Source organism: Clarias gariepinus, chromosome 12, assembly GCF_024256425.1.
Source record: "Clarias gariepinus isolate MV-2021 ecotype Netherlands chromosome 12, CGAR_prim_01v2, whole genome shotgun sequence".
Taxonomy (NCBI): domain Eukaryota; kingdom Metazoa; phylum Chordata; class Actinopteri; order Siluriformes; family Clariidae; genus Clarias; species Clarias gariepinus.
In genome coordinates this window covers 5,049,696-5,110,643 of record NC_071111.1, presented here as the reverse complement: position 1 = coordinate 5,110,643, position 60,948 = coordinate 5,049,696, and the positions used below count along the sequence as shown (strand labels likewise).

The window sequence follows — 60,948 nt, the reverse complement described above, 5'->3', positions numbered from 1 at the left end:
TCTATTTATGATGGCGACACATTTTTACGAGAGCTGTTCATTTACTATAAAAATAACTAACAAATCTAAAAAATATAATATATAGGCTATATATATATAGTACCTTGGGTTTACAGAAATAAATGCTGAACAATAGGAACCAACTCAGTTTGAACTTGATGATGGACATGAAAGATGTTTGACATATTTGTACTTGCTGCCACTTTAATAGGAACTCAGAAAATGCTGATCTCCTAGGGGTTTCAATCACAACATTCTCTAGAGTTTGATGCAGCCCATGGGTTTTGCCAACTGAAGCTGGAAAATACCACTTAAGCTGGGTCATACCAGATATTAGATCATATTAGATCTGCTTACTCAGGTCTTGCAAAAACACCTGCCTGAGACAACATAAGGAAGAAACCCTGAGCAGAGCCAGATTGATGGCTTCTTCCAGACTTTAATATGACAACTCTCTTTAAAGAAAACAACCAACACAATAAACCATAACTATAACAACAAATGCTAGACGCCTGACTGAACATCAGTGGGCGTTTGGCGCCCTCTAGGGGTTAACCCTTACATTCATAAGATAATTCTATTCTTAAATTATAATTTAATCATTAACCTATATGATTTTAAACATTGACATTTGATAATATCTGTATACATACAAAAGAAGAAGAAGAACAAAAAGAAGAAGAAGAAAAAGACAACTATATGGATTAGTAAAAAGTGTCCCCCCCCCCCCATCCCAGATCAACACAGACATGAGAGCTTCATGGGAAGCAAAGCAACCAATGAGAGTGGGAAAAGATAACATCCAAACGTTCCAGTTTACCATAATACTCATCGTCTATGAGTCGACCAGATCTACACCTTAACATAATACAAATCTATTCACAAAAGGCTTGGCTAAATAAATAGGTTTCTATTTATTTACAGGTCAATAGTAGTATTTGTAGTGGTATAGTAGTGAATAAGAAAGGGGTATGGTATAGTATAGTATAGTATAGTATAGTATAGTATAGTATAGTACAGTATAGTATAGTATAGCAGTGGATAAGATAGGGGTGATGCGCTCATACTATCACTCTTATGTAGATATAAAAAGGTGCCGTGCTAGGATCTTGGAGATAAAGGACAAGTTTGATATTGGCCTACATTTGGACAGGTGACGGTGTGTCAGGTTTCTTAATTAGGTTTAAGAAGTGCTCATTTAAAAGATTAAGGAGTTGGCTGTTTTTAACAAGCATTAGTTTTTATTTGTTCTAAAGAAGGTGATTCTTTTTTATACCCACTGTAAATAAGAATCTAAGGTTATTGTTATCGTCTATAAGAGTGGAGAGATACATTAATCTAGCAACTCTCCTTCCATGCTGTTTGAAATGTTATCAATTAAGTTTGGTGCATGTGAGATCATTATCAGTAAGCAAGTTTTTATTTCTCTCTAATTATTTTTCTTTTAACTGGGGCTACATTATCTAAGGTATAGCGGAATGTTGACTCTAAATATTCAGTCACCTGATCGGGTTCTGTGGGGTCAGCCGGTGATTCAATCATAGCTGGAGATTACTGATACAGCTCTGTGCAGTAGTTGATGTAAATGTGTTTAATGTGGTATCGCAGCACTGTACACACGTTATTAAACATTTAAAACAAGACACATTTTAATCAACAAGACAAGACAAGATAATGATTCGAGATATCTTCAGAATGTGGAAATGATACTATATTTTCTATATTTAATCGAAGAATACTATTAAATCTAGAGTGTAACTTTCCTTATACTGTAAGTGGGTTCTGCTATGCAATGATTTACTTTTACTGAGTCCAGAATGAACATTAATGCTGTTCTGAGAGGGTCTTCTGGATTCTCAAAATGAATATAAAAGTCTCCAGCAACTAATACTTTGTCTACCGAAATGATCTACTTTGGTGTGGTAACCTGGGACATTCCAATAGGTAAAGTAACAGCCACTGATCATATGGTGAGAACTAACCAGGTTTTACATGCAAAACATCCGATATTTCCACTGATTAGACCAGTCCATCTACCTCATTACCCTGCAGTTCTTTATTATCCTAAGCTTTTAACTTATTTGTAGCACCTGTCTTTCCATTGAACCAGATGTGAACGACACTAGTCTGCAATTCTCTTGTTTTGACGGGTGTTCCACTTAATTAGACTTGAAAGCGCAGCATTAACCTTACCAGTCCATAATCTGGATAACACTTGAAAAAAAAATTTATTGCAGCATGGGCTTTAAACATCTTCCAAATTAACAGCTTAGTTCAGTCCATTACTGATTGATCCTTACCCTGTGTCCATTACACAGCTATGCTCCTAACATTTACATAAAAATGTTTAAACCTGTATATTTACACGTTTACCCTGGTGATTCAGTACATTCAGGTGGTCAGCTGACTTTATTTTATTGCCCCATAACGTTACGAGTCTAGACCTGATCAACCCCAGATCATAACACTGTATCCAGAGGCTTGTACAGTGGACACTATGCATGATGGGAGCATCGCTTCATGTCCTTTCCTTCTCACCCTGACACGCCCATCACTCTGGAATAGGATCAGTCTGGACTCATCAGGTCACATGACCTTTTTCCATTGTGTTTTTCCATAAAGTTGAGGGTTCAGCACAGTCCTTCCAGGTTTTAATAATGTGTTTGACAGTTCCTAACCCTATTTCAGTCATTTCAGCTCAAGATGTTGTCCTTGCTTGATGCACTCCCATAATTTGACACTTCTGAAACTTTTCCACAACTCCGATTTAAAAAAAAATAATAATAAAACATTAATCACTGTAGTAATTATTCAGACAAAGACTCTTAAATGTTTGTTTATTTAAATCAATAATTTTTTTTTTTTTTTTTACCACTACAGACGTTTTTTCTTCCATTGAAGCCATCAACCACTAGGGTGCAGTGTGACTCCATCAGTAAGCTCAGTGTGGAGCTCAGGCAGAAGTTTCATGCAAAATGGGATTTAAGTTTCAACCAGGCTCCAGATACACAACATGCGCCCTCCCAAGTAAAAGATACCTGCTGGAAATTTAGACATAATTTACAACAAACATTATTTCATGCTGATAACAACAAAACAAGTGTGAAGCATGTTAGTGGTAGCATTATGCAAAGTTTGGTTATTTGGTTATTTTAAAAAAAAAAAAAAAAAAAAAAACTTGCTAGTTATTTTGATCCCAGTACTGTAGAATGTGAAATGTACTGAGAAATGAAGAAGTTTTTGGAGTGAAATGGGAGAAAGACTACATATAGGCCGTAGTACATAGTAACGCGTTAGAGTACTTGGATTACTTTTTTGATGTAGTGAGTAATCTAACGCGTTAGGTCTGCCATTTAAGTCCTCAGTTATTAAGTTATATTTTCAAAAATGTAACCTGTTATTCAGACAATTTATGTAATCCGTGAGCCAGACAGCAGTCATTCCCAATCCCTTAGTGTGTGTGAAAGTCATCCAACAAGCCCCGCCCCCAATAACCCCCCACCCCCTCTGTTATTCCAGGTGTTATACCCCTACCTCACCTGTGCGGTTTGACTATGTGAGGACCGACACGCAGAAAGATGGAAACCTAATCACAGCGGCAAAACTTGCGGTGAATCATGATGAACCGTACTCACGGCTACTGCGTGAAACCGCATAGATGAGATCAGGATATTAGTAGTTTTAGGCCAAACTTTGATTATGGGCCAAACTTCACTGAGTGATGACGGTAGAATAATTATAAAGGTCTCGACTAAAACAACATGCATGAGGAATCACAAAGGAGTTTTTATTTTCTGCAAAGGAAAAGTACTCGAACTAGTTACTTTTATCAGAAAGTAACGCTGTAATGTAACTGATGACTTTATAAAGACGGTAATTTCGTAATGTAATTAGTTAGTTTAAAAAGTAACGCTGTTTATCTTTATAAACATGACATGTGTTCTATGAACACATCATCTTTATACACATGACGTGTGCTATGATATGTTCTATGAAAGATAAACATGACATATGAACTATAGGCTATAGTCTAATTCATTGGGATACAAGACATTCAACACAACAAGCATTGCTAAGTGAGTGGTGGTCTTGAGAGAGCACATGATACTCAGAAGATACAGAAATGGATCTGCTGGAAAGATCGAGTTACAGTGCAGTTACAGGTCTTATTCATAAGACTTATTAATTCAGTGTTGAAATGTGATGGCCGGATGGACAGTCCTGTATTTTATGCTCGGTACTGCACATATTGTGTGGTGAGGAGACAAAGAACATCATCTACATCAACACTGACAGAATTGCGCAGTGTTCCTCTTATAATGGAGAAGGAAGGTTTTGTCAGACTGAGTACATTGACTTCATTACAGCACATATTCCATGTATCTGTACTATACTTGTGTAGTTTTATTAGAGGACACTTTTTACTTTTACTCCACTCAAAAGTACCGCGGTTATCTGTACTTCTATTTAACTACATCTCTGCATTAACTATGAAAATGGCTAACTGTGAGCTAATACCTGTGTTTTGGATACTTAAGTAAATTTGAAGGTTAGTATTTCTGGACCTTTAGTCAAGTACAGAACCAAAAAGAAGACTTTTTGACTTTTGAGTAATATTTGTCCTGGGCGATCTCTACTTTTACTCAAGGATTTGTGTACTTTGACAAAATCTGCAGATTTGTGACATGTTATTATTCCATGCACAGGTTAACCAAGCATTAGTAACACTGGAGAGTTGAACTTCTTCCAGCCTGGATGCCAGTTAGGGCGTGAGAGCCCAGTCTACACTTAACAGAATTATATTTTTTGGTCATACATTTTTTTTTTAATACAGTTGTGTTCAAAATAATAACTGTGTTAAAAAAGTGAGTAAGGCTTTTTTTATCCATATAATAACTTTTAATTTAAATCACACAAATGCATTGGACCCCCTGCACGTTCTATTCTGAATCACAACATTGAGAAAAATGTGCTAAATGTATTATTAGTTTAATGTGAAGAAAAACAAATATTAGCCTGTTTAAAAAAATATCAGTCATCACTCATCTTTATAAAGTGATGAATTTACCATTTAAACAAAAATGCTTGAAGTTTAATCTTTCTTGTGCATCTCTGAACTAATATTTAGTTGTATATCCATGCTGTCTGAGAACTGCTTCACATCTGTGACAATCGTACTACACGCCACAATTCCTCTGCATTTCTTGGTTTTGCCTCAAAAACAGCATTTTTAATGTCAGGTCACAACTTTTCTATTGGAATAAGGTCTGGGGATTGGGCTGGACACTCCATAACGTTAATCTTATTGGTCTGGAACCAAGATGCTGCTCGCTTACTGATGTGTCTGGGATCGTTGTCTTGTTGAAACACCCGTGAAACACGCGTAAGGCAACATGACCTCTTTAAGTATTCTAATGGACTCAAATTGATCCCTGAAATGTGATAAATAGGCCCAACACCATAGTACGAGAAGCTTCCCCATATCATGATGCTTGTGTCTCCATGCTTCACTGTCTTCACAGTGTACTGTGGCTTGAATTCAGTGTTTGGGGGCCTGACAAACTGTCTGCGGCCTCTAGACCCAAAAAGAACAATCTTGCGTTCATCAGTCCACAAAATATTGCGCCAGTTCTCTTTAGGCCAGTCACTGTGTTCTTTGGTGAACTGTAACCTCTTCAGCACATGTCTTTTTTTTAACAATGGGACTATGTGGAGGCTTCTTGCTAATAGCCTTCTGGTTTTGGTCTCCATTTTAAAGCATTTATATCATTTTAGCAGAGCAGCCTATCATTTTCTGCACTTCTTTGAATTTTTTTTCATCTCTAATCAACTTTTGAATAAGAATACGCTGTTGATCTGAACAATATCTGAAACGACCCATTTTATTTTCAGAGAGAATTGCACAGGACAACTTTTACTGCATTTATCGTTGAATTTTTTTTTTATCCTTGAATTTGTTCGATGCCTGTTTTTCACAGAATAATCGACCTCTCTAATTGAACTCCACACTGCTATTATTTTGAACACGCCCCATTTCAATTAATGATTCAATTACACAGAATCAGGTGCATCCAATCATGACTGTTGGGTCTGTTGGTTTTCTATTACTCCACTACACCTACAAGTAAAATATTTACCATGAAGGAATATAATTTCTCCCAAATTATTGATCTGTTTACTGATGTTGGACTGCTATTATTTTGAACACTACTGTACACTTAAATGATTTTTTACAGGCATAATGGTTTTCTTGGGTTTCTTTCAGCTTTTTCAATTACACAAACAACTCATTTCCCATGTTTGTGGGGATAAAAACAAGCCACAAAAAAAAAGAGAAAAAGAAAGATTTAAACTGAATAAACTGCGACTAAAGCAGTCTCATGGATGTGTGCTCAACAATGCTCGAGATGCCTAGATGTGGAAAATTCTTTAAAAAATATAAAACCAATATGAACACAATGTGTGTTTCAAGTAAGGAGTTAAAATCCCCATGAGCCAAAAGCTTTCTTTGTGATTCGGAAATACTGTACTGAAAAGATGGGATACATTTTTCAATGCCCATTGTTTAACGAAATAATAGGTTTCACATCTGCAGTTTTGTATTTTTAAATTCTTTGATCTAAACGTCCTTTTAACCGCATTTTACTTTTGATACCTTGGAGTGCGTTGGGATAAACAGGTTTTCATCAAGCAGAGTGTATACACAGAACAGGCCAGGACATGTTCCCAGAATAAATGCCAACTGGTGGATTCTCCTAGCAACGTCTACGGAGATTGAAAAGCATCAAGTGAATAAGTGAGTGCACTTTAGAAAAACTGTAAATAGACGGAATTAGTGTGTGCTTCGGGCCAAGCTGGGGAAACAGACAGAAAGACAAAGAGGGAGAGAAAGAAAGACAGGGGAGGGTGTGATCTAATCCCCCAGATGAGGATGGGTTCCATTAGAGTCCGATGAGTTCCACTGAAAGTTTCATCCGCGTGTCATCTCATATCATAGAAGTTTTGCCTCTTGCTTACTCGTGGATTCTACATCTGGATTTCTGTAAAAGTGCTTTGTGACAATGTTCACTGTCCACCAGCGGCTTTCAAATGAAATGAATATATAATAATTAATTCTTTATTAGTCCATAGAATCTAGTGAAAAATATGAGAACTTCAAATTGCAAACAAAATACAATTAATCCAAAATTACACGCCTCGAAACCTAATATAAATTAACTATGTACAATTCTTACTAATCAATTGGAAGTAAAACAACACTCATCCAAACAACACACCCCAAACCTGTTTAAATAAACAAACTTAAATTAGAGCCAACTTCATTTAGCACGAACTCCACATCACCCAAAACTAAATAAATTACACACACACGTCCAACAAAGTCGTCCCCTCAGCTGACGTAGGTGAGAACGACGGACTGGATGGGCTCCCTGCACACGGGGCAGAGTTTGTTGCGCTTTTTAAGTTTCTTGGCGCAGGTGTAGCAGGCCATGAGGTGTCCGGTGCGCCCGTGGACGATGCACCCGTTCTTGGGTCTCGTTTGGCAGATGACGCAGGGCTCCAGGCAGGACGCAGGGAGGCAGGAGTCCGTGCTGTTTGAACTGGTAGTGCGCTCCAGCTCGGGGGTTTCCTCCTGGCTAGCGGAGGTGGAGGGCTGCGAGTAGCAGAGAGACGAGCCCTGAGAGTCGGAGCAGGAGGTGCTCTGCGAGCGCGTGAGCTTGCCGTCCGGGACGTCGATGCCTTCGTCCAGGTCGATGGTTGGAGTTGGGGATTTGGCGCATGGTGCTTTGGCTTCGAGGTCGGTGTTGCTGGAGGTGATGTCGGTTTGCGTGTCATTGCCGGGGTTCTCGGACGCAGGGCAAATCTCAGGGAGCCATCCTGGACGAACCTTCCAGCAGCTTTTGCAGTGGCGAGGGAGCGGAGGGTTCAGCTCGTCACACACTGCGCACTTCCAGTAATCCTAATGGAGTGTACGTACAAATTAGGGTTAATAACATCTAAAAGCCCATTTTCTTCACGCAGAACTCATTTCCCAAACTAAAATAATGAAATGTTTTGGAATTTCTGCATGATTAGTCATATTTCTACAGCAGACATTTTTAAACGCATTTAATCTTTAAATTAAAAAATTTAAGATTCTTTAAGAATATATATATATATATATATATATATTAATATTTAATAAATACTTAATAAAGGATTAAAGGAAATTAGAAAGGCTTTTCAGAAATTGTATAGCACGGCATGATAATGTGAAGTGGGAGGGGCTTAAATCTTCAGTTAAATATAATAGTTACATTATAAAAAATCTAAGAGCATGAAAAAAGGACAAGAGCCGCACCTCCTCAGTGATCTCCGTATCTTCATCAAAAGAATCCTCATCCTCTGCAAAGATTGTAACTTCATAGACCTACAAAGAAAACGTAAGTAAAAATCACTTTCAGAACAACTTAGAGTACAGACCACTGTTTGTGCTTGAACTTACAACCAATGACCACATGAGGGAGTAGTGAGCTGTGTTACAGTTGAGCCCTGAAATTTGTGGGGGTTACGTTCCTACAGCACCCATGAATTTGGGATGGGCCCCCCAACAAAAAAAAAGCCTTTTTTTATATAGTTTAAACACTAAATATGCTCCCAAAACACTTTAATTTTGTTTATATTTAGCCATGTGGCACACAACCTTATCCAAAGAGACTTACAAAAGTGCTTCCATCATACTAGGTTACTAACCATCAAAAGTACCATCAAACACTGTTAGGATTAAATTTGTTTTTGTTTTATTTTTAACCCAAGTAATGAGAAACAGATGTCCCAAGCTATGTTTTTTCCCACTAAAGTAGGAAAGAGTAAAAAATAAAAAAATTAAACAATTGCTGAGGATATTCGTGGTTTCTACTAAAACGCGAGGGTTTGCTGGGGGTCAACTGTATATGATTTAAAGTTCAGAAACAGGAGGGTTTTTTCTAGCTAAAACCAGTGTTTGTATAACTCTGTCATGAAATAGAGCCGAGACCTCATCTTCTCCGGGTATGGACTCTTCATCATTCTCGCTGTAGGTCTCCGAATCGATAGACTCCACCTCAAACTCCACACTGAAGTTATCAGACTCAGAATCCTCACTCACATCGCTCTCATCACTGTGAGATATACCTACGTCCTGTAAAACAGAGAAACAGACAGGGTTAGTCAGGCACGAGGAACAAAAACAGAGGGTGTGTTTGTTTACACTATACCGTTTAAAGTCATAGTACAGATTGAATCTAATATTACAAACAGATCTCGTGTGTTTTCTGAGTGTAACTGCATTGTGTACGTTGTGAACTCGTGTAGGACGAGTGTGTGTGATGATGAACTAACCGAATTGCTGCGCGATACTGAAGACTCGCTGCTCCCTCTCTCTCTGCGCAGGCCTCCGATCACACACCACGACAGGCTGTCATCAAATGTCAGGGAGATGCTGTCGGACTTGTGTCTCTTCCGGGGCTCGCCAGAATCCTCCTCACTGGAGAGACTCACTGAAAAAAAGACAAACAAAATCAGCAAACCAAATATCCTGACGTAACCCAATAATTTTGTTACAAAACTGATTATTATTATTATTATTATTATGTCTGAGGATTCTGTTATGCTGGACCACAAATTCCTGAAGCAAAAACACACTATATTGTCAAATAGAGCTGCTTTTTTTTTTTTACCAAATTTTCCAGCTAATTTTGGTAAAAAAAAAAAAAAAAGAAACAGACTTTCTTTGTCTAAGAGGCTTGCAGCGTCCAGAGCAAACAGTCATTGAGTCCATTCTGAGATAAAGGGAGCAGTCATGAGCGCTGCCACACGCTGCCCACACATCACTGTCATACCACAGTAGGAGGCTCTGGAGAGCACTGAGGTCTGCTTTCTCAACAGGTTTAGTCAGGCAACTAAACCACACAGCCAGCATTTCTAAGTGTGTTGAGCGAACACACCATCACCGCAGGTGTGTCAAAGAAGAAAAAAAACGTTGCCTAAATTCTTGCACAATTATATCAGGCGTGTATCTTAATCCATGTTTAATTCATGAGGGCATTAAATTGCATCAGACTGTACATACTAATAAAGGCTTGACTGATGAACATTGCATGGTTTTTAATCATCACACCCACACAGAAGAAGAAAAATCGTCTCAGTACCAACACTAACATACTAGAATTATATCAGTGAAATACACAAATCAAACTGGAGCTACACTGAATCAGTGTGAAGGAACTGAGTGTTAAGCATCCAGACTGATATTAGTCTGCGATTGGCATGTTGTTGATTTATTGCTCTGCTCGTCACATTACTATACCAGCTGAGCAGAATCCTCAGCAAATTGACTTTGACTTGGAAATACATCCTGGCTGCAGGACACACACACACACACACACACACACACCAGTGCCACTCCTATCCACTCTGCAAGTTTTTCGCTTAGTTTCTGTTTGTGTGTTTGTGCACGTGCTCACCGGGATCACTGCTCCGTCGTCTCCTGCGCTGCTGCTGCTGCTCTTCTTGAGTGGAGGTAGATGAGGGCAGGTTTTTCTCCTATAGAGCACAAACACCATTTATTGAGTCACACTGCTAAGTCCAACCCTATGTTAAGACTAGTTAGTCTCCGAAGCATCTAGCGCTAGAATGCTAGTGCTTTCACTTATGCAATTGAACTATAAATACTTGGCTCCTACGAGTTAGCGTTAGACGTTGTGTACTCAGAATCGTACTAGCTTCGCTCTCAGATTAGATTAGTGATGTGAGCCAACTGTGCTCTCACCAGAGACAGAAAATGATCGCTCGAGGCAGGAGGATTCGAGGCAGGCACATTTGCACATACTTTGCACACTGTTATGCTGCTACGCTCATGACTGGACATTTTCATTTCAATTCTATCTTGTACATATTAGAGCCAAAAGTTTTCTCGATTTTCTATACTGTATAATTTATTATTATTATTATTATTATTATTATATTCGTATTTTATATTTTGTATTCCTTCCTCTATTTTTCTTTTATTTGAAAACTCTATTTTCTTTACTTTTTTTAAAACACGGGCGTTGGTTAAAACATTTCACTGTACGTCATACTGTGTATGTGACAAATAAAATTCTAATTTGATTCATGAAGCGTGTGCACAGGATTTAGAAAATCTCAATCCAAGTTGCTTTGTTGCTAATACTGTGTCTCTGTTGTAAAAGTACATCAAAAAACACTAGTTTGTAACACAAACCTTTTTATCCCGTCATTGTGTACAGAAAAGTGTTAAATGTGTTTACCTCTGCTGATTGGTCGGCTTCACTTTCAGTGCTAGATTCTCTAATCGTTAACTGAGACTCTATAAAAGAATTAAAGAAAATGACATCATCAATTACTGAAACTTTACATAAAAGGTTTGGATATTTTTTTTCCACAAACAAAAATTAAAAAACAAAACAGAAATCTTATAAAGAGGTCAGCAAAAAAAGGTAAGTGTGTGTACCTGGAATTTTCACTGCTATGAGATTTTTAGAAATCATTGCAAACAAAGCTCTGGAAAGACAAAGAACTCAAAAATAACATCCTGTACAATTTTTTCTTTTTTTGTGTCTCATCCTGCACAGATTTAGATGCAGATGTTCTAAAGGCAACATGAACTACTACTTGAGAGAAGGAGAGAAGACATTTCTTTGTTACTCTGTGGAAGGTTTCACTTTCAGACGAATTAGAGAATAAAGACACCTGTTTCGCTTAGTGACCCCGCCCTACGTTCCCAAGAAGTCATGGAATGTTTCAGCTGTTTTGCAAGCTGCTGGGTTTGTTTGTAATGAGACACGTACCGTGGTTCTTTTACTGAGAAGCTGGATACCCCGAGCACGGCGCCGAGGGCGTCGTTTCCACAGTGCACGATGTGCTGCTGCTGCTTGTCGTATAACTCTTTGCTCATGATGTACTTGCCCAGGTAGAACATGACCTAAATCACACACACAAAAAAGGCAAACAGCAAAGAAAAAATTCTTAAATAATCACATTAAGATGATTAAACGCACTCTTTAGCATCACTACAACTTCATGATCTAAATTTAAGGGAAGTTACTTGACACTGAACTCTTGCTTTAAAAGGGAAATTTGTACACATGCAGAGTGAAAGTCTTCAGATGAAGACATGATATAAATGATATAGAAAATTATATAACATTTGAAATAGCAGTTGTGCATCATAGTAAGTACCTTTAAGGTAATATGAGCTACTAATATAGGTTCCTAGAGATGAGCAATATTAGATATGGTTAGAATATTTCTTTTTTTTTTAATTTTTTTTATAAAACCCAACAAAATTGTTTCCTTCATGTGTCATACAGGAAAGCAGATATGACTAACCCATATGACTAACTCATTCCAGTAAACCATAAGACAAACCACTTTAGTGACACATCAACCATGCATCTCCTCAACACCACACCAGCCAATCAGAAGCTCTCTTCTTACCCCCCAAAAAATTCACACATCTCAAATCATCACATTTGTATATTAAATTATCATGAAATAATATTACACTGTGTCATGCAAATTGATCTAAATTATTATGTTCCCACAAAAAAATAATAATAATTCAACACTGCAGCATTGTGACACAAATGCTAAGGATTATCCACAGAGTGAAGACCAGAACTCTGCCTGGACTAGTCTTCGGGACTAGTTTTATGGTCTGCTTGGGGTTTTGTCTCCCCATTTCCGTTTAATGACATGACCCACATTTCTCCAATTTATCTACACAACTCTTTTTGATATTGACATTTATATTGAGAGAAAAAAAAAAAAAATATATATATATATATATATATATATATATAGTATATATACACATATATATATAGTATATATACATATATATATATAGTATATATACACATATATATATAGTATATATACACTGTAAACTAACTAGTGCTGCATAAACCTATTATAAAGCCCTATATATTAACAATATTCTAACATTTAATATTTTAATAGTTAACTTGTACCTAACATCTATTCATTCTAACACCAGAGCCATATCCTATTTTTTTTATGTCTAAAAAATATATATGAAATAATCTAATAATAAAAATAAGGTGGTCAAACTATATACAAGCTCTCGTGTTTTAACTGTGAGGAACAATATCAACATTACTACTTCCTTAAAAATAAAATCAGCTGTACAATACAACTGAACAACAACATGCATGACAATATTTAAACCAATCAAAGCTCTATAATTAATAAACAATACTAAAAATGCATGCAAACAACTCATATTAGTTATCATTTATAAATAAGCACTAATATTTTATCATAATATGGATATCTTCCTTAACACCTCGCCCTTGCCTGCTCTCTAAACTTTATGCCCAGACCTCCTGTGTATATATTGTACATTTAGGTGTATCATAGAATGACAGACAGGTAACACCCATTTTTACCCCCCACACAGTCCTACCTCCTTCATGGTGAAAACGTCTTTATCTGCACCTGCATCTTTTAACAGCGTTTGCAGCTGCACTTTAGGTCTTACCTGAAGAAAAAAAAATTATAATTATTATATATGATATCATATGATATGATATATAATGAATACTTAAAAGTTTACTTAGTTTCTTCCTAAACACCATCTTAACTTTATACAAACTCACCAGCTTTTCATTGTCAATCTTGTTGATCTGTGAACTGCTCAGACAATTTTCTGCAGCCATGGTGAGTATCTGAGTTAAAAAAAGAAAGGAAGAAAGAACAATTTCAGGTATGAGTACAAATTGGTATCTAAGAGTTAGTGCCACGAAACAGAGCAAAAGCACCTTACCTGTGTGGAATAAATAAAGCTCTATATATTATACACTCTTCATCTGTACATAAAGTGCCTCAGCTCAGCTGAGTGAGAAGCTCCGATGTGGGTCAGGTTGGTTTAAATGGTCTGGGGAGAGCGAGAGAGAGAGAGAGAGACATGTCAGGGCTAGTATGACGGTGACTCCTGGTGTGTTTTAGGGCGGGGACTGTACTGTCTGTACTCTAGAGTCTGTAGACTTAACATGCCCAAGCATGACTTCTCCCTACTTGCCCTGCCTACTAACCTACTACACACAAGGTGGCGTACTTGCTTACTACTACTATTTAGTATAGTAATAACTTTATTTATACAGCATTCCTGTGGTGACCAGGAATTTAATCCACAGCACTGTTAACTAACATGACTTTTCTTTATCAAGCATGACTTCTACTTGCCTGGCCTACTAACTAACCTACTACGCACAAGGTGGCTTACATACTTGCTATACTAATCCATACTAATAGCAAGTTCATACTATTTACTTTTATCTTTCTTCATGTGTTTCCATGGCGACCAGGAATTTAATCAACAGCACTATTAATTAAAACGCTGCCTTTTGTTTGTTTGTTTATTCAGCGCTTGAGTGGCGAATAGTGTGTACATCCGTAACTATGGTGACAAATGTTAATGCGAAAAGAAAAAAAAAAAAACGTGATCTGCCCACAGTAACCATGGTAACGAAATAGAATAAAACAGATCAGACAAGCGTAGTGTGGATTTTTGCGTACTGGTTAGCACGCGAGTATGGCAAGTCACGTGATTTCCTCGCGGCGCTGCTGATACTACTACATGTCCGGGCATGTCTGAGCTACATGGCGTTTTTTTAAGTCTTGTGTAATAATTAGTACTACACACTAAACTGCCCGAAATAATGTTACATCATCAAGTATAATCTATTTCTAGTTTATGCATCTTGCTTGGGGTCGTTTGCAACATGTCGAAGTTAACACTGAAGTGGTTAAATTTCTCCAGAAAAACAAGCACTCAAACAGAAATCGTGCTTTTACTCATCAACCAACACCACCACAAAGTCATACATCCTATTACACAATAACCTAAAAAAAAAAACTACAATTCTATCTTCCTATCTGGCTAGAATGACTAAATATTACACCCTGACAGGCATTTCTGCAAGCTGAAACGCCTATAAAACTCTCCATGAGGCTAAAAACTGCCTACCCACGGCTGGCACCCCGTCCCTCGGATAGTTTACTCAGGAAACACCAAGGCTTCAACAGGCCTCAGCGCGGCATCACGAGCTAACCAACTAGCATATCTCTTGGTTCAACTGCGAGTTAGCTCCAAACAAACAGTTTGCATTTTCTAAACATTATCTATGACAACCCTCAGGATTTATACTTCTAACAAATTACGAGAAAGACAAACCAAGAAACAGCCGAGAGTTAGCTCAAGGCTAAGCGTTTCCTACCTTCCGCTTTCATAACAAACTTCCAGCGCGGGACTGCGCGCTCGAGCGCGACCTCTATTGGTAAACGGTTGAATTGTGACGGTTGAGAGCGATTCGAATTTTTTTGAAATACGCGCACGTGCCGCACACGAGACGTAAACAAAGCGCGCGCGGAGCTCCTTAATACATAATCATAATGTTCATTCCTATCTTATAACACACTACTATTAACACTTATGTTATACACATTGATTTGTTTATAATATATATTCCCATCTAATAACACACTACTAATAACACTTATGTAGAGCCAGACAAAAAAAATGTATACACACTTCAGGAAAAGAAAAAATAGTATGATGTATATTATAATAATATAATAACAATATCAGAAAATAAATTTTTCAAAATGATCATAATATTATCATATGAATCAATATATAATGTATAGCAATACATTAAGTATTAAAATATTTATACAAGTTTTTCTTTTCCTGAAGTGTGTATACATTTTATAAGTAAAAAGTTACTTGTTAGACAAGTTATGCGTGTGTCTTGAGCTTTTATCTGCACCTCACTGAAAAGCGTACACACAACAGATGAATAGGTGGATGAATGGATGTGTGTGTATGTATATATATATATATATATGCATTTACAATTTGCCCAGTTAGCGCCCAATTTGTTTCAGGTATATACTGTATATTGGTCTTGGTTTACGAGTACCGAGTATCATGTACCACGCATGCACCTCTTGTTTTGACGCCAAGCGTCATGTGATCACAACTGAGTCAACGTTTTTTCTCTTTAGTGCTGCGGAATTGTGGGTAATCGTCTCTCCTGCTGTGTCTTAGTGCGCATCTCTGATGGTGCGCGTCTTACTGGTATAATCAACATCTGTGCATGTGTGTACTGTTACACTGTGAACATGTGTGTGTGTGTGTGTGTGTGTTTGTATGTGTGTGTAAAGCAACTTTTATTTTATGTGTTTGTATGCATGTGTGTACAGCGTGCGTGTACTGTGTGTAATTTGTTTTATTTTTACTTTATATTTTGTATATATATATATATATATATATATATACAGTGGAACCTGGGATTGCGAGCATAATTCGAAGCATGTTCGTATTTCAAAACACTCATAAACCAAAGCGAATTTCCCCATAAGAAATAATGAAACCTCAAATTATAATATATGTATACTCAGCAAAAAAAGAAGCGTCCCTTTTTCAGGACTGTGTATTTCAATAATAATGTTGTAAAAATCCAAATAACTTTACAGATCTTTATTGTAAAGGGTTTAAACAATGTTTTCATGCATGTTCAATTAACCATAATCAATTAATCAACATGCACCTGTGGAATGGTCGTTAAGACCTTAACAGCTTACAGAAAGTAGGCATTTAAGGTCACAGTTCTAAAAACGCAGGATACTAAAGAGACTTGTGTACCGACTGTGAAAAACACCCAAAGAAAGATGCCCAGGGTCCCTGCTCATCTGCGTGAACGTGCATTAGGCATGCTGCAGGGAGGCATGAGGACCGCTGATGTGGCTAGGGCAATAAATCGCCATGTCCGCACTGTGCGACGCCTAAGACAGCGCTACGGGGAGACAGGAAGGACAGCTGATCTTCCTCGCAGTGGAAGACCACGTGTAACAACACATGCATAGGATGGGTACATCCGAATATCACACCTGCGTGACAGGTACAGGATGGCCACAACAACTGCCCGAGTCACACCAGGAACACACAATCCCTCCATCAGTGCTCAGACTGTCCGCAATAGGCAGTCCATGAGGAGGAGATGCACTGCAGTACTTCAAGCAGCTGGTGGCCACACCAGATACTGACTGGTACTTTTGATTTTGATGTTGAAAGATGTTATCTTTAAAGATCTACATAAAGTGCTTTCCGTGGATGAAAACAACAGTAATGATTTCGCTCTCCCTCCCCAAATCAGATGTGCGTCGCACACACTTAATCTTATATGCACAACTGACTTAGATAAGTGTCTGTCCTCAAGTACAGATACCAAAGCAGTGTACAGTACAGGACTGCCACTGCCAAATGTTCTGGTCTGTGGACCAAAGCTAGTAGGTCACCTATGGCATCAGAGATGATAGAGCAGTTCAGCAGGTGAAAACTTTTGGGTCCCACTACAACACGGTGGAACTCCCTCTATGATGCATTGAGCAGAGTCACTGACATTCCCATTACAGACTTGAATAATCTTTGCACCCAACTTGGCATCAGGTGCATGACAGACAGAAAATACCAGTTTCTGGTTATGAAGCCGCTGGCAATGGCTTTGGATATTCTTCAAGGGAAGGATAATGGTTTTATGGAGCTCTCCTGCCAACACTCAAGACCCTGATGGCTAAACCAATAGGGCTAAAGGACAAACTCTCTCGTCTGACATCTGGCCTGCCCGATGTCATAGTCAAGGTAAATGTAGGTTTGTTATGCTTATTTGCTCATTAGCATTTTTTGTCCAAACAAGCACAGTTACAGTAGTGTTCGAATCTCGACAGTAAAATCTTATGGCTAATTTAAATAATATTATGCATACACACTGTACATAGGGTACATTTTTAAGTGTTGTGATGTAAAATATATTGTATATTTCAGGCCGTAAAGACACGGTTCGCATCCACTCTGGATAGTAAGGAGGCAGTGACCATTCCTAAATTCATGTTGCGTTGGATAAGGGACGAAGCGGAAAAGGACTATACTGTACAAAGATGCTTCTCGCTGCTGAATGCCGTTCCCTCGCTGCCGGGGACCCACCTCAAGAACTACCGCAGAGGGTGACAGAGGACAGCCACATGGTGACAGAGTCGGTAGACACAGAAATCACAGGCTATCTCAAATCAGGTGTCCAGATGGATGTTTTGAACAAATTCCCCATAATCAAGAACATTTTTGCATGACTTCATGCAAAATCATTTACATATGTGTATAGTTTCTAAATCCTTTACCTCATCAAATCCCGCATACACTATAAGGACATATTATTAAATAGTATTATTAAATAGTTTTTTGTAAACAAATGCAAAATGTCTTTCAGCTGCTCCCATTGAGGGGTTGCCACTTTGAACTATCCTATCTGCACAACAACTTGGCACAGGTTTCACGTCAGACGTTCTTCCTGACGCAACCGTCCAATTTTATCCGGGCTTGAAATTGGCATGACATCCATTGGCAGGGATTTGGCCATTAACTGAGAATCGAACCCGGGCCTGTTGCATGGCAGCCAAGAAACATGAGGTTTTTCATGAGGGTGGCAGTCTTTACCATGTTTGCCGTGTTATCTGTTGTTATACAGTCTTTCATTTAGGTTCCAAGTAGCCAACGCTTCTCTCATACCCGTCACAATGTTCTCACTTCTAAGGTCCAAACAGCGACTTTTTAGCTGGAAGTCCTCATCAATAAAGTGTATTGAAGTCAGACTTCTATAATTGTTCGTTTGGACCACAAGTCCATTGTTGCTGCATTATATTTCACTTGTGATAGCTCAGTTTCCATGGTCGTACATCGCTCATACAGCTCTGGGGTGGCAACTTGAGAAAAATAAGTGTGTGATGGTATAGCATCATATCGCTCTCATGTGGTGTAACACTGGCAAACGTGTCCGTAATCGGCCCTATGCTTTGGACGGCAGTGTAATTTTGATTGAATTCTGTTAAAAGAAATCATCTCAGGTTATGTTAATTACAGCTGCATGGTGTTTACACTGATTAAAGACTTCATGAAGGTCTGTGTTAGCTAAAATTAAAGATCACCCCCCAAAAAAACTTTCATCATGCACTGATTCTCCATGAAGGTGCACTTTAAGTACTGTGATTGTGGTCCAGTTGTCACTTTAACTGCTATCTCACCTGCCCAAGGACACGGACCACCACTGAGCAGATATCATTTAGAGGATGGTTTCTTGTGAGTGCAGAACTGACACTGATACTGTAGTGTGTGTGTGTGTGTGTGTGGGTATAAATGTATTGAGTACGGCTTTAAATACAAATTCTTGGTGAAGATCAAGAGCAAATATGTCTGGAACTTGAGTATTACAACTCCAGGTACAGCAACATTGACGATGTAAGGAATAACGCACAACGGGGCAAGCTGTTATAAAAATGATAAATAAATAAAAAAAACTCAACTTGATCAGTGGGTTCAAATTTCATGTCTGATCGGTGTGTGTGTGTGTGTGCTTGTTCGCTTGTTCTCTGTATTGATTTGACACCCCATCCTGAATGTGAATAAATGAATGAAATCACTTGGAGCTGAAATGTTCCATGTATTCACATTTAACCACATCACAGCTCATTGTAGCTGATAAAGGTCCTTTAACAGTGTGTTTTATTCCTCTTACATCAATAACATTCCTTAGATTATTTTCTAGAACAGATGTAATGCATTACACCGTGTGATTAATGGCTAATGCATTAAAATGCATGCGGATGTGATTTTGGACACGTCCACAGATATAAAACAAACAAAAACCTAATGATTCTCACATTACACAAACAAAACCAATATTAAAATAAGATGCCACATTATGTCCGTGTTCATTAAGATTGATTTCGCAACCCTGATCCCTAGCACAAAGTAATGAATGACATTATTAGCAATGATGAGTCCATTTTCTAGTCATTTTACTCACTTCAGTTCAATCCTCTTTAACTGGCAGATAAGGTAAGTTTCGTTTCAGGGATGCCTTGTGGCTTCCAGTGAAGTGAGTGGTTACCCGGTTGACGTGATGTTTTGTAAACTATAGACTCGGGTGTTGACGGACCCACACAGGAAACGACCTCACACTGTTATTTAAAGACTCCAGACTCCCAGCGTTGTGTAGAAATCATTGACACGTAAAATAAACAGAACTCTCCAGGGGATCTGATCCATTCCTTTGGACTTAAATACAGGCTGTTGAGGTTGTGTAATCCCGCTCATTCACGCGAGGCACGTGAGCGTCTCATTACCGTCGTGTTCTTTTCCTAAAAAACTGCACTAATGACTCAGAGTTTATTTTAGAGCAAAGTGTTCCTTCGGGCTCGACATGTTCAGGCTTGTAGAGATGAAATGACTAAATTTCCAGACTATTAAAGATTATGGAGGAAAAGAATTCATGGCTAGGCTGGAGCTCATGTGTCTACTGTAACTAACTTTATAGTCTAATTATATATTTATACTTCTGAAGACAATTACTTTGGGACACCGTAGTTCTCTTCTCTGACTCTAAAAGGGCAGAAAAAATGTCATAAAAGTATATTATGTTAAAAACATATCTATAATTATGTAGGAATTCACCTAAACTTTATGAATGTTTGTTTGCACGCAGTATGATGATCTGTTTGGTGTTCACTCATAATAATCACAGGATGATAAGAAGCAGAGTTACTGCAACATGTCCTGACATGTGTTACTCCTCTACAGTATACTACAGCAACATGCTAACAATTATTACATTTTATTTATTAAAGCTAGACATTAAAAAAAAACAATAACAAAGGATTTATCTCCTGTTTCTCACTTATGTTACAGCAGCTGTAAACATTAATCAACATCTCTCTATTGATTTGTGAAGAAAGAAAAAAAATGTCATGTCCGTACACAGTTATCCAATAACAAATGTACAATATCCCAGGTTTATTTTAATTATAATTACTATATCTATATTATACAGACTATAAGCTGCTCACATGTGCAATACACTGTATACATTAAGTGCTGCTTTAATATATCAAGTAAATAGTACTATATGATTACGTATTTTTATTTATATTTGTACTCATTTATATTTATGTTTATTCTTTACTCTTTTTATTTTATTTTTATGCACCGTAACGAGTTACAGCTAATGTTATTGTACATGGAGGACTATTCTGGTCCAGCTGTACCACGTGCAAGGACATTAGTCACTCCTTAAGGTCTGATGGGTTCAGATACAAAAAGTATAAATTACAGAAGCTGAAATCATCTGACTTGGCAGCATGTGTGAGATGATTTCCTCTTTTAAAGCGTTCTGGTCTGATTCTGATAGACTCCTGACTTCTTTTCAGACCCAAAGACAAAATTCAAGTGTGACGAATAAAATTTGAATTTTAATAAGATTTTCTGTACAAAAATGCCTATGGATCCAGACCTTTGGCCCACACTGTTATATTATTCTGTCTTTAACAAGGTAAATCCCAATACAATATTATAAGGTGATGTGATTTGATTTGTATTGCAACTAGACCCATCAATTTTATACACAAGCTGTGCTGCCTGCCAGGTTAAAGCACCACCTGCTGGATCACAGAGGAACTGCAACACAGTTGCCCCAATAAATTTAAAATAGAATAGAAAAAAATATTTTGGAGTCGACTAATGAATTAACACACAAAAGAATGAATAACGTTTTTCTCTAACTGTAATATTATTATTATTATTATTATTACTATGTTGACTTTCAACTCCCGAGGCACGATTGTCCTCATATGACGATGTGACATTTCACTCATGACAAGTCACTCATCCAACTTATTTTCTATAGCTGCCATAGGACTCAGGCATGAGGGTGGACGGGGTGCCAATCTATCATGAGGCACACACTCACACACACACTACAGGCAATTTGGAGACACCAATCTGCATGTCTTTGGACTGAATACGTTCTTGTACAAACCTCATATGAGAAGCATTAGACATAATTCTATTCCAGAACTTCTTCCTGTTTGAATAGAAATCGCAATGTACACAACAGTGGAGTTCGGGTCTCAGGAGGTTTTACGCTTCAACTCATCAAGGCAGAAAATGAAAGGGGTGTTTTATTTTTAACACATCTTTGAAAAGCACAAAGACGTCTTCCAGATGCATTAGGTCATGCCTAGTGTTACTGTTGTATCCTTTTAATAAACTATAATTCCGTTAATAGTAGAAAGGGAGATCTCAAGATGAGTAGCTGTGTGTCTAAGGATAAAGTGTATAAAAGAGGGATAAAGAGACGATCCAGACTCTTTTCGCTCTATCTGAAATCTAATATATACAGTATTATTTGCCCCTAAAATGTCCCAGGAGAAGACACACTAAAGACATGAGAGGAAGGACCCAGAGAAGACTGTGTACTCAGGCATGTCTCAGCCTTGGACACGGATCATGTCCGGGCATCTTCAGGACGAAGCAAAGATCTCAGTTACACAAGCAGCTGCGTTTCTGTCATTAACTTCAAGAGAGAGTAAATAACAAACAGCTGGGGAGAAAACAGCTGTTCATAACTGATCTGTATTTTCACTCATGCAGTCGATCTGATATCATACACAATCAGGCTATGTATAACGAGGCCAAGTCTTATAGTGACAATATAAATACACAGTATAACGCATGCATACTTGTGTATTATAAACATAACCAAATGTTTTCACGTCTGTTTTATCCCTCATTAATGAAGCAAATGTTTTTTATTGGTGTTCGGTTTCTTACTTAAATTATTATTAAAATAGATTCAGATTCTTTAGATTATTAAAAAAAATACTTGTATGAATAAGTCAGAAGTATGTAATTTATTATAAAGCACATGGGTTGTCCTTTTGTGTAGGAACACCATGAGTAACATGTTTAAAAGGTTGAAAAATCATTTAATTAAATATTTGAAAGTAAGAACATCAACAGGAGTAAATATAGCAAAATTATTATTAACATTATATGTTCACTTCCCACACATATGGGACTTTGTGCAGAAAGTTTGCAAAAGTTCTTCCCAAGACATTGAAAAAAAGCAGAAACAAGATTGTTTGATTTTTAGTGATCTGAAGTGACTATATTTTATATGATCTATATTTTATTTAAACACACACTTTAAACTGACACTCGTTCAGTGTAGACACGGTGCATGGAAGAGTTAATGTCGACTTGTTCCTCTGTAACGTGTATCTAAAACTGGAAAATATTTCTCCAGCTGTTCCGTCCTGCTGTGTCAGCACATCTCCAGTCAGATTACAGACCTTTGGATCAGAGAGAGAGAGAAAAAACACACTTCCTGATGAAAGACAAACGTCAGGGCAGAGATCGCTGAGACGAAGCAACAAGCAGTCAGTCAGTGGGTCAAAGTTCACAGACGACTTGGCGGAAAATGCAGAATTCCTGCGAGCAGACGGGAACGAGAGACCCGAGCTACGCTGAACAGATCGAATCTGATGACCTCTTAACCAATCAACCACACACACACACACACACCAGTGCAGTGCATCGTTTAGTGTTGTGCTGTCTGTTAGATTTCACTCAGGACTACTAAAAAAATCTTTTGCTAAAAAGCAGTGTTCGTGTGTGTGTGTGCGTGTGTGTGTGTTTGTGTTTCATCACTTACTAAATCTATAATACATAATAAAAGAAAATAAGCAGGTATAAAGTGTAAACAAGGTCACGAGATCACAACCTGAATTTCATGTCACGACCACATTTAACCTACATTTTAACATTTAACACCAGAACCGCAGTGACACGTACGGACGGTCAAAGAGCAACCTGGAGCGCAGAAGCACGAACGACAAGAAACAAGAGGGGGAAAAAGAGAAAACAGCAAAAAAAGAAGAAAGTCAGCAAGAAAAATTTAAAGAGAAAGCAAGAACAAAAAATGAGCTGGAACAAGCAGAACACAAAATAACTTTAGTGAAAAAAGACGAAAAAGAGAACTTTAGACAGACAATTACTGAAGAAACTGTGAAGGGGCTGAGCAGTGTGTGTGTGTGTGTGTGTGTGTGTGTTTTGGCCCGGTTCTGTTCTGAGCTGAGTATCTCAGAAACTGTTGTGCAACACTTTTGACTATCTGATTGTTTAAGGGATGAGTCTTTAATATTGCTTTGGTGTGTGTGCGCACGTGTGTTTGCACTCCAAAGCATAAAATATGTTTACATAAATACATAAAAATAAAACAAATTACCCTTTACCTTTTAAAAAAATTCCGACAGATGTGTTTCCGTTTATGCGCGCAGGCGGTGTGTGTGTTTGTGTGTGTGTGTGAAGCCCCTCCCGTCCTGAGAGAGAGTGTGTGAACCGGCACGGTGTCAAATTACGTACACACATAAGAGAGGCTGAGGGAGAAAATGGATTTTTAACCTTCTAATGAGACTTTCTTACACAGTAAACCTTTCTTATTTGAATTTCACATAAACACACAAGTGATGGAAAGACTGTTTTGTTGGAAAAATTAGCAAGGAACATCGCTAATGACACTCGTGTGAGCGCTTAATAATGGAATCACTGCTGTAAAGTAAAACAAAAACAAATGAACCTGCACTTTACCTTTGAATCGTGACAGAGCAGTGTTTCTGTGTAAAGCAGAGTGTGTGTTTGTGTGTGTGTAGCAGAGAGGGGGTGCCTCACACACACAAACACTCACTCACTCACTAAAGGCGAGAGAGAGAGAGAGAGAGAGTGTGTGTGTGAGACCTGGCACGGTGTCAAATTACGCGCACACAACGACAAAGAGAGAGAAAATGGATCTTTAACCTCTCTAATGAGACTTTCTTTTGCTTATCACGCGCGCTGTACACACACATACAAACACAAAATAAAATGTTTTACACACGTTTACTATAACACGTGGTCACAGTGTTATAGTAAACAGTACACGCGGGCATGGATGTTGATTATACCAGTAAGAGACGCGCACTAAGACCCAGCAGGGGAGATGATTACCCACAATTCCACAGCACAAGAGAGAGAAAAACCGTTGGCTCAGTTGTGATCATGTGACGCTCGGTGTCAAAACAAGAAGCGCATGCGTGATACATGATACTCGGTGCTCGTAAACCAAGTCAAAATTTATTAAAAATCTTTGCTTGAACTGCGTTACTCACAAACCGAGGTTTCACTGTAGTAACAAAATAAAAAAAGAAATGCAAAAGAATGACTACATGCAAGAGGATAGGGAGAAAATGAAAGAGAAACCGACAAACTAAGAAAGAAACTGAGAAATAAAAGAGAGAAAAAGTGAGACAGAAAGTGGAGAAAGAACTAAATAAAGAAAAAAAGAAAAGAAACAGCAACAAGAGCAAAAATAAAAAAAATAATAAAATGGAAAAAAAAGGAGGAGTCTGTGTGTGTGTGTGTGTGTGTGTGTGTGTGTGTGTGTGTAAACGCTGTTGTTTCTACAAGAAGCTCTGTGAAGTGAGAGAGAACACTCTCGAGATCACACTCCAGCACTGTGTGTGTGTGTGTGTGTGTGTGTGTGTGTGTGTTCAGGGATAATGAACTAAGATGAGCAGAGTTGATGTTTTTTATCACTTTATTTGAACTCTGAAGAAAACACTGTGCAGGAAGTAAAAACAGCTGTCGCGGCGCGCTACTCCACACGTGTTTACTCCACACGGAGGCGTCTGTGTCCGGGGTTACACAGTGTGTCTGTGTCTGAGGGACACCACACGCCCATTTTCGGTGTAACCCATGTGTCTGTATCTGGGGTACACCGTGCGCCCGGTGTGTGTGTGTGTGTGTGTGTGTGTGAGACCGCGCCCCCTCCGCTGCAGGGCGTGCTCATCGTACTCAAGGTCTTTGAATGAGTCGACTCTTGGCCTGGTCCTGCTCGCCGAGTTTGAAGTGTGTGTATGTGAGGATGCCGAACAGCGTGCAGGAGATGCCCAGGCCCTGGTGGAGGGACAGCGGGTCGGAGAACAGCACGTAGCCACCCAGCAGTGTGATGCAGAACTTAAAGTGACCAAACATGTTGTATCTGGCAGGGACAGGAGTTAAAGATCAACAACAACAACACACATACACACTGCCTTAATCAACATTAACACACATTCACATACTGTTACACACACCACACTGAGGGACAGCAAGACTAAATAAGAATTAACTGGAATTAAAAAGAAATGAAAAAGAAAAAGTCAAAATAAAAAAAAAAGAAACAAAAAAAAAGAACGAAAGAAGAGAAGTATGGAAAAGGATTCCAAGAAAAGAAAAAAATTGGAAGAAATATAAGAAAAATTAGAAAAGAAAAACGTACAAATAAAGAAAGATAAGACTAAAGAGAAATGTAAGAAAATAAACCACAAAATTAAAAGATACACAAAAAGCAAGAAAAAAGACTAATTATGGAAAAAGAGAGAGGAAAGAAGAGAGGGAAGAAAAACAAAGGGTAAAAATGTAACAAAAACATGCAAGAAAAGAAAGGAAGGATCGGAGGAAACAAAGGAAATAACTAAATCATGTGGGAGGAAAGAAAAATCAGAGGAAACAAAGCAAGAAAGAAAAAGACAAACACAGGAAAAAGAAAAAAATGAATAAATAAATTATAAAAACAATAATAAAGTCAAGTGTATTAAAATTATTAAAGCGGAAAAAAATGGAAGGTATAAAACACTTGTGAATAAATAAATGGAACCATAAATAGCTGAAAAAGGAAAAGAAAGGAAGGTGAAGAATAAAAAAGGAGAAAGAAGTGAAATGAAAATAAAATAGAAATAAACTATATAGGCAAAAAGCGAAATGAAGAAAATAAACTTTAAAAAAGGGTTTAAAAAGTAGAAAAGAAAAAAAGAAAAGTGATGAAATGTGTAAAATAAATAATTAAAGAAAGTAGAGAAAAGTATATACATACACACATATTCATATATATATTTATATAAAGGATGTGATTGGTGGTGTTTTGGTGACGTCATCTTCCTGAGTCTTGTATAGAACACAGAGTATTAATAATATAGAGTTGGACACAGAACTCATCTTAAAGCCAGAGCTCCATCTAGTGGTGAAAGTCAGTAAATCTACAGCTGTGGGCCGGAGACTCGGACCCGCTCACTCAAACACACGAGAGGAACAATGTATTAATTAGACACGTGAGAGAAAGGATACGTGACAGCAGACGTGTTCCCGATGATCCAGTAGATGGACAGATTGACCAGGAAGGCGATGATTCCAGACAGGAACACCATGGCCTGGAGATGATGATGATGATGATGATGATGATGATGATGATGATGAAAAAAGGAAAGAAATATGAAATGGTTTATTTGTTTGTTTGCTCAACAATTAAATATATGTTTATAGTTCAAGTTATTTCCTGTTTGTCGCCGTTGTTGCCGTGATGGATTAATGCTTTTTTATTTTGTACCAAACAAATCCAACATGAACACGGCTGCTCACGCCATCGACTGTAAACAACTGTAACGACACATCAACTGTAAATCTTCTTCTTTAAGACCAGGGTTATGTCTCGGACAGGAAGTAAACAGATCCAATGTTTTTATTTTAGTTTCCTTACTGAGTCTACCCTTTGATCCCTGCCCTGTGGATCTACAGCGCCCTCTAGAGACAAAATGTGAAAGAAGAATCATCACTGAAATGATAGTTATTTTTTTCAATTTCTAAATTATAAACAGTGCAGAAAGAACGTGCATTTCTGTCTGTATAACTGGAAGTAATTTAGGGGGGGAAATAGAATACAAGAAAACTGTTAAAAAGGAAAAAGAAAAGAAAAATAAAGAAAACAAATAAGAGAATCAAGGAAAAAGAAATAAAGAAGACAGGTATATGAAATAAAAAATAAAGAAAAAATATAAATATAAAAAAGCAAACGCATGCAGAGTTAAATTGAAACAAATACAGAAAGAAAGTAAAAGAAACAAAGAAAGTAAGAAAGAAGGAAAGAAAAAAATGAATAAAGAAAATGAACACAGGTTTGAAAGATTAACTCAATAAAAATAGGAACATAAAATAAACAAAAAGCATGTAGTTAAAAAAGAAAGAAAGAAAGAAAGAAAGAAAGAAAGAAAGAAAAAAGGGGAAGCATCAGGCAAAAGAGAAATGTAGGAAAATGAAGCAGGAGAATTAAAAGAAAAAAAGAAAAGAGACAATTAAAATAACGGAAATAATTTAATAAAAGGACGGGGGAAAAATCAAAGAATAATAATAAAAAAAACAAGCAGGAATAAACAATAAAAATAAAAGAAGGAAAAGGGACATAAATAAATAAAATGGAGTAAAAGTAAGTATAAAGTAAAAGAAAAAATAAAGAAAGAAAATGAATTGAAGTTTAAAAAGCGGGGAGGGGGGATGAAAATGATTAGTATAAAAAGAGAAGAACAAATGTGAAAGAGAAAAGAATGAAAAGAAATGATTGAAATAAAATGATTAACATAAACACAATGAAAAAAAAGGACAAAAATGAAGAGAAAACGTAGAAAAGAAAAAAACAATTGTTATATAATAACAGAAATAATAATGAAAGGAGAAAACGAAACAAACTGTTGCTGCGGTCCAGAGATATCGGGTTTCACACGTGCAGATCTCACGGGCTGTTTATGAGAGAATGTGATCACATGACATACTGTACAGTACTGTGCAAAAGTTTTAGCCCCCAATTATTTCTTTATATTTTGGTTTCAAAGAACCCGAATTAAATAATCAAATATTATTAAATTCCTCCTGCGGAATATAAATACATATAGAGTAATATAGAGTAATATATAATAACTGAGCTCATCTAAAGCAGAAGAACCGGTTTTGATGCCCGTGTGGTGTCTCTTCAGTAGATCACGCGACGCTGCTGTAACCTGGAACTCAATCTCTCCGTTCAGCCTGAATTCAGTTTAGACCAAAGACGTGTAGTGTGTGTGTGTGTGTGTGTGTGTGTGTGTAATCACAAGCTGCAAAAACATTGAGTTCTCATCCTTTAACTAACTAGCGGTGAGGTATAGTTATATCCAGATAGAACAGGAACACAAACACATACACACACACACACACATAGTATATTTATTTATTCCTGTTCTATTTCACCTCACAGCTATTTAGTTTAGGTTCCCGCCTCACCTGTGACTCCTTAAAAAATGTCACATAGTGTATAATGTGTACAATGTCTTCACGAATTAAAAAGAACAAGCCAAAGTTAGAAATCATAGGTGTGTGTGTGTGTGTGTCGAGGAGTGGAGGTAATACGGCTCAAGAAAAAAAAAAAAAAAACACACCACCTGATCACCCTTGCTCTTTGCTCGGTGATGTAAAACACACTGTTCTGTGTGTGTGTGTGTGTGTGTGTGTGTGTGTGTGTGTGTGTCTGGTGTGTTTTTTCAGTAAATTCCTGTGGCTCTGTGTGAGAGGTGAGTCTGACTAATGAAACACAAGGTTCATTTTCTCATGCTCTCTCTCTCTCTCTTACACACACACACACACACACCAGTGATAATGAACAGTCCTGTACTTGAGTAAATGTCAAGAAGAAGAATAGAAACTAGATGAAATATTACTACAAAATAGAGTAAAAGTAGAGGTCCAGCGTTACATTTCTACTTGGGTAACAGCACAAAAGTTCTCTTATTCAAATGTAGTAAAAAAGCAAAAGTACTGTGATTTATTACTACAGCGCTAACGCTATATTATTCATTTGGTGATTAGACTCTTGTTTAATCTAGTTTAACTCTGCGTCTCATTTCAAGCCCTTGTTGTCATGAGGAAATGTAGTTAACGATGGTCACCGACATAAACTAGAAGAAAATTATGAAAATGTGTATGAGCAAGTAAAAGTGTGTATAGATCACAGGGGGGTTTAAGAGCACGAGGTCCGGTAACACCCTAGACGGGGTGCCAATACACCTCCGGAGACACACACACACACACACACACTATGGACCATTTTGGGAACGCCAATTAGCCTAATGTGCGTTTGCACTCTAGGAGGAAACCGGAAAACCCGGAAGAAACCCACCAATCTCAGGGAAAAAAAACTTCATGTACACAGACCCTGACACGGGAATCGAACCCTCGACCCTTGAGGTGCAAAGAAAACAATGCTGACCACTACGCCATGTATTTTAAATAAATATAATAAAACTGCAGGTTAAATAGTTTGCACACGTCCTTATTGCGATTTGGATTTTTATTTCTGTCCACACATTAAAACAACGCTGAAGGTAAATGTAACAAATTATATTTACTGTGTTACGCTTACATTCTCTCTTACACACACACTAACAGACACACACACTCACCAGGGCCTGCAGGGACCAGGGCCCGAAGATGCCCCCCTCTCCAGTAAGGGGCTCGAAGAAGGGGACGAGTGTGAGGAGGAAGGCGGAGGACATGGGCGCCTGGTAGTACAGCAATTGCATGGAGTTCACCTGCAGCTCGTGCTGCTTCGCCCCGACCCACTGTAACACACACACACACACACACACACACACACACACACAGCGTTTAAGTATCATAAACTTAATGTAATATCTGTACTTTATAAAATATCAGCTCTTTCATATTAAGAACGGCATAAAATAATAATAATAATGTTTTGGCATTTCAAAATCATACCTTAAAATAACCGTTTCTATGGCAACGCAGCCATTGAGACGCGAGTACGAGAGCGAGCAAGTACAAAAGAGATGCGAGTGAGAGAGAGATGCAAGTGAGAGACACAAGTAAGAGAGAGACGCGAGTGTGAGAGAGAGACGAGTGAGAGGGAGACGCCAATGAGAGAGCGACGCGGGTGAGAGAGCGACGCGGGTGAGAGAGCGACGGGGGTGAGAGAGACAGAGACGCGAGTGAGAGAGACAGAGACGCGAGTGAGAGAGACAAAGACGCGAGTGAAAGAGACAGAGACACGAGTGAGAGAGAGAGACACGAGTGAGAGAAAGACGCGAGTGAGAGAAAGACGCGAGTGAGAGAGAGAGATACGAGAGAGAGACGCGAGTGAGAGACTGAGACGCGAGTGAGAGAGAGAGACACGAGTGAGAGAATGACGCGAGTGTGAGAGAGAGATACAAGTGAAAGAGACGCCAATGGGAGAGAGATGCAAGTGTGAGAGAGATGCAAGTGTGAGAGAGACACGCGAATGTTAGAGAGACACGCGTATGTGAGAGAGACACGCGTATGTGAGAGAGACACGCGTATGTGAGAGAGACACGTGTATGTGAGAGAGAGACGTGAGTGTAAGAGAGAGATGCGAGTGTGAAAGAGTGCTGAGAGTGTGAGAGACGCGAGTGTGAGAGAGCGATGCAAGTGAGAGAGACGCGAGTGAGAAAGAGAGACACAGGTGACAGACACAAGTGAGAGGTTCAGTGTGAGAGAGACGAGTGACAGAGAGAGAGCCGAGTGACAGAGAGAGACACGAGTGACAGAGAGACGCCAATGAGAAACGAGTGAGAGAGAGAGAGACGCGAGTGTGAGAGAGCGACGCGAGTGAGAGAGAGCGACGCGAATGAGAGAGAGCGACGCGAATGAGAGAGAGCGACGCGAGTGTGAGAGAGCGACGCGGGTGAGAGAGAGCGACGCGAGTGTGAGAGAGCGACGCGGGTGAGAGAGCGACGGGGGTGAGAGAGACAGAGACGCGAGTGAGAGAGACAAAGGCGCAAGTGAAAGAGACAGAGACGCGAGTGAGAGAGAGACACGAGTGAGAGAAAGACGCGAGTGAGAGAAAGACGCGAGTGAGAGAGAGAGATACGAGAGAGAGACGCGAGTGAGAGACTGAAACGCGAGTGAGAGAGAAAGACGCGAGTGAGAGAGCGACGCGAGTGAGAGAGCGACGCGAGTGAGAGAGCGACGCGAGTGTGAGAGAGCGACGCGAGTGTGAGAGAGCGACGGGGGTGAGAGAGACAGAGACGCGAGTGAGAGAGACAGAGACGCGAGTGAGAGAGACAGAGACGCGAGTGAGAGACAAAGACGCGAGTGAAAGAGACAGAGACGCGAGTGAGAGAGAGAGACACGAGTGAGAGAAAGACGCGAGTGAGAGAAAGACGCGAGTGAGAGAGAGAGATACGAGAGAGAGAAAGACGCGAGTGAGAGAAAGACGCGAGTGTGAGAGAGAGATACAAGTGAAAGAGACGCCAATGGGAGAGAGACGCAAGTGTGAGAGAGACACGCGAATGTGAGAGAGACACGCGTATGTGAGAGAGACACGCGAATGTGAGAGAGACACGCATATGTGAGAGAGACACGAGTGAGAGAGACGCGAGTGTAAGAGAGAGATGCAAGTGTGAAAGAGTGCTGAGAGTGTGAGAGACGCGAGTGTAAGAGAGAGATGCAAGTGTGAGGTACGCGAGTGAGAGAGAGAGAGACACAGGTGACAGACGCGAGTGAGAGGTTCAGTGTGAGAGAGACGAGTGACAGAGAGAGAGACACACGAGTGACAGAGAGAGACACGAGTGACAGAGAGACGCCAATGAGACGCAAGTAATAGAGAGAGAGCCGCGAGTGAGAGAGAGCGACGCGAGTGAGAGAGAGCGACGCGAGTGAGACGCGAGTGAGAGAGAGAGATGCGAGTGAGACGCGAGTGAGAGAGAGAGACGCAAGTGTCAGACGCGTGTGTGAGAGGGAGATGCGAGTGTGAGAGAGGTTTTGTGGTAAAAAATGTATAAAATAAAACCACAGTAGATGCTGAGACGCGTCTTACCACTTGGTACAAAGAGGTGACGAGGACTCCGAGTGTCGCAAACACAATCCCCAACAAGTTAAACTTCACATCGTAGTAGGAGTTCAGGACGACCCCTAACGTGATCGGCACCTAACAGAGCAAAGAGACAATACACACACACACACACACACACCACACACCCAAACACCACAATAACAATGATCAGAAACACAATGAACAACATGACATGAGGCAGTGTGCTGTGACTGAGGTGTCCCGAGGTGACGATGATTTGTGATGTGACTCCCCATGTTGTGATTCCTGGTGTGTAGTGACGTGACGCCCTGTGTGTGTGTGTGTGTGTGTGTGTGTGTATATGTGTATATATGTGTGTGTGTATATGTGTGTGTGTGTGTATATATGTGTGTGTGTGTGTGTGTGTGTGTGTGTGTGTGTGTGTGTATATATATGTGTGTGTGTGTGTGTAGGTGTCTGACCAGGCTGAGTTTGATGTGGGTGGAGAAGCTCTTCCTGTAGTAGGTGCTCTGGATGAGGATGATGACCGGGGTGGTCATGGCCTTGGCGAGCTGGTAGGTTCCGATGGTGTTGTTCTGCAGTGACAGGTTGGTGAAGACCACGAAGCCGCAGAAGCTCAGCGCCAGCAGGAGGATGCTGGAGGGTCTCAGGCTCTTCGGGGAGAAGATGTCCAGCTTCTGGCACACGAAGAGTCCGAGCCAGGTGACCACGAAGTGCACTAGGGTCAGGGTCATGTTGGGGAAGCCGTAGTGCACGTAGATCCACTTGTTGATGAAGACGATGCAGATGGAGGAGAGCAGGTTGACCAGCAGCCCCGCCACGATCCGGCTGTTGGAGAAGAGCTGCACGAGCCTCGGAGGCATGCTGGAGGAGTGTGTGAGTGTGTGTGTGTGTGTGAGTGTGTGTCACTTACAGCTCAGCGCTCAGACACCTGTGTGTGTGTGTGTGTGTGTGTGTGTAAAACACCGCGCGTGTCATCGCAGTGCGCAGCTCACTCACCGCTCTCACACACACTCCTCACTCTCCTACTGCTCCTCCTGGTCGCGCTCCTCTGACGTCACCCAAACGCGACGCCGAGCCGCGAGGGCTCCGTCCCAATCCACACCGAGTCCACTACAGCACAGAGCACTGTCGTTATACAGCGTTCTAACCTCAGGGATTAATAAACAACACACTAACTATTAGTGTTATGACAGGGTTACCATGGTAACAGCACAGTCTCCGCCCTCTCTGTTCATTATGGGTCGGTATATCTGTTATCTGATTTATTCGGTATTATTATTTAGATTTAATAACGTCATAAACGGAGAAGAACAGAAAAGGGATAAATAAGCACATAGATAAATAATTGTGATGGTAAACAAACAAGCAAGCTGATAAACAGACTCCTCATTCCCCCCACAATAAGTTTTAATAAAAAATTTTTTTATAAACTGCTTTTAGTCCCCGCCCCACGAATAACGGTTTACGCTCGCGAGCTCTGCTCTCTACTTAGAACACAGGCACGCGGATTGGAGCGCGGTCAAAAAGGAGGGGAGGAGGGGGGCGCTGTAATCCAAGCTGACCAATCACAGCGCAGCAAACCCGAAAGGGGGCGTGGTAGCAAACTCAAAGCAAAACACAAAGCGGCCTTTCTTTTCGTTTTGAACCAGCGCGGCCTTGGCTGCCACGTCATAATCGTGCGACACCCAGTGGTTATATGAAGTACTGCAACTTTAGATTATAAAAATTATTTAAATTAATTCTTTACTGCGTTTATTATAAATGTAGTTTCTTCGTTGTAATTTAAAGTTTTGTAAGTTTAAAATCATAAAACAGATCAAGTTCACCATTATATTGGGTGTGTGTGTGACTGGTAACTTATGTTCAGCAATATAATATGTATTCATTTTACATATGTATTTCATATATGTACTTATGTATAGCACTTATATACTATATATATAAAATGAATCTAAGCCTGAGAACCCTCTCTTAGATAACTGAACACCTTTTCTACATTTTTAACATGTAACCTCCAGTTCATATTTATAAAGGTGTCGTGTTTCATCACCAAGCTTTATTTCTATTCAAGGACTTTACAAAGTCACACATCAAAGACGTCATGTATTGGGACGTCTGTGGAAATGGTTCTTTATAGTTCCGTGTAAAAAAAATAATAATAGCAGTTTCTGAAGTACAGTTAAAGTTCTGTGAAGAAATAAAAACACACACCCGAAGTTTTACAGATCTCATGAAACTCACTTTTATTCAAGTACAAAATAGAAGAAAAAACTAAACAAATAGGCATCAGGGTATTTTAATCTAGGACTGGAGCTCGTAGCCGAGAGGATCGAGTCCTTTATCCAATAACAGCAGAGACGACTCCCTCATCTTCTGAAGAAACTTCTGCAGCTCGTCTTTAGAGAACACCTACACACACACAATGAAATATGAAGTGTTTCCTCACACAAAGAGAAAGGTGTGTGTGTGTGTTACCGCTGTAGTGCCCATGTCCAGTGCAGGAGTGAGGTCATGGTGGGAGAACTCCTCTCCGTCTCTCTCTCTCACCGTCTCCACCACCATCTGGAACAGGAACATCCTCAATCACCGACCGAGAAAAGGTTCAAAAGTCGACCATCGGCTGGTAAATTCATTAATGCTTAGGTTTTCTGGGATTCTCGAGGGCCAGACGTATTGGAACATTATCATGGGAAAAGTTTCCCAAATCAACAGTGTATGTTACAGTGAGACGCTTATTGAAGAACCGAGGCCTAAATTTCGGATTAAACACAGAGAACTGCTATCCGAGGGCGTCAAGATGTCACGTGACGATACACGTCCACACACTTCTGTTTTTAATTTTTGACTCAGCCTCATAGAAAATAAAATAAATAAAAAGACAAACAAACAAACATAAATAGATTAATTCATCTTCCAGTGAAACACAGGATCGAAAAATCACACAAGCTAAAGCTGAAACAAATTCATCAGTTTGTTCTCTTTAGGAATGACTTGTGAAAAAAAAAAATTTCCGAAGTATAACAGTGTGATGTATGTGCCGGCGTGTATACACGAGTGCTCACCTGGCTTCCAGGTATTCTCTGAGAAGCTCTTCCAGGTCCTCATGGCTCAGCCCTGAGGAACGGAGCTCCTGCTCCAACAACGAGTCCACCATCACGCGGAAGTACGCCCATACTGTATCCTCCCACGACTCGCAGACGGGCAACAACTGTCGGCATCAACACAGAGGGAAGAGTGACGCTGTGTTTAACTGGCTTTAAGACAATAGTAAATCAAGAAAAAAAATCTTACAAGCAAGAAGCAAGGTATTTTTTACAGAGACAACTATAATATACATATATATATGTTTTTTAAAAATTATAGTTTTGGACTAATCATCGATTCACAGAAGAAGAACTAGAAGCTTCGACGGACACATTAAAAAGGAAAAAGTGACCGAACACTAGAGCACTTCTGCTGTAAATCTCGAGGTAAGAACTTTGGAGTACTTGCAGAACATTATCTCTGCTTTAACAAAGTTCACCATAACACAGAAGTACGCCCACACTGTATTCTCCCCTGACTCGCACATTGGAAATAACTCTTGGCAACAAAGGAAAGAATGACGCCATGTTTTCCCGCTGTTAAGACAAAAGTGGGGAAGAAAAATTCACAGCAAGAAGATAAACGGTATTAATTATAGATTTACAAGAAGATAAATCGAAGATAAAACCGTATTATTTCTAATCATATACGCAAATGTATGTTTAAAAATAAGAATAAAAAAGAATTGGGGGACTAATCATCGATTCACAAAACAGGAACTACGAGCTTCTATTCCACGGACAGATTCGAACGGATAAAAGGAACGAATACTTTAGCACTTCTGCTGTAAATCCTGAGGTAAGATCCTCCAACTTCTCAGTTAATATACAGATTAAAAGGGATTGAAAACTATGGCTGATAAAATAGAGAAAATATTCGTCCCCTTCCGTATAAATTACCCAAATGGACTAGACAATAAAGAGAGGAAAGCGTACAAACACCAGTACATGAGAGATCACCCAGAAACTCTGGTAGTAGATTACAACCCAAAAAAATGCAAATACACAAATTTCCTGTTTTATACAAGACAACCTGATGTTTGGCACAGAGCTCTTTGTAAGCACTTTTCAGACCATACGGAAAGGAAAATTGATAATGGTAGACAGATACAAATAAGGGAAGGCGACTCGGACATTTCTCTGAGGGTGAATATCTACCAGAATGGAACAATCATGCTCCAGGCTAGTGAAGTCATGCTCCGCTCTGTTCCAGATGACTTTAATATTTTAAAAGCCCTGAGGGACAATGAGGTAGATACAGATATGGAGTGGGACAGGTCAGGGACACCCAGGGAGGAGGAGCAGGAGGGGAACAGGGATGATGTGCAGTCCCCCCAAATTGAAGAGAAAGGAATACCTCCTGCTCAGCCTCGAAGACCCAAGCAAGAACCACCAAGCCCCAAGCAAGAACCACCAAGCTCCAGGGGAGAACCACCAAACTCCAGGGGAGAACCACCAAACTCCAATCCAGGACCAAGCCCCAAGCAAGAACCACCAAGCTCCAGGGGAGAACCACCAAACTCCAATCCAGGACCAAGCCCCAAGCAAGAACCACCAAGCTTCAGGGGAGAACCACCAAACTCCAATCCAGGACCAAGCCCCAAGCAAGAACCACCAAGCCCCAAGCAAGAACCACCAAACACGCAGAGATGCTCTCTTAGCCCCAAACAACAGCCACAGACCCCTAGTGAGAGCCAATAAGCCCTCAGTCTGGGTCCACAGGATAACTGATTTCTTAGTACACAACAGCTTTCACAATTCAGACTGCGTTTAGAAGGATGTACTGTTACTACTAGCTCGACAGTAAAAGACCTGGGCGTAATATTAGACAGTAACTTGTCCTTTAAAAATCATATTTCCAATATCACAAAAACAGCCTTTTTCCATCATAGAAATATCGCCAAACTTAGGAGCATCTTATCCGTATCTGATGCAGAAAAGCTAGTTCATGCATTCATGACCTCCAGACTGGACTATTGTAATGCATTACTAGGTGGTTGTCCTGCATCCTCAATAAACAAGCTTCAGTCGACCATCGGCTGGTAAATTCATTAATGCTTAGGTTTCCTGGGATTCTCGAGGGCCAGACGTATTGGAACATTATCATGGGAAAAGTTTCCCAAATCAACAGTGTATGTTACAGTGAGACGCTTATTGAAGAACCGAGGCCTAAATTTCGGATTAAACACAGAGAACTGCTATCCGAGGGCGTCAAGATGTCACGTGACGATACACGTCCACACACTTCTGTTTTTATAGAGAAAATAGAGAAAATATTCAGCCCCTTCCGTATAGATTACCCAAATGGACTAGATGATAAAGAGAGGAAAGCGTACAAACACCAGTACATGAGAGATCACCCAGAAACTCTGGTAGTAGATTACGGCCCAAAAAAATGCAAATACACAAATTTCCTGTTTTATACAAGACAACCTGATGCTTGGCACAGAGCTCTTTGTAAGCACTTTTCAGACCATACGGAAAGGGAAATTGATAATGGTAGACAGATACAAATAAGGGAAGGCGACTTGGACATTTCTCTGAGGGTGAATATCTACCAGAATGGAACGATCATGCTCCAGGCTAGTGAAGTCAGGCTCTGCTCTGTTCCAGATGACTTTAATATTTTAAAAGCCCTGAGGGACAATGAGGTAGATACAGATGTGGAGTGGGGCAGGTCAGGGACACCCAGGGAGGAGGAGCAGGAGGGGAACAGGGATGATGTGCAGTCCCCCCAAATTGAAGCGAAAGGACTACCTCCTGCTCAGCCTCGAAGACCCAAGCAAGAACCACCAAGCCCCAAGCAAGAACCACCAAGCCCCAAGCAAGAACCACCAAGTTCCAGGGGAGAACCACCAAACTCCAATCCAGGACCAAGCATCAAGCAAGAACCACCAAACATGCAGAGATGCTCTCTTAGCCCCAAACAACAGCCACAGACCCCTAGTGAGAGCCAATAAGCCCTCAGTGTGGGTCCACAGGATAACTGATTTCTTAGTACACAACAGCTTTCACAATTCAGCCTGCGTTTAGTTCAGTTAGACCAAATTGCAGCCGCCAGGGTTCTCACCAGATCCAGAAAATATGATCATATAACCCCAATATTATCATCCCTGCACTGGCTACCTGTTCAGTTTAGAATTAATTACAAAATAGTATTACTTACATACAAGGCTTTAAATGGTTTAGCTCCCACATACCTAACCAGTCTTCTGATACGCTATAATCCACCACGCTCCTTAAGATCACAAAACTCCGGACTTCTGGTAATTCCCAGAATTTTAAAATCTACAAAAGAGGGTAGGGCTTTTTCATATTTAGCTCCAAAACTTTGGAATAGCCTTCCAGACAGTGTTCAGGGCTCAGCCACAGTTTCACAGTTTAAAAGTAGACTCAAGACGCATCTCTTTAATCTGGCATACGCGTGACTCATCCCATAACCTCATACTCCAGTACACCTATCCTGAATGGCAACTACGCTAATTCTCTCTGTCTGTTCTGTATTTTTCTACCCATCCCGAGGCATCTGGAGATTGTACCAGCTTCAGTAGATAAAGGCCAACCCTGCGAGGATCCTGAGGCATCCAGAGAAGGACCAGCTCCAGCTGAATTCTGCCTTATTCTGGTTGGAGCTACACATCCTGCTCCTGTGCTCCCAGTGATCCAGACCCCATCTGCCCTCTGCACCTACTGACTCATCCCTATGCTGAACTGGACTTCATGTTAATTTAAAGAATTTCTGTTATATTGAACTTTCAGCTGCATAACACACATGGTGTTATATCATCTCTATCTGTTATCACCCAGATGAGGATTGGTTCCCTGTTGAGTCTGGTTCCTCTCAAGGTTTCTTCCTATTGCCATCTCAGGGAGTTTTTCTTTGCCACTGTCGCCGTCACCCTTGTCTTGCTCATCAGAGACATTTCATTCATCATTCTTTCATTCATTCATCTCATTATTATCTAGACACATTTTTCTCACACATACATACTTCCATAAATTTTCTTTTTTTAAATTTATTTTCTTTTTGTGAAGCTGCTTTGAGACAATGAACATTGTTAAAAGTGCTATATAACTAACATCAAATTGAATTGAATTGAATTGAATTGAATTATAATTTCTGCCATGTTTAAATTTTTATTTTAAATCCATTATGGTGGTGGTAAACAGATAAAATGACAAATTGTGTTATCGTTCAAATCCCTATGGCCCTGATTCTTTAATTGGTTATGTATGTACAGGGGCGGCGAACACTGCTCTTAAGGGAGTGTAGAAAACATTCAGTATTGTGTGAACCGATGTTCTTTGAACGTCTGACATTTCCATCTGCTTTCAGACAGATAAGGGTGGGTGGAGATCCAGCTACCCACACAGCAATGAAGTTAAAAGGAATAATCACACTAAACACATTTTATTTCCAGCATATGAAGTTGGCTGATGAACCAGTTCAAAAGAAGGAGCAAGTAGATGTTGTTCATTCATTCATTCATTCATTCATTCATATTTTTATTTCAAACAAACATATATATCAATCATATTCTTTACTAACATCATCATTCTTACATTTAAAGTTCCTTTCATCTGTTTAAAAAGGTGGAGGTTGAAGAGTAAACTTATATGACCCTACCCCTATCATACATTATATCACTTATTTTCGATTTTTTTTTTTTCATATTAATTTTCAAATCTTCGGAAATTGAAATGCCTAGATATATTTCACTGACTCTTTAACTGGAATATTATACATTGTTGTTGCTTGATTGGAGTGTACACTGCAAAAACTGAAAACTACAAAAGTAAAAAAAAAGCTTATTTCTAGAAAATGTGTCTTGTTTTTTGCCATTAAAGATAAATAATCTTATAAAATACATTGTGCAGTAGACTATAAATCTTAATTTAAGAAAATTGATTTTCGTCTGGTTAGGCAAGTAAATGTGAACTTATTTTTAAGCAAGATTTTACTAGAAACAAGTGACAGATATAAAGCCCAAATATTGGTGCATGTTCAACTAATACACCACAAAAATTTCTTATTTCAAGAATCTTAAGAAAAGATTATTTTAGATATTTCTTTCTGTGTGTGTGTGTGTGTGTGTGTGTGTGTCTGTCTGTCTGTCTGTCTGTCAGTTTTTGAAAATTCAATTAAGAAAAATTGCTGTGAATATAAACACTTGGCTAAAAAGTGTTTTAATTCTGATTTATTTCGTATTGAAAAAACAACTGCAAATGTTGTATCAACAACAAACTCATTTAACATTTGTATTCACACTGCAAAAACTGAAATCTATGTAAGATGAAATATCCTAAATCAAGGCAATATATACTCGTTTTCTGTACAGAACAAGTTTGCAATTACATTTATTTGACAGACACCTACAGTGCAAATATGTGGTAATAAATTGGTGACGTTTGGTGAAATTAATACATTTTATGTAATAAACATTTTTAAAAATCTCAAAGAACTCGCATACAGCTAGTATTTTACAAAGATTTGGACAAAGAACCACACAGTGCAATTAGTAATACACTACAAACAGGTCGGGAACCAAGTATCTTCTTAAACTGAGTCTATCCTGAGTATGGCCTTAACCAGCCCTAGATTACAAGATTGCTTCTAAAACAGTAAGGCTTTTCGTGTCTGGGGGACACACTACATGTCATTTGAAATGTTATACTGTTCAATTACATCCCCAAGATGGTATCTGACTTGAACATAAGTTTGGCCCATGTTGCAAATTGTGTAATAAGAGGTAAAATCAACCAACTTTTCAGCATCCACTAGTTCAGTGGCCTGTGCAAGGCGTGGGACCTCAACTTGACAAGCCATGACATTTTTATCAAAGCGTATAGATTGAAATGGGTGATATTCTAAAGAATTAAGCTTTGACCAGTCCAAATACTGATATATGATCATTTTGTACTTTGCCAAAGTTCATGGACTTCTGAGTTACATATTTATCACCATTTATCACAAGCCATTTGACTGATACAGCATGGTTAACGTCACTGAAACCTAGGAAGTCCCTCCTTTTTACCACGCAAATATTGTAGATCCTTAACCTCAGATACAGGCCCCATCTCCCTTTCATTTGAAAAAATTGGGTGCATTGAAGTGTCAACATTTTGGCAGAATTTAAGTAGCTTGCTCCTTCTATTAATTCCATATGTTGTTCTCAGACTGTTGCGAAGCATGTCTGTTTTTGCCTTTTCAATTTCAGCACATTGTCTGATATGGTTTTCCAGTGTCCTTTTAGTATATACTGTACATCCTCACTGAAGTATGACTGCATGTCCTCAAAAGAACACTCACAGTGTCTGCACTTACTGTAGGCAAAGCCCACGCCCTCTTTGAAACCAGCTAGTTCATGTTGTGCCAGCATGTCTCCACAGAGAGAGAGAACATGGCACCATATATTGTCTTCTCTCCGTTTACAGTTTGCATTTTAACCTCACTGTACAATGCATCCATGTCTTCCTTGATTCTGTTCAGTATTACGTCTACACCAGAATGACGCAGATCTGCTGATCTAGCAATTGCAAGAAGCCTGATACTAGCCAGTTTAGATCTGTATTTTGGATTAATATTTCCTAGAGTGTAATACACAGTTAACAGCTTGTTTTTTGACGCAAAGGATCCTATTGGATTACAGATCTCTATTTCATCCAATCTGTAATGCATTCGGTTGCTGTGAAAAAAGGGGATGCGATTTTAGAATAGCACCATCAACATCAACATGTCATTAAAAAAAAACCTTCCTTGCACCTCTGGGGTCCCATTTCAACCATAGACAGAATCCATGGGTGTGATAAGAACTGTTCTAGACTTCTGATTAATGGTACATAATGAAATACTTTGAGAAAAAGGTCCCCACATTTCTTCTTGCATATGGTTTGACCAATTGAAACTTCCTCTGCCTCCAGGCAGCTAAACTGCTTATCAATAACACTGTCCTGGCGAAAGGTTGTTGCAACACCAGCAAGGATCAATAAAATTGTCAGATATATTCATTGCCTCTTTTTCGAGTTGACTTCTTGTGCTTCCCAAATGCTTCTTTAGCACTGCCTCCATCTGTTTCCTAAGGTTGTCCAAATTCTTTCCACCTGATTCAATTTTTTGAGTGTACAGAAATTCCCATATTATACAGTACAGTGTTTATGTAGAAATGTAGCTTCTGTTTCCTATAAAACAGCAGGATGTTATGGAGGAATGATGTACATATCTGTCTCTTTAATAAGGTCAACAATATCATCTTGCTATTTTATTTATGAATTTTCATTTTACTGTAACACTTTGAAATAGCAAAAAAAAAAAAAAAACATTTAGATGAGTAATCTAGAAAAATACTGTGATAATGCCTTAGGCAAACCCATGTAGTACCACATAATTGTATGGAATTGTGCAAGTCATTTTTTTTTTTTTTTTTTTTTTGGCATTTCTGCAAATATTTTACAATAAATGTTTTGCTAGGAAACTAAATGCTAAAATGTTTAATTTAAAATGTACAGAAAGTTTTCAATTTGTATTAATGGTGCTGTGTTTGAAAAGGCGGTGAATAACTGACTAGTGGTTGCATATCATTCCAACATACAGTAATGATGTAATAAAACTTTACCAGGAACTTCATCAGGAACTACTGAGAGCCTACAGAATCAGGCGAGACATTATAAAACTCTTCAGGAGATGTACAAAAACAAGGGGAGGTCTAACAAGAAGGATGTTTCCCAGCTCCTGGACCTTGAATTCCAAGCAAGACGGGCCTTCATTGACTCTGATGCCATTAAGGAGCAGGACCGGCCTAACAAGATACTTCAAGCTTATCCCTGCTTCAGAGAACTAGATCATGTAAGAAAATGTATTTATTTTAAGTAGGCCTATGCCTAGTTAGTACCACATTGTAAATCAAATGGGATATGGTATGGGCATGTGGAATCAAATGGGTTTCAGTATTAAATGACAATCCAAAATATATCCTTTTTTTTAGCATTAAAAAAATGTATCTATTTAATTTAATCCATCAAAATGTAATAGAAATCCACAGAGGTATTAGCAGTTTTCCTTAAAAAAACCTTATATTGTTACATTTATATACAGACCATTGAACTTGCATTTAAAAACTGCTTGTCATTTATCATCTGCTTGTCAACTTCGGACTGTAGACATCCTTTTCTAAAAATGCATTTTTTAAATTATACTTTGGAAAAATATCTACACAAATTCATTAAAGGTCACATGAAATTCACAAAATTTATAAACAATATACAAAAATATGTCCTTATGTATACAATTATTAATAGTAAGACTCATCTGATAACAAAGGGGTGTTAGAAGCCCTAGCAGGGACAAAGTTAAACTGCTATGGACAAATGTAAAACAGTTAATTTGTGAGAATTAACCAGGCTAATGCTTCCTAGGCCTCCAGCTAGATTGTGTAAGATCTACAGTGTTTAACAAACTCCATAATTGATGTAATTTTTCTGCAACCCTTACTTCATTTCTTGCTCTACTCTCTGGATATTGGTCTGTCTATTTTAGATAATGGATGAACTGCATCAGATTCTCGATCTCCATCAGATTCTCGACTCTCACTTTATAACTGACCTGAAGACCCGCTGGGGGACTTTCTATGAGAAGGCACAGTTTTATGGGGTGTTCAAAAAGGTCATGGAAGCACCACAGCAGGACGAAGGTAATTACTGGGAATGTTCCCATGAACATATTAATGTTGGTTTATATACCTCACTGCAGTAAGTCAAATGACATTCATTTTGTTTTTAACAGTGAAGCACTCACTTGCCATGCTAAAGGCTTTACCAGACATGTTCCCATCACCTGTGGCTCCACCCAAGACGTAAGGACATGCAAGTGAAGCTATGTTTCACATTCTTGAGGTTAGAGCATTTGAAAATGATTGAGAAATTTTATATTACTTGTGTTACTATATGATACAACTAATGTGAATTGTCTTTTCTCTGTTTGTGTCAGTCTAAAGAAGATCCAACCACTTTTCTTCAAACCCTTTCCTGATTGTGTATTGCCACACTGCTCTCTGTGCTCCAGACAGAAGTCGTCTTGGATGCCATCCATGTACAAGGACATGACTTCGTCATATAAAAATGCTATGGTTGAGTGGAAAAAGTTTATTACTGACTAGGGCTACACAGCACTATTTTTTTTTTTTTCATTTCCGGTCCCCTAACAGAACTTTGTGTATTGGCCAATTTGATAGTCTGTAATACATAGCAAAATAATTTGTTTATTATAAAGGTTTAAAGCACTGTTACATTTGTTATTTTGTCATATCTGTAGATCTTAATTGTTTCGTTTATTTGCCGACTAATGTCTGTTATGCTGGTTATGTTTTTATGTTTGGCATCCGAAACTCCCGAGAGCTTATAGAACCAGGCAAGATACAGTACCGTACAGGTGATGTACAAAACCATGGCCAGAAATGGCCTTGTGTTGTTTTGTTGCATTCTTTGTTTTGCCCATTTGCAGCAAATGGGGTTCATAATAAAGAGGGACAAAAGTGTATTGAAATGTATTTATTTATTTGTTAAAGGATAGTTGTAAACCATTAATGAGAATTTAAGCATATTTTCCTACAAATTAAAAAAAACAATTCTTTAAACTTTTAGTATTACATAGATAAATGTACAGTACTTGTTTTTAGTCTAGCTTTACCGGTTTTAAGATATAATTCTTACATATATAGCCTTATTTTAAGACAATGACACTAGCATTTTGTTTGCTAAATTGATTGCTAAATTTAAGATTTTTTTCCTATATACTGAGAAGATAATTCTTAAATATTTTCTTTGTATTAGGAAAATGTACTTGTTTCTAGTCTGGCTGCACTAGTTATGAGATATCCAATGTTGTAAACATTAAAGCACTTTTTGTAAGTCGCTCTGGATAAGAGCGTCTGCCAAATGCCTAAATGTAAATGTAAATGTATCTGAGGGTTCTTTGAGACTAGATATATTTACTTGTTTTAAAATATTGGCAAGTGAAATTTTCCTGTTCTATTCGCAGATAATTAAGTCAAATTTACCTCATTTTATTACTTTTTTTCTTGTTTTTGAGAGCAGACTTTTTGCAGTTTAAGCATGTTTGTCTAGTTTTAAGACCCAACAGTATTTTTAGTGCCTAGATTTAAGTTCAAATATTCTAGATTTAATGCAGTTTTCACTAATTTATGTACTGTACTATTCAATTCTTATAAAAAGCTAAAATGCCTAGTTTTAGGAATTTGTGTCTAGTTTTAAGATACAGTAGCGTTTATTATTGACTAGATATTAATGCTACTTTCAAGAATATTAACCAAGTCAGTTTTGCTTACTCAATTGGCAGAGTTTTTTGCTTGATTTTGGTACACTTTAACTAGATTTAATACATTTGTTGCTTGTTTCAAGAAGGACATTTTTTGCAGTGTAGGGCCATAAGTTTACATTTATTCAAATTTAGTTAAGGTCTGATGCTTTACAGAATGAATTAATTAATGAGAGTGGAATTTGATCTTTGTTTTGTAAAAATAAGGAAGTATCATCTGCTAGTTGACTAAAGTTTTTTCAAATATGTTTAATCTTTCCACTGATAAATCATGATTCACTAAAATGGATAGCATATCTGCAGATAAATAAAATAAAAGAGGAGATAAAGGGCATCCTTGCCTTATTCCACGACCAATCGGAAATCTTTGCATAGTACCAAAAGGAAGAGAAATCAAACTATTCATATCCTGGTTCTATTTTTATAGAACTGATAAATTGCTCACCAAACCCCAAAAAATTGTAAAGATTTAAAAAAGAAAATTGTTCTATTATATCAAAGGACTTTTTGAAGTCCAAAAATAGAATAAATCCATCCTCCTCTATCAAGTGACTGTATTCCACCAAGTCCAACACCAACCTTATATTATTATGAATAGACCTCCCTTTAAGAAAGCCTGATTGCGACTTACTAAGTTATTAATGCCCACTTTAATCTATTAACATATATATGCGAGAAGATTTTATAATCATTATTGAGCAACGTGATCGGGCGAAAGTTATCCACATATTTCAGATCTTTCTCTGGTTTAGGGATTAATGTAATCAACCCTTAATTCATAGTAGGGCCTAAAGATCCATCTTCAATAGATTCTGTAAAAGCCTTAAATAATAATAATAATCTAATATCACTCCAAAAGAATTAATAAAAATTAGCTGTGAGGCCATCAGGGCCAGGGGCTTTGTTTACCTTAAGGTTTTGAACTATTCTTCAATACGCAAGTCAGCATCACAAATCTTTGAATTTTGAAATTATTACACTCTATTGTGAGAAAGATGGGAGAATATAGGTCACCTTAAAAATTATAGATTTCTTTGCTTATTAAAGTAGGATCTGTGCACTCATTATCATTAATTATAAGTGAAATAATTGAGTTATATGACTGTGTTTTTTTTTCTAATCTACAGGAATAGGACATACTTTTCTCACCCTTTTCTATCCATTTAGGTCTAGAGCACCTTGTAATGCACCTTTGGCTTTTTTAATGTAAAGACTCTCAAGTTCTGAATGTAGAGAGATCATTCTGCTTTCAGTAGCATCATTTAAAGCATTTTCATTACAGCATTTATTAATTTCACTTATAATATTCTGTTCCTGCTGTCTCCTTACTTTGGCGAGAGTTTTACTGTAATTAATGTAAAATTCACGAATTTTAAATTTGAGGGACTCCCATTTTCCTTTATGGGAATTATAATCACTACTGTCCTTAATTTTCAAAATTAAATCTTTTACTTTATTACAGAATTTCTCATGATTAAGTAAATCAGAATTACATTTCCAATAACCCTTATTCCTTGAGGTGGCGTGGTTTGGCTTGACTAATAAAGAAATGGCACAATGGTCTGTCAAAGGTGCTGCCGAAATAGCACAGTCTTTAAGTTCAAGTGCTTTATTGTCACTTCAACCTTATACAGTTTAGTACGCAGTGAAACGAAACAACGTTCCTCCAGGACCAAGGTGCTACATGCAACATAAATTCACAACATAAATTAACAGAAAACTAAACTAGATAACTAAGAGGCCTAGTTAACAGACAACAAAGTGCACGTGCAAATGTGCAAACAAGAGAAACAAAGTGACAGTGCGACAACCACGACATAACATCAAATAATAATATGATGTTGAGGTAGTGAAGAAACAGTAAACATTTCTTAACGTAGCAGCAAGAATTAAGACGTTAGTGCAAAAAGTAGTCCAGTAATGAATATTGTGCAAAAGAACATTTACAGGTTGGTGTGTACGATAGTTTGGTGGTGAAGGTCAGTGTGTTTGCGCTTGTGTTGATTGTGTTGATAGTTGCACAGTCTGGATGTGTGTGTCCGAATGCTTCGGAACCTTTTTCCAGATGGAAGGAGTGGGAAGTGTGTGTGAGGGGGGTGTGTCCGATCAGCCACAATGCTGGTGGCTTTGCGGATGCAGCGTGTGGTGTAGATGTCTTCAATAGAGGGTAGAGAGATCCGAATGATCTTCTCTGCTGTCCTCACTTTCCGCTGTAGGGGCTTGCGGTCCGATATGGCACAATTCCCAAACCAGACAGTGATGCAGCCGCTCAGGATGCTCTCGATAGTTCCTTTATAGAAGGTGGTCAGGATCGGTGGTGGAAGCTGGGCCTTCCTCAGTCTTCTCAGAAAGAAGAGACGCTGTTGGGCTTTCTTGTGTAGGAAGCTGGTGTTGAGGTACCAGCTGAGGTCCTTCTCTAGGTGGACACCCAGAAATTTGGTGCTTTCGATGACCTCCACAGAGGAGCCGTTGATGCTCAGTGGAGAATGGTCTCCTCGTGTCTTTCTAAAGTCAACAACCATCTCCTTTGTCTTGTCAACATTCAGAGACAGGTTGTTGACCCACCACAGTCGTGTCATCAGCGAACTTAATGATGTGATTCGAACTGTGTGTTGCTACACAGTCGTGAGTCAGCAGTGTGAACAGACTTTTTTTTGCAGAAACATTGCATTAGTGATGTCATCATCATGAGATCTTTGTTTTTTCATGGTGATTGATTTTGTTGGAGTAAGAGGCATTTATCTGTTTGAGCGGTCTGTACCTCCCTTTCTGAGTCGCCTGTGGTCGCGGTTGAGCATGAGCTAGGAGCTGGAGGGATGATAATCTTTGGGTGAGAAGTTTGTTGTTAAGATTTTCGCATTTTTGAAGATACAAAAAACATGAACAGGATTTAAATGTTATTTTGGGTAGGCGTAAATGAGATTTGCTGGCTTTAAAATTAGAATCGGGAGACATAAAACGTATGTGCTTAACCTGCCATCTTGCCGGGAGTCCCCTTTTAGCCTGAGAATCCGGGCTTAGATAACTGAACACCTTTTCTACATTTTTAACATATAACCTCCAGCCAATGTTACCTTTACATTTAGGCATTTGATGCGGGCAGTTACAGGAAGTCAGTGCAGGGAGCGGAGGAGTGGGATGGTGTGGGGGAACTTGGGAAGGTTAAAAACGAGATGTGCTGCATTCTGGATCAGTTGCAGAGGACGAATTGTGGACAGAGGCAGGCCTGCCAGGAGTGAGTTGCAGTAGTCCAGTCTTAAAATAACAAGGGACTGAACAAACACCTAAGTACCCTGTGAAGAAAGAAATGGACAGATTCTTCTAAGATTGTAAAGAACAAATCTACAAGAGTGAGTAAGGTTAGCGATGTGTGGGGAAAAGGACAGATTATTGTCCACGGTTACCCCAAGATTGCGGGCGGTGGCTGAAGGAGTGATTTGATTGTTGTCACAAGGGATAAACAACAGTTCAGTTTTACTCAGATTGAGCTTCGGCTGATGAGCAGCCATCCAGGATGAGATGTCTGCCAGACATGCTGAGATCCGGGTGGAAACCTGAGTGTCAGAGGCAGGAAAGGAGAGAGTAAGTTGGTTCTCATCTGCATAACAATGGTATGAAAATACATGCGATGATATGACCTTACCAAGAGACTGGGTATAGAGGGAGAACAGAAGAGGACCAAGTACTGAGCCCTGCGGGACACCAGTAGAGAGTCTACGTGGGGCAGATGTAGATCCCCTCCATGTTACCTCATATGACCTATCTTCTAGGTAAGAAGCAAACCATTGCCACGCTGTTCCACAAATTCCAAGGCTTGTAAGAATAGATAATAGAATCTTGTGGTTTACTGTGTCAAATGCAGCGGACAGGTCCAGGAGGATGAGGACAGATGACAGTTTAGCAGATCTCGCAGCATGGAGCTTCTCAGTGACTGACAGAAGGGCAGTCTCTGTGGAATGTGCCACTTTAAATCCAGATTGGTTAAGATCATTAGGGTTGTTTTGTGAGAAATAAAGAGACATTTGGTTATAAACAGTCCTTTCAAGAATTTTGGAAATAAAAGATAGAAGTGATAACGGGCGATAGTTGTTAACTTCTGATGGGTCCAGGCAAGGTTTCTTGAGGATGGGAATAACCCTTGTCTTCTTAAAAGCAGCAGGAACATGACCAGATGATATGGAATGGTTGATGATGGTTGTGGTGAAGGGAAGGAGGTCTCGTGAGATGGCCTGGAGCATTGTGGAAAAGATGTGTGGGTGAGAGACAGATTAGAAAGAAACAGATAAGTAAAAAGAGGGGCCAGTTAACAAGAGAATAGACATCCAGGATGAGAGAAAGATGTATGGATAAACCAAAGGATGGAGTGATGGAGAAGGAAAAGAACACGCTGAAGTATTCACAAAAAGAGTGATGGATTAACAGAAAAAAAGAGCAGATGGAGGAGTGAGAGAGTGATCCAAGTTTGAATAAATGGATGGATGAGCAAAGGGTTGGATTGATGGATGGATGGTTGGCTGGATGAGCAGAAGTTTGGATGAAGGCTGAAAGTATGAATGGATTAGCAGAATTATTAGAAGTTATTCTTAAAGATTCAATTTTACACAATACAGGTCTGTATCTGGGTTTGGAATCATTTAAAGAATCATTTTTCCTACCCAGTGAAATACAACTTTCACAATGGTGTGGGTATGAGATTCTGTGTGTGTGTGTGTGTGTGTGTGTGTGTGTGTGTGTGTGTGTGTGTGAGAGTGTGTACCTTCAGCTGCATGCCCAGACTGCGATAGAACAGCACCAGGTGGGTCATGAAGCGCAGTAGATGAGATGGTAGTGGTGTTGACCTTCCTAACCAATCACCAAACTCTTCCAGAAGACCTGCAACACACACACACACACACTCAAAATGTGTCTTTACAGACGTCTGTACATACACACTGCCCCGATTTCACATTATTACCATCCAAGTCTCCGAGGATGACGAACTTCTGAATAATGTGATAATGCTCCTTGGTTGCTTCCAGAACTCGCTGTCCAACACACACACGTTAAATATTAGAATTAAATCACAAACACTTGAGAAATGTTAGAGAACAAATCTACTTGGACTCGGTTGCTTGTAGATCCTCAAATACTTTCTCTATTGTCCAACTGAAAGAGAAAGAACAAAAAGATTTAATTTTAAACTCTGTGTTTAGGACAGATTCTAACAGTACAAGAACTTTATCAGATGTCAGTGGAGGAGGAGGCAATTTGTTCCACTAGAAACTGGTTCAAAATTAACTACTACTGCGCAACAGTGACCAACAAATGTTTATCTAACGATTTATCCTTCTTCTTCTTCAAAAAAAAGTGAGTCAGATTTGTTTAAGTAACTCGTTCAAAATGAACAACTTGGTTTGTTCTCTTAAGGAATGACTTGTGGAAACCCAGGGTAAAGACGACCCAGGGTAATGAATGTGATTTCTATGAAAGTGTGTGAGTGCGCACCTGGCTTCCAGGTATTATCTGGGAAGCTCTTCCAGGTCCTCATGGCTCAGCCCTGAGGAACGGAGCTTCTGCTCCAACAATGAGTCCACCATCACGCGGAAGTACGCCCATACTGTATCCTCCCACGACTCGCACACGGGCAACAACTGTCAGCATCAACACAGGTAAAAGTGAAACCACTATTACTGGCTTCATTTACATTTCTGACATTTGACAGACGCGCTTGTCCGGAGCGATTTACAGAGACAAACATTTTTGCAGCTAGAAGAAAAACCACAGGATTATTTACAGAGATCCGGATATACGGCAATCAGACATACGTTTCAAGAAGAACAGAATCTTTTTTTGGACTAATCATCGGTCCACAGAAGAGGAGCTGGGAGCTTGTATACTAAGGACAGATTCAACGGATAAAGGAAATTAATAATTTAGGACTTCTAGAAAAACTTGTGCAAGACACTTTAGGTAAATATTGAGGTAAGAAGCTCCAACTCCACAGAGTCCTTGCAGAACATTTTATTATAATATAGCTTGAAGCTGCTAGCTTGAGTGTAAACCATGGCTGATAACATAGAGAGAATACTCAGTCCCTACCGCTTAAATTACCCAGATGGACTGGATGATGATGGAAGGAAAGCGTACAGATTACAGTACATGAGAGATCACCCAGAAACTCTTGTAGTAGATTATACCAAAAATGGCATATATACAAATTTCGCATTTTATACAGAACAACCTGATGCTTGGCGCAGAGCTCTTTGTACCCACTTTCCAGACCATACGGAAAGGGGCATTAAGACCAAATGTAGACAGATAAAAATAAGTGAAAATGGCAATGACCGTGGTCCTCTAACGGTGAATGTCTACGAGAGTGGAAAGATCGTGTTCCAGGGTAGTCAAGTCAGACTCTGCTCTGTTCCAGATGACTTCAACGCTATAAAAGAACATGTATAAGCAAAGGGGGAGCGGGGCAGGACAGGGACACTCATGAAGGAGCAGGGGCACAGAGAAAATGTACAAGAGCGTTAACAGGAGACTGACAGTCCAAGGACTGAGCTTAATGAAGTGGCAGAAGAACTGCACCCCTGAATCACGGAAATAAACAACTTGATGAAACACAAACAGAGCCTGAAGAGAAGAGATTAGCTCCTGTTCAGCCACGATGTCCCCAGTCCGAACCTCCAAGCCCTTAACCAGAGTCTCCAATCCTACAGGATAACTGTTTTATTTTAAATCCATTGTGGTGGTGGTGTAGAAAAGTGACAAAACTTGTGTCACTGTTCAAATCCTTATAGCCCCTGATTTTTTACTTGATTATGTATGTAGTGTGGTGGTAGTGAGGTGCAAGAAGGACTTGCAAAAGTTCTGTGTGTTCCGGACATTCTGACATTTTCATCTGTTCTATATATTCTATCACATTTCTATCTGCTTTCGGACAGATAAGGGGGGGTGGAGATCCAGCTACCCACACAAGAATGAAGCTAAAAAAAACCCACACTTAATTAATTCCAAATATGAAGTTGATAAACCAGTTCAAAAGAAGGAGCAACTAGATGCCATGTCGGTCAGGTGATGTACTGGTGGCCTCTCCCTGAATAAACTACGCATAACTGCACAGAAGTCTACGTAGAAGGAATATTTAATACTAAATATAACTTTTATTATCCAAGATTAAGATGCATATTGATAATATATAAACTCAACTGTTTTTATCCTGATGAATGTTATATATTTTAAACTCTGTACTCTGACATGTTTTATTTGGTGAGCAGTTTTTGGAGAAACTTTTAACATTATATAAAATGAAACTAAGAGCTGTTAAACATCGATCAGCCGTAATGTTTACACCGTAACACTGATTATCAATCATCATATCCCGGTACACTGGTGACTAAGGCTCGCCCATGCCTGCGGGAACCAAAGGCTACCCTGACCCGGATCCAGTCTGGCACCAATTGGGAGGCGGCCAAACAAGTCTGATCCACGGAGGCTGCACACGCAACCCACAGCAGCCAAAAGATCCGACGCCCTGGTGCCAGGGACACCTCAGCACACCCCTGGAGGTCTGGTGGAGTCATGGCCCGAGGAACCAGAACCGCACCAGTGTCACAAGTGGAGCCACCACAATACTGGGATCGATCTTTGTACTGTTGTAATGTTATGGCTGACCGATGTATATTATACAATCTACATTTAATCACATTTAATCCACATTTATTTGTTTACTTATTGACATATAATCAACATATATTACTATGTATTAGTCATCAGTCATTAAATTTATCTAAAAAGGTGGCAGGGAATTATTAGTGTGTGTTCTTATGACTGTATTTCGGTCTCACAATTTATATTACGCATGTGAGAACGTTTGTTAAAATAAAGAGAAAAAAAAAGAAATAAAGTCACTATAGCAAATACAATGTTATGTATGTAAACATTGAAATAAGTGAATAGAGACAAGGCTGATACTGTGGACACGCCCATCTTTGGCTTTGGCCATTAAAAAAAATATATATATTATTGGTTTTACTTTCTAAAAGTATCAAGTGAACACTGAAATGTTGCATAACTTGCATTGGATTGTTTAAGTATCATGTTTACGGTTTGTATTTTCTGTAAAAGCTGTAATGAATTTTTAAGGACTTTATCAATTTTAAACCATTTAATCCTGCAAATGCTTTATCTAATAATTAAATAAATTAAAACTGAATCTGAATTGAAACCTGTCTCATTGATTTAATTAATTTAATTGACCAAAAATAAAAAGGAATGATTTATTGCCTAATTGATTAAATCCCACAGGTCTGCAGTGAAAGTCATAACTCCTCTAACAGGAGCACAAAGATAAGATGATCTCGTACAGATATATAAAGTCAGCACTCAGGTGAGGTTACTCAGCACAGCGTAGATGGCTTTCTCATACCTGTTGAACTGCTCCTGCACACGATCGCACGCAAACACACACAAACACACACACACCATGCAAATGATCAGTTGCTATAGGATGTCAGTTAATGTAAAACAGACTGGCAAAGAGAGAAAGAGAGAGAGAGAGAGAGAGAGAGGTAATAAGGGAAGCAGATCCGTGTGGATCACAGTCCACGGTTCTGCATGCATGTTACCCGCGGATTAATTACTCATTTTTTAAACTTGCAGATTCATCTTTTATTTTTAAAGATCACAGAGTGAAAGACATTATTCTGCCGATATTTCTTTTTAAATAATAGTACATTAGACGGAGCAGAAAAACATAAAAATCCTCCCACGTCATTCAAATGTATGGGAGCATTTTGCTACAGACACGCCCCATCTACAAGAGTCACACCAGCACAGATCTAGCAGGTACTGATCAGAGCGGTAGCAGAGTGGAAGTTAAAGAGGCACAATGAGACAATGTAGCAATAGCCCAGTCACCACAGATAGTCCACCAGAAACCGAGTAAATGCAGTAATAGGAGCTGGACTGGAGCCACAGATATCTTGCTTTGCATGTGTGATAAATGTAGCATGCCAGTGTAAATACCCTCACACTGGAGATGGCAAGACTCCTCCTTGCTGTGCCTGCCACTTCAGTTCCTGGTGAGAGGGTGTCCCCCACTGCAAATGACATAGTGACTGCTAAGACGTCTACTCTCTGCCCAGAGAATGTGGACATCCTCGTCTTAAAAAAAAAAAAATTCTTAAATTAAAATTTCCTTCGGCTGGCTATTTCTTGATTTTATTTTTGTTAAAACAATAGGTTATATAGATTATTTTTGTTAAAACCAAAAGTTGCTTTTTTTTTGCAGATCCGAAAAATTATGCGATCCGAACCGTGATTTTTGTGATCCGTTGCACCACTAGTAGATAGATAGATAGATAGATAGATAGATAGATAGATAGATATTTAAGACAAACAGACAGAAAGAGGCTGGGACAGGGAGACAGAGAGACAGACAGACAAACATCCAGGGAAAAATGGAAGCAGAGAGTTATATTAGGAGAAACAGAAAAGGAGACGGAGAGAGAACAGCCCCTTTCACACATCAGATTACTGTTTACGATGAACTACAGCCTAGGCACTATTTAAGTCCTGTGGGAACATCTGAACTACTTTAGATATCTGTGATCTGATCTACTATATTTAACTCAATTCAATTCGATTTGTATAGCGCTTTTAACAATTGTCATTGTTGCAAAGCAGATTTACACAATCAAAAAAAAATATTTAAGTTTGTATGGAATGTGAATGTTTATAAATCAAAATGGTCAGATCGTCCCTGATGTACGAGCCGAGGGTGACGGTGCTGAGGGAGAAACTCTCTGAGATGGTAATAGGAAGAAACCTTGAGCGGAACCAGACTCAACAGGGAACCCATCCTCATCTGGGAGATAACGGATAGCAGGGATTGATCTGCATCATACTGTGTGTTAGGAGGCTGAAAGTTCAATATAACAGTTGATGTTAATTGATGTTAATATGGAGTCCAGGTAGTTATTGTAGGCTCAGGTAGACTCGTAGGAAACTCCAGTCCTGGCCGCAGCCAAGTCAAGTCCTCAGAGAAACAGCTGTCAACATCAGTCGAGGCCAGAACCGTCTTCATGGAAAAGTGAAACCGTCCCCAGACACGAGACGCATCCCAAAAAAACACAGGGCATCCATGACGAGATCAACAACCAGAAGCGTGGCAGCAGGATCACTGTCAGCTCAGGAACGACATGTGTATCATACCTTCTTTATGTATTTTATATACACCCACCTAAAGGATTATTAGGAACACCTGTTCAATTTCTCATTAATGCAGTTATCTAATCAACCAATCACATGGCAGTTGCTTCAATGCATTTAGGGGTGTGGTCCTGGTCAAGACAATCTCCTGAACTCCAAACTGAATGTCAGAATGGGAAAGAAAGGTGATTTAAGCAATTTTGAGCGTGGCATGGTTGTTAGTGCCAGACGGGCCGGTCTGAGTATTTCACAATCTGCTCAGTTACTGGGATTTTCACGCACAACCTTCTTTAGGGTTTACAAAGAATGGTGTGAAAAGAGAAAAACATCCAGTATGCGGCAGTCCTGTGGGCGAAAATGCCTTGTTGAGGCTAAAGGGTCAGAGGAGAATGGGCCGACTGATTCAAGCTGATAGAAGAGCAACTTTAACTGAAATAACCACTCGTTACAACCGAGGTATGCAGCGAAGCATTTGTGAAGCAACAACACGCACAACCTTGAGGCGGATGGGCTACAACAGCAGAAGACCCCACCGGGTACCACTCATCTCCACTACAAATAGGAAAAAGAGGCTACAATTTGCACAAGCTCACCAAAATTGGACAGTTGAAGACTGGAAAAATGTCACCTGGTCTGATGAGTCTCGATTTCTGTTGAGACATTCAAATGGTAAAGTCAGAATTTGGTGTAAACAGAATGAGAACATGGATCCATCATGCCTTGTTACCACTGTGCAGGCTGCTGGTGGTGGTGTAATGGTGTGGGGGATGTTTTCTTGGCACACTTTGGGCATCGTTTAAATGCCACGGGCTACCTGAGCATTGTTTCTGACCATGTCCATCCCTTTATGACCACCATGTACCCATCCTCTGATAGCTACTTCCAGCAGGATAATGCACCATGTCACAAAGCTCGAATCATTTCAAATTGATTTCTTGAACATGACAATGAGTTCACTGTACTAAAATGGCCCCCACAGTCACCAGATCTCAACCCAATAGAGCATCTTTGGGATGTGGTGGAACGGGAGCTTCGTGCCCTGGATGTGCATCCCACAAATCTCCATCAACTGCAAAATGCTATCCTATCAATATGGGCCAACATTTCTAAAGAATGCTTTCAGCTCGTGTTGAATCAATGCCATGTAGAATTAAGGCAGTTCTGAAGGTGAAAGGGGGTCAAATGCTGTATTAGTGTGGTGTTCTTAATAATCCTTTAGATGAGTGTATATATACATTTTATTTTTGGTTTGTATTTTTAGATTTTACTGACTGTTCTACTGTTAAAGCCAATTATAGATGTATGAGCTCATAAATACATAAATATAATAAAAAGTAAAAAAAAAACAACAGGTTAAGGTCTACTTTAGGAGATAATCACCTGGTTATGTCGAAACACCTCCAGGTCCTGGGGTCGCTTCCTGTGTGTGTGTGGAGTTTGCATGTTCTCCCAATGCTTGCTGGGTTTCTTCTTTGGGAACTCTGGTTTTCTTCCACAGTCCAAAGACTAGCAGATTAGGCTAATTGGCATTCTCAATGTGTGTGTATGAGTGTGCCCTGCGATTGATTGGCACCCCGTCCAGGGTGCAAACCGCTTCATCCCCAATCCCTCCTGTGATAGGCTTCAGACCACCGTGACCTTATATACAGTTACTTCAATAACAACTAACCTATAGATTGTTTACTCACTCATCATCTGTGAAAACCCTATTTGTCCAAGGTGAGCATTAAAAATCATTAGATATTATAATACAATTAGTTGTCAGTTATTTGTAGGTGATGTAAATATATACTCCTCCCCTTTCTTGCACCCTGAGACAGAAAAAAGATCAATAAATATATAGATAAATAATTGTGATGGTAAACAAACAAGCAAGCTGCTAAACAGACTCCTTATTTCCCCCACAGTAAGTTTTAATAAAAAATGTTATCAATTGCTTATCAAATGTTATCAGTTGCTTTTACTCAAAGCAAAACACAAAGCGGCTTTTCTTTTCGTTTGAAAGTAGCGCAGCCTTGGCTGCCACGTCATAATCCTGCGACACCCAGGAACCTCCGGCTAATGTTCATATTTATGAAAGTGTCGTGTTTCATCACCAAGCTTTATTTCTATTAAAGGACTTTACAAAGTCACACAACAAAGACGTCATGTTTTGGGACGTCTGTGGAAATGGTTCCTTATAGTTCCGTGAAAAAATTATAATAATAGCAGTTTCTGAAGTACAGTTAAAGTTCTGTAAAGAAATAAAAACACACACCCAAAGTTTTACAGATCTCATGAAACTCACTTTTATTCAAGTACAAAATAGAAGAAAAAACTAAACAAATAGGCATCAGGGTGTTTTAATCTAGGACTGGAGCTCGTAGCCGAGAGGATCGAGTCCTTTATCCAATAACAGCAGAGACGACTCCCTCATCTTCTGAAGAAACTTCTGCAGCTCGTCTTTAGAGAACACCTACACACACACAATGAAATATGAAGAGAAAGGTGTGTGTGTGTGTGTGTGTGTGTGTGTGTGTGTGTGTGTGTGTGAGAACACCAGCCAAGGAAGTCTGACCTCATAGAGCCGGTGCTGGTCGGAGGCGATGATGTCGGCGAGGCGAAGGCTCTCCTGGTGACGCTCGGTTCTCTGCAGCACCGTCAGCAGCAGGAACGTCATCATGGGCAAACACAAGCGGCGCAGCAGAGACATCTGGAGGGAGCGCTCCGAGTCCACGTCCGCATCCTGAACAGAGCAACGAGAGAGAGAGAGAGAGAGATGAAATCAGTCTTAGTTAACCAGACTCTGACTGAGTGGTACACAGGCCACGCCCTTTCAGTGTGAGTGTGTGTGTGTGTTACCTCTCTGACATCCACCATCCAGCCTCCGTCCACAAACAGCAGCACGTTGTAGATCCTCTCCTTCACTTCTTCGGTCAGAGCGTCTAGACGTCCCTGCCAGTTCTCATACTCTATCTACACACACACACACACACACACACACACATAGATTGTCACACACGTCCACATGCATACAAACACAACAATGTGTGCACAGACACATACGCACAAAGATAAATACAAACAAACAAATCTATATACAATGTTACACAAAGAAACATACATGACTTAAAAATTTCTGTGTGTGTGTGTGTGTTTGTGTGTGTGTGTGTGTATACACACACACACACACACACACACACACACACACACACACACACACACACACACACACACGAGTTCAGCACCTTGTACTCTTTCTCCTTCATCTCGTAGGCCACGGTCTCGGTGAACTTGGCCTGGGTGGGCGGAGTCGGCTTCACTGGGGGCGAGTTCATGTGTCTGAACCACTCATTAAAGGCTTCATGAGCTTCCTGTTCTCACACACACACACACACACACACACACAGTCTGATTAGGTCTGTTTGGGGCAGTACAGTCTTTTCCACAGTGTATCACCCATTATGCACTCTGAGCTCATTTAAGTGCGGTCTCACCAGGTAGGCTCGGACACACAGGTGCTCCCGGATGGCGTTCTCTTCCTCGGCCGGCAGCGGCGTGTTCGCGCCTTGCTCCTCCCACTGCCGGTAAATTTCCCGCATGGAATCTTCCGGAACTTTGGCAAAGACCAGTTTAGCTGCATCGTGCTTCTTAGAGGCTGGAGGGAGAGAGAGGGGGGGAGAGAGTGAGCTGACTGAGAGACACTTTAGATATATTTCAAGATCTTTATGCCTTTCATGTTTAAAAGAAATAAAGGTGACAGGTAGAGTCCCCGACTTACGAACGAGTTCCGTTTGTAAATCGGATTTGGTCTTAAGTCCTTATAGGCCTTTGACACGAATATACAATGTAACCACACCCAAGGAACTTAATCTCACACAGATGTGATAATGTTGTCTCTGCGTCTTTAAATTGTGAAAGGAATCCTGGATGCCATTTTTAACTCAGAGCTGTTTTCCACTGTATTGGACTGTGAACTCTGTTTTGTTTTGGATTTTTAAAAATTAGGATTTAGGACATTTTCTATCATCAAGCTCCCGGACTAATTCAATGAAACCGGTGAAACCGATCCATTTCTTCCACACACACACACAAAAAAATATACCGGACTTTATTTTATGCATTCAATTACACACTGAAAATATTGTATATAATTGTAAATATTGAACTTCTTTCGCGATTTGTTCGCATCTACAATTGTCTGTAGAACCGCAGTCCGTTCGTATCTGCGGAAATTCGTAACTTGAATGTTCGTAAGTCGAGGACTACCTGGAAAATTTACTTTCAGGGCCATAGAGTTTTTTTTTTTCTTAGTTTGGCTGTAAAAGAAAGCAGACGCACCCAGAAACTTCCTCATGATGGCGTTGCTCTGCTTCAAGGCCTCGGCGCGCTGCGCGGGGTCGAACACCAGCCAATCGATGACGTCGATCTTCTGACGATCCTCCTGATCAGCACAGAGAGGAGCAAGAGGAAGAGTCACGTCAACCAAACGACATCATTTTAAACTAAAATGTTCTACATACGTACTACATATAGTTATGATGGATAGATAAAGCACTTTATTTATCCCAAAGGGATGTTGTATACTTCTACATCACCATTGGAATGTAGGCGGGGCAAAGTAATACCCGCCAATCAAATTACATTACGTCTCTCACGCTCTTTTCAAATTAATATAATAAAAAGGGTCAAATGTAAATTATAAATTTCATGACATGCAGGTGAGCTACAGCATCCATGGTGT

The 60,948-nt window shown here is 39.4% G+C and overlaps 4 protein-coding genes and 1 long non-coding RNA gene across 6 annotated transcripts in view; 1 reads left to right on the top strand and 4 right to left on the bottom strand.

The window, feature by feature from the left end:
• Positions 1 to 7,103: 7,103 nt before the first annotated feature.
• Positions 7,104 to 15,347, bottom strand: mdm2 (MDM2 proto-oncogene). 2 transcript variants are annotated; one of them, XM_053508640.1, is made up of 12 exons: positions 15,282 to 15,347; positions 13,829 to 13,939; positions 13,662 to 13,730; positions 13,469 to 13,543; positions 11,829 to 11,962; positions 11,492 to 11,541; positions 11,289 to 11,347; positions 10,485 to 10,563; positions 9,361 to 9,518; positions 9,017 to 9,160; positions 8,342 to 8,410; positions 7,104 to 7,960 (listed from the first exon to the last, which is right to left on the bottom strand). In XM_053508640.1, exons 3-12 carry the CDS (start codon positions 13,719 to 13,721, stop codon positions 7,391 to 7,393), a joined length of 1,398 nt encoding a protein of 465 aa, XP_053364615.1. In that variant the 5' UTR covers positions 13,722 to 13,730; positions 13,829 to 13,939; positions 15,282 to 15,347; the 3' UTR covers positions 7,104 to 7,390. The 2 variants fall into 2 exon arrangements, with proteins under 2 accessions (XP_053364615.1, XP_053364616.1); XM_053508641.1 differs by lacking the exon at positions 15,282 to 15,347 and adding an exon at positions 15,032 to 15,197.
• A 10,156-nt stretch (positions 15,348 to 25,503) lies between these two features.
• slc35e3 (solute carrier family 35 member E3) lies at positions 25,504 to 33,715 on the bottom strand. Its single transcript, XM_053508718.1, has 5 exons — positions 33,080 to 33,715; positions 32,622 to 32,732; positions 30,229 to 30,387; positions 27,095 to 27,177; positions 25,504 to 25,970 (listed from the first exon to the last, which is right to left on the bottom strand). Exons 1-5 carry the CDS (start codon positions 33,479 to 33,481, stop codon positions 25,784 to 25,786), a joined length of 942 nt encoding a protein of 313 aa, XP_053364693.1. The 5' UTR covers positions 33,482 to 33,715; the 3' UTR covers positions 25,504 to 25,783.
• Positions 33,716 to 34,838: 1,123 nt separating this feature from the next.
• Positions 34,839 to 35,272, bottom strand: LOC128534082 (uncharacterized). The gene is made up of 2 exons (XR_008361450.1): positions 35,097 to 35,272; positions 34,839 to 35,030 (listed from the first exon to the last, which is right to left on the bottom strand). It is a non-coding gene; the product is annotated as an uncharacterized LOC128534082 (long non-coding RNA).
• A 1,605-nt stretch (positions 35,273 to 36,877) lies between these two features.
• On the top strand, positions 36,878 to 37,405 carry LOC128534684 (salivary glue protein Sgs-4-like). The gene has a single exon (XM_053509132.1). The coding sequence runs from the start codon at positions 36,878 to 36,880 to the stop codon at positions 37,403 to 37,405; it is 528 nt and encodes a 175-aa protein (XP_053365107.1).
• A 21,083-nt stretch (positions 37,406 to 58,488) lies between these two features.
• nup107 (nucleoporin 107) overlaps positions 58,489 to 60,948 on the bottom strand; it is a 19,415-nt gene continuing 16,955 nt past the window's right edge. Inside the window, exons 21-26 of the mRNA XM_053508376.1 lie at positions 60,546 to 60,648; positions 59,702 to 59,862; positions 59,453 to 59,578; positions 59,067 to 59,180; positions 58,783 to 58,950; positions 58,489 to 58,680 (exon numbers count right to left, since the gene is read on the bottom strand). Coding sequence (XP_053364351.1) covers positions 58,573 to 58,680; positions 58,783 to 58,950; positions 59,067 to 59,180; positions 59,453 to 59,578; positions 59,702 to 59,862; positions 60,546 to 60,648 — 780 coding nt within the window. The 3' untranslated portion in view covers positions 58,489 to 58,572. The remainder of the gene's footprint in view (positions 58,681 to 58,782; positions 58,951 to 59,066; positions 59,181 to 59,452; positions 59,579 to 59,701; positions 59,863 to 60,545; positions 60,649 to 60,948) is intronic.

Excerpts from the sequence above, each read along its gene's own strand:
- mdm2 (XM_053508640.1), bottom strand. The coding sequence starts at position 13,721 with ATGGCTGCAGAAAATTGTCTGAGCAGTTCACAGATCAACAAGATTGAC. Across the intron at positions 9,519-10,484 it reads ACGACGGAGCAGTGATCCCG|TGAGTCTCTCCAGTGAGGAG; the intron begins GTGAGCACGTGC and ends TCTTTTTTTCAG. Across the intron at positions 9,161-9,360 it reads CAGTATCGCGCAGCAATTCG|GACGTAGGTATATCTCACAG; the intron begins GTTAGTTCATCA and ends TCTGTTTTACAG.
- slc35e3 (XM_053508718.1), bottom strand. The coding sequence starts at position 33,481 with ATGCCTCCGAGGCTCGTGCAGCTCTTCTCCAACAGCCGGATCGTGGCG. Across the intron at positions 32,733-33,079 it reads CCCACATCAAACTCAGCCTG|GTGCCGATCACGTTAGGGGT; the intron begins GTCAGACACCTA and ends TTGCTCTGTTAG. Across the intron at positions 25,971-27,094 it reads GGGAACACGTCTGCTGTCAC|ATACAACATGTTTGGTCACT; the intron begins GTATCCTTTCTC and ends TGTCCCTGCCAG.
- LOC128534684 (XM_053509132.1), top strand. The coding sequence starts at position 36,878 with ATGCTCCAGGCTAGTGAAGTCATGCTCCGCTCTGTTCCAGATGACTTT.